The 72,089-nt window shown below is 35.0% G+C and overlaps 4 protein-coding genes across 6 annotated transcripts in view; all 4 read right to left on the minus strand.

Moving 5' to 3' along the window:
- Positions 1-3,795, minus strand: part of LOC130625910 (uncharacterized protein DDB_G0271670-like) — a 5,236-nt gene extending 1,441 nt beyond the window's left edge. Inside the window, exons 1-5 of the mRNA XM_057441037.1 lie at positions 2,185-3,795; positions 1,669-1,863; positions 1,337-1,587; positions 1,130-1,268; positions 266-1,049 (exon numbers count right to left, since the gene is read on the minus strand). Of these exons, the coding sequence (XP_057297020.1) occupies positions 266-1,049; positions 1,130-1,268; positions 1,337-1,587; positions 1,669-1,837 (1,343 nt within the window). The 5' untranslated portion in view covers positions 1,838-1,863; positions 2,185-3,795. The remainder of the gene's footprint in view (positions 1-265; positions 1,050-1,129; positions 1,269-1,336; positions 1,588-1,668; positions 1,864-2,184) is intronic.
- Positions 3,796-8,292: 4,497 nt separating this feature from the next.
- LOC130625717 (uncharacterized) lies at positions 8,293-25,381 on the minus strand. Of its 2 annotated transcripts, XM_057440818.1 has the most exons (7): positions 11,858-12,019; positions 11,250-11,472; positions 10,909-11,165; positions 10,698-10,836; positions 9,543-10,533; positions 8,805-8,832; positions 8,293-8,706 (listed from the first exon to the last, which is right to left on the minus strand). In XM_057440818.1, exons 2-7 carry the CDS (start codon positions 11,452-11,454, stop codon positions 8,347-8,349), a joined length of 1,980 nt encoding a protein of 659 aa, XP_057296801.1. In that variant the 5' UTR covers positions 11,455-11,472; positions 11,858-12,019; the 3' UTR covers positions 8,293-8,346. The 2 variants fall into 2 exon arrangements, with proteins under 2 accessions (XP_057296801.1, XP_057296802.1); XM_057440819.1 differs by lacking the exons at positions 11,250-11,472; positions 11,858-12,019 and adding an exon at positions 24,927-25,381.
- An 8,745-nt stretch (positions 25,382-34,126) lies between these two features.
- LOC130625835 (uncharacterized) lies at positions 34,127-40,885 on the minus strand. Of its 2 annotated transcripts, none has more exons than XM_057440948.1 (7): positions 40,624-40,865; positions 40,258-40,454; positions 39,931-40,184; positions 39,717-39,855; positions 36,111-36,687; positions 34,996-35,023; positions 34,127-34,921 (listed from the first exon to the last, which is right to left on the minus strand). In XM_057440948.1, exons 2-7 carry the CDS (start codon positions 40,436-40,438, stop codon positions 34,517-34,519), a joined length of 1,584 nt encoding a protein of 527 aa, XP_057296931.1. In that variant the 5' UTR covers positions 40,439-40,454; positions 40,624-40,865; the 3' UTR covers positions 34,127-34,516. The 2 variants fall into 2 exon arrangements, with proteins under 2 accessions (XP_057296931.1, XP_057296932.1); XM_057440949.1 differs by having other exon boundaries at positions 34,128-34,921; positions 40,749-40,885.
- A 6,398-nt stretch (positions 40,886-47,283) lies between these two features.
- LOC130625836 (uncharacterized) lies at positions 47,284-49,981 on the minus strand. Its single transcript, XM_057440950.1, has 8 exons — positions 49,861-49,981; positions 49,589-49,788; positions 49,261-49,514; positions 49,048-49,186; positions 48,619-48,961; positions 48,421-48,466; positions 47,772-47,837; positions 47,284-47,658 (listed from the first exon to the last, which is right to left on the minus strand). Exons 2-8 carry the CDS (start codon positions 49,770-49,772, stop codon positions 47,536-47,538), a joined length of 1,155 nt encoding a protein of 384 aa, XP_057296933.1. The 5' UTR covers positions 49,773-49,788; positions 49,861-49,981; the 3' UTR covers positions 47,284-47,535.
- Positions 49,982-72,089: the final 22,108 nt, after the last annotated feature.

Genomic DNA, 72,089 nt, shown 5'->3' on the forward strand with positions numbered 1-72,089 from the left:
TTTGTTTTTACTTTGATAGTGAAACATTCAACAATTCGGGGAAAAGGGAACGAACTTATAAAGCCCTTCTCTAAAATCCCTTTTACTTGCAATATCAATACGCTGCTAATCGTGAAATGGGTTTAAGAAGCATTGCCACACTTCAACATCTTTACAAATTTAAATTCACACACGCACACTATTCACGCAAATTAACGTCGTCTTGTTTAAATTTATATCATTCTCATGCTCTTATTATAAGACAATTAAAAAAATAATCGCATACCTTCTGTTTCTGTAACAAATCAACAGAATGATTAAAATCAATATGACAAAAATTACACCACCAACTATTGCCATGATCGTACCAAGAGAATCGTCATTTTTATTATTACTACTGATTGGATTTACCAGTGATGTTTGTGTTGAAGTTTTGGTATTTATTGCTGTTACATAAGTTGTAGAACTTTTCATGTACGTTGGGGTTTTTGCAAAAGTTGTTTCTACTCTTTCGGTTGTTTTTGTTGTTGTTGTCGTTCTTTCATCTGTTGATGTTGTTACTGAGGGTAACGATGTTGTTATTGCCGCTGATGATGTTGTTGCAGTAGTTGTTATTTCTGTCCCCGTTGATGTTGTTGATTCTTCTGGTGTTGTTGATGTAGCTGTGATTGTTGTCATTCCTACTGTTGAGTTTTTTGCTGTTGTTACTGAGCTTGATAATGTTGTTACTGTTGTTGTTTCTTCACCTTTTGATGTTGTTGTTTCTGCTTTTGTTGTTGCTGATGTCGAGAAAGGTGTTGTCATTGCTGACATAGTAGTGCTTACTATTGTTGTTGGTGAAGTTCTTGTAGTTGTTGATGTTGTTGAGGTTGATGGTGTTGTTGACGTTGATGTCTTTGATGATGTTGTTGAAGTTGATGGCGTTGTCAGTGATTTTGTAGACGTTGATCTGGTTGTTGCTTTTGTTGATAATGTTGTTGTCGCTGTTGTTGTAGCATCTGCTTCTGTCGCTGATGAAGTCAACGTTGCCGATACTGTTGTGTGTGAGGAAGCATCGCTATTTATCGGATCTAGTAAGTTTATAATATTTATACTCTAGTAAACTTTGCTAAACTGTAGTTTCTTAATATATCAGAAAAGGAAAACGTACATGTTATAATCCCTTCATATTTTACAACCACGCATCTTGTTGTTGAGTGGGGCACAATATTTTGTCCATCTTTATCCAAACAATTTATAAACAGTTTGATAAGGTATCCATCCCAATGTTTAGTGAAACCTATTTCAACCTAGAAAAAAAAACTGATTAAGACATTGTCTAACAAAAACGATCAGGTGATAATATCGACCTACTTACAGATTTTGTTGAATAATTAAATTGATAGCTTAAAGTTTTCTTGATGATTCTTTCACCAATGTCAGAATTCCACAAAGATGAATTCATGTACTTGTTTTGAACAGCTATTCTTCCCGCGGTGTAATTAGCACATGTTAGATTACCTGAAGGGTGACTCTTCTCAAGTAATCGGACATTTAATGTGGTTATGTTTGATTTCGGAATGAAACCAGTAAGGTCAGGATTGTCAGAATTAAATTTCCATGTGCAATCTAGAATAATTAGATGTGTCTGTTACTGACTTTACATTGTCAATGCAAAAAATACTTACAAATGTAGGTCAATATCGATACCTGTGTGTTCCATACGTGAAATACAGTCCACTTTCCCTTTTTCTCTTATAACGTAAGTTCCATTATGGCAGGTTTGATTTCTCCAGTTGTCTCCAGATTTGAATCGTTGAAATTGAATTAAGTTAACAGGTAGTAATCTGGACAGCATTAGTATGTACAAAACCTTCATGTTTTTGTTGGAATTAAGTGTTTTTCCTACAAGAATTGTATTTTCATTGTTTCAGACAAAAAGCATTCTTGCTTGGTTAGCTCTCGTTAAACTAGAATTCAGTTTTTTCAGTAAGCGTTATCGCATTCGTTATTCAGTAAACGTATCGCAGATATTCCATTTTTCCCTTTTTAAATTGTTAGACCGTTAGAGAAATTCAAATATATATTCGCTCTGTTCAATGCTATACCTAAACATTTTTACTTTCCTTAATTTTAAACAAATAAATTGTTTAACGACGTTCTTTCAAGAACTTTAAAAATGAATTGTCACTTACAGGGTTTTTGTAGCAAATGTAAAAGTAATACCTTCTTTCGAAGATCAGGTTTCAATAAAACTTTTATTAACTATTAATGTTACGGTAATTGCCCAAGTCTTTCTGTTTTCTCCTATTTTTAACAAATAGGGAAGGAAGAGTTACTCAGTATGCCACATCTCACATTCTTTGTTAAAGCTTCAAAGCAATTGATTCTTTAAATTTCTGTTTCGTATTCTTTCGTACCCTCATTGCATTTACAGTAGCAGATTTTTACTTCTAAAAAGGCTAGTACAGCCTAAGAAAAAGAATTACGAAAATATGCAATTACATATAATTTAACTTTTTAATTTTTAATAATTACGTTTGAATTGAATGGACGACTTCTTTAATACTTTGTTACATAAACGTAGATCCTAAAACTCCTGTTTTTCAAACTACTTCTAATTTCTAATATTTCTAATAATTTAAAAAAAAAATAAAAAAAGAGCTTATTGAAATTCCTAATTTTCACAGAAGTCACCATTTTCGCTGTCAAATCATTTTAACATTATAACAAAGGACTTACTGTGGGCTTTTGGGCCTGTTCAGAACTGGGAGGAGAAGAGAGCTTTCTAGGCGGAATATATCCTAAGCTGCTTGTGGTTTAGTCATAAAATTGCCAACTCACTGCACCTAGATATATATCTGATGATGTCATTTTTAATTGGATATGACCCCACACATAAGAGTAACAAACCTATTTGTATCGTTGTTGTAAAGCACTTTCTTTTTCGGTATTACTTGTACTATAACTTTTATGCTTTAATTCTTGAAATGATTGTAAAATAAATTGACAAATTAATTTTACACGGAAAAATCAGACTTCTTGACTTCACTGGACACAAAACTGACGTCATAAAAGTTTCCTAATGATTAAAGTATAAAGAACATTCCTAGCATATATACATAACAATTTTATTAATCTAAAGTGCTCTTATTTTGGAGAAATACTAAATCGTTCTTAGAGTTCTTGGAGAGTTGTGTACTGTATATTGCCAGTGGCATTGTTTTTATTTTGCACTTGGCTCCTCTCTGACATTACCAAAAGTTCATATTGCCCATTTTAAGAACATTTTGAGCGATGTAGAAAAAGTGACAATGTCAACAAGTTTTAAGAACATTTTTGTCTGTTTTCTATAATACTAAATAAGTACGTTATCCTGTGCTAGAATAAGATAAGCTGTTATTTAAAAAAAATTTAAAAACAAAAAAGTGCCTATTTAAGTAACATGCAAATTTGTTTCTTAGACACGAATATAAAAGTGGTGTTAGCTTTAGATAGCTAAAAGAACGTTACTTTTCAACTACAAAGATTAGGATATAAAAATATAATGCTAGTACATAATAAAAACCATCAAGTTGTCCTGGAATTAAAAAGCAAATACCAAATTTTTGGTGCTTTAAGAAATCAGTAATGACAAAGTAAACTCATCTTCTGCTCATCGCCATATAAGATATCTTCCACTAAGTTACACTTACTAGGTTACTGTAACTAAGATTTTCCTTTATGTTTATTATAACAACAAAATATTTTTTACAACGCAGCAATCATGAGTAATAATTTGTCTACAGCTTTTACACAGCGTGGTAAATAACCATGTAGCTTCTGGAGGATTAAAAACAAATATGTTCTATACAAAGATTTCATCTAAGAGCATTTTAAACTTAGACTGAAACGAAACTTGTGACAATGAAATCAAAATTGCAGCGATTAATTGTAAAGGAAAGAACTTTTATTACTTTGATTCATAATCTATTTAAGTCAATATCGTATTAAACACATAGAAATATGAATTAGTATGTTTATTATGTGTGTTAGATAAAAACTAGTATGTATTAAGCTGTATGGCGTGTAGTTGGCTAACCTTCTCAAAATAATAGGTTTTAAGAAACTTACATAAAAATCACACATACGAAAGTTTTTAAGGTATAGAGCTAAACAGGGTATGGCGTATTGCTAAGAAGAGAGTGGTTGTTTTAAGGGGCTTATGTAGTTTTGTACGCTCGGGTTCATGCAAAGAACCTAGTGACTTGATTTAATAATTTCACCTGTGTAACTCCGATACATTCAGCAAAAAAACTCATTCAACGATTGAGAGAGGTGCAAATAAACGGTACAACTTTATTTCCGAAGATAGTTTCCAGTCCTAAAAAATACAACAATAATTAGTACGCACTCTATGGATATTCCCTAGAAGCATTCAGAGACGTTTGCTTGGCGACAAAGTGTTTTCTACAAAACGTATGATAACAATTTTGTCGTGAGAGCCAATTTTACATTAGTTCAGGAATGCCAGCTTTCATATAATTTATTAATATCTCAATAATTAAGTAAGTGGAAAACACTATTTACTAGTAACTAAATGTTATGTGAACTATGTAGATTTTTCATAATAATAAACTTACCCAATTACGCAGAAAACCCATAGAATATATCATTGATTTTAATAACATCAAGATTAACCCGTCGATACACAAATAATGTGTTTTTAAAAATTTGTTTACTCGTTGAGTGTATTGTTTACCGCATGAAACACTGATCAAAAGAATGCCTCAGGTTATTTAGTTAAATCTAAACACAAGATGTCGACACTTCATGGGACACGACGTCGATTGTTTTGTATTCTAAACTCCGGCTAGCTTTCTCACGTATACGTAGAAGTTGCATTTGCGCAGTTTTTTTGAGCTTATGGTTCCTACCATTCTTTCATTGATGACGCCATTAAAACACATTTAAACTACAATTTTTCCGTAACCGTTCGTTGAAAGAACACGTTCCCATACATTTTGTGAACAGAGTTTTAAAACCTACACAATAGAGGCAACAGATTAACCAAATACCGATATTTCCTTTATATAAACGAGTTGATGACGTCATACCGCAAATCCCAACCCCCTCAATAACTTTTCATAGGCTTGTTCAAATTGAATCAACTTGGCACACTTATAGTACGTCACAAAAGGAACAAAATGACAGCTTTAAATTTTAGCTTGTGTCCGCACATTTTCTGTGACGTCATTGAACGCTTGAAATTTGTTCAAATTGCTCGGACCGTATAGGGTTTACAGATTGGTTACCTATTAATAATACGGACGAAACAATCGAACAGCAACCAATGGCCTAAAAATTAATTAGGAAAACTTAATCGAAAGCAACAACGCGCAAATAAAATCAAAACATTATGGATTCTGTTAAATTGTATAAAAAGTTAAAAAATAACAAAAAAAAGCGTATAAAGATTATTATTCCATAATTTAGGAGATTTTGATATAATTTTGATGGAAATGGACAGTTAATAATAAACAAGCTTTTGTACTCGTTAATTTATTTGAAGTCGTGATAATAAAAATAATTTCTTCCAAATAAAGAAAATATGTCGAAAAATAAAAAGTTTTAGAAAATTATGGAAAGGATAATTATTTTTGCTTCAATTTCTTTAAATTTCGCGTTTTTGTGTTTTTAATTCTGTGTTTTTACATTTTTAAATTTTTGAACCCCAATTTGTTTTGACGCGTGAAGGATGTATTACTACTAACATAGTACGAAATATCTGCGAAAAAAACAAGTCAAGATTCATTGTATCCTAAGCTTCCAAATGTTGGTCAGGAATAAAATCACCTTACGTCCCAAGTAGTGTAGCTAAATCCTTAAATCAATAAAAAATTCACATTCACAAGCCATTTTGCCATTGTAAGATGGTATGACCCACCAAAGTATAGGTAAACAGCTTTATGAATGGCATTGTATTGCGTCAAATATGCCAGTTTGACCGCTTTTATTTTTATACCAACGAAAAACTTTTTGTGGGAACAAATGTCGAGTGTCCAGTAATGTTTCGAATATTAGCTACTAAAGTTTTAACTATTGTGGAGCTAAATTATTATTTTCTTTAAAATTAACTTGACACTTTTTGGCAGGTTTATATCCTTTTAAAACTCAGATCCTCGATAAATTTTGTTGTAGTTGTGTACCACGCAGGGTATTAATTCTATTTAAACATGACAAGCTTAGTTCTCTGATTTTTTTAATATATGCATAGCCTTAGCCTTGCCAGTATTTAAGGTCGAGATGTGTTATCCGAAAAGTAAAAGTCACAATGAATTGAGTTGTGGTCCATGTCAGTTGTTAACCATACGATGTTGAAAAATATGAAAATGTACCGAATTGAGCTTAATTACCAGTTGGCCTGAAAAGATGCTGACAAGTTTTTATGGTCTGAAACTTTCTTACCATTATACACTGTCTTTGAAAATTAATTTTGTTAAAAAACAGTACCTATTATATTGGTATTCAGCCAAAATCCATCATTTTCTTCGAAAATTTTTATTGTCCTCTCTTAAAATGCCTAAATTTTTAAACTTAGAAAATATGGCTAATACAAAACTATTTTTAAGCTAATTCTTTTACAATGGTCTTAAAACAATCCATAACAAGTTTTAAGTCAATTATCCTGATTGTACTCAAGTTGTTGCATTTTTTATATTGACGAATTGGGCGCCTAAGATATGATAACTACGTTTTAACTTGACCGCTTGAATAATAACAATAATAACAAGCTAAAATGGTAAAAATACATTTCTTCTGTAACGCTACATCCGGCGTTCGACACCAGTTCTCAGCTAGTATTAATATTGTGTGTTTACGCTTTCATACTCCCCAAAAAATTGCATTACAGTCGTTGTTGTTGTAAAACATAAATAACAACAAAAACCGGCTTATCAAGAGGAACACTTATTGCAACCAAATTCTGGGTTCGTATTGCCGTCCCGATGTCAGAAAAATGCAAGATGCCGTAGGGATAAGTTTGAATTCAATGAAAAATAAGGGGTTAGAGGTATTATTTTAAGAATTCCAAACAAACATCGCTATATATCTTGGCATTTTATGTTTAAACTCCTATAACAATCTTATTGGCATCCTGTTTTAAACATGACCCGTTTGAAACATAACAAGATGCAGAAGCTGCATTAACTATCTCGATTTTAAAAAGGTGCAACTAAAATACATTCACAATAGTTTCGCAATTCTGTTGTTTAATTTACCTTTGGGAAAACTAAAGTGGTGTAAGCTACTTGGCCTGTGACCACAAACCATGCTAGCTTTTGAAGCCTCTTAAATGACTCAGGTAAGTTGCTTAAAAAACATTTTGGACACAATAAAAACTTAAGACGTCTAGATGTAGTCACTAAGTTTGCGCACATTTGAAGCAGCTGAATGTGGCGACGAGCGATATCTTAAAAAAATTTTTTTGAGGAAACGATTTTAAAATTTGATAGTTCACGGTCCACACGTTTTTTCTCTATTGTTTTTCATTTTTCTTTATTTTTCTAAACAATAGGCCTATTTTTTAACCTGAAATAACAGCAAACAAACTAAATTCTTATAAAAGTATGATGCATTATAACCAAAATAAACAAAGGAGCAGCGGTGGTTATCCGGACGAGTGTTCAGGGCTGCTAAAAAAGCAAAACGAAGAAAAACAATTGGGTAGGAAACTTTAAATTAAGTGAGGGTAGTGTATACCTACATGCTTTTTTCTTTTATAAGAACATGCTTTATAAGAATACAAGCTGGAATTTTGGTTAAATACAATTGGTCTGTGTTGTTTAAATAACAGAGAAATAAGAATAATGACCAGCCTGGTTAGAATTTTGATATTCTTATAAATAAAGCATTTAACAGATTTCAAATTAAATATATACGGCTAGTTGATTTACTTCGTCTATGCCTTACGTTGGCTGGTATAAAGAATGGAAGTTTAATGCACCCGGTCAATGACCTGGAATTGCGTTTAGTGTTTGGAAGTAAATAATAGCATTTTGCACCGGCGAAGTGTTAATCCACATGCGAAAGAATTGTCCGTTGTCACAGACATCGTTATTTCTTTTTTAAAGAAGACGTTTTTCTAAAATAGAACTTTAAAAACGTTCGAAAATTGCTTTTGGTACCTGGCAGTGGAATGTCTTCTTTATATCTGACGATTAATTATGTTAGCTTTTATCGATCAAGTGACCGAGCACAATATTTCTGTGGATAAAATATGTAATAAACTCACTTTAGCATTTTATCTGGCTTGGACATGTGTTAATTTTATCATTGGAATCGCGTAGGCCAATATTTAAATATTTCAAACCTTCTTAACCAAAATTATAACTTTATATGGATTTACATTCAAGAGAAAGTATCAGTGTTTTTTCCGGAAAGTCTTTTCGATTTATAAAGCACGGCATAGTCATCCGATAGCACTGGAGTTGGAACAGAAACTGCTTTACTATTTTTGTGAAAATCATCTGATTCTTTATTTATTGCATCAGAAAACATATCTTGTTCGTCAGGTGGATTTTTTGTTTCAATAACTATCATTCCATTGTTAGTTGATGCCTCTGTAGTTTTGTTCACTACAGCATATTCTGACATTTCATCGTGGCATGTTTCCACTTCTTCACAAGCCTGATCTTCATTAAATACTCTTGTTGAGTGAAGAACATCACCGTCTGCATCGAACGCTGGATTACTAAGACCATTCATTTCCTGGTCAACAATACCAGAAATAATAAATAACAAATTAAATAACAAACTGATAACGTTGAAATAACTTCTTCGTTATTCTACTAAATATGTTTTCCTACCTGTTCACTTTTTCCTGTTTCGTATTTTCTAAAAAAAGAGATTATAGTGTGTATATGGTTGGCCCGAAAGATCGCATAAAATGCTACACATATCATGTCATAATTCAGCAAAATTTCCGTAATCTTCAACACAAATATTACTCATTAGATATTCGGAATAATTAATTTTTTAGATTTATAGTCGATACGATTTGCTACTTCAAAGAATATCCTCTATCGTACAATACAATTCTTAAGATACAAAATTCTTAAGAGTATTTAAGAGAATTTAGGAGATTCAATCCGCTTTTTCTGGATATTACGTCAATTAGCAGGAAAAACAGATATCTTAAGAGAATTTATTTTCGCAAGAAATTTTTTAAAACTCTAATTTAGTTTTTGCAAAAACTAATTGTTTGCAAGTTAAAAGGTCCAACGATTTTCGCCAATACGAGTTTTCCAATAATTTTCTTTAGAACTGGAAAATTAATTCCCTAAAGGCTCAAAAAAGTCAAGAGATTTTAGGAGAATTTAAATTGGTCAAAGCGCAACTTAAAATCACAAGAATCAAGGATGTTGAAGGAATTGAACAAGAAGACAAATTGGATTGGTTACAAATTTTAGGATTTTTTAGGATTTGTAAAAGGCGTTAAAAATCTGCCACAAGAAGTTTGGCAAACATTGCGTTTATTAAGTTAATATACCTTAATTCTTCATATATTATGCATGCCACTTTCTAATTAGAAATTTATTGTATACCTTGTTTTTTTTCTTTTATACCAAATCAGCAGTAGGAATATAATAATAGGTAACAGAGCGACCACACCACCGACAATGGCAATAACTAAAACAAGCGTATCTTCGTCTTTATTATTGTCTCCAACTGAACCGACGTTCGGTGCTTTCGTGGTTGCTGTTTTTTTTGTTGGTGAAGGTGGTGGTGCTAGTGATTTTGTTGCTTCTGTTGTCGATGCTGCTGTATTTGTTGGTGGCGCTGCTGTTGTTGTTGCTGATAGAGACAATGGTGGTGTTGTTGCCATGGTCGATGCTGTTGATATGCCTGTCGGTGTAGTTGCTGTTGGTTTTGTTGCTTTTGTTGTCAATGCTGCTGTATTTGTTGGTGGCGCTGCTGTTGTTGTTGTTAGCGATGGTGTTGTTGTTGCCATGTTCGTTGCTGCTGATATATCAGTTAGTGTAGTTGCTGTTGGTTTTGTTGCTTCTGTTGTCGATGCTGCTGTATTTTTTGGTGGTGCTGCTGCTGTTGTTGTGAGCGATGGTATTGTTGTTGCCATGTTCGTTGCTGCTGATATATCCGTTAGTGTAATTGGTGTTGGTTTTGTTGCTTCTGTTGTCGATGCTGCTGTATTTTTTGGTGGTGCTGCTGCTGTTTTTGTTGACGATGGTCTTGTTGTTACCATGCTCGTTGCTGCTGATATATCCGTTGGTGTAGTTGGTGTTCGTTTTGTTGCTTCTGTTGCCGATGCTGCTGTATATGTTTGTGGCACTGCTGCTGTTGTTATGAGTGGCAATGGTTGTGTTGTTGCCATGTTCAATGTTGTTGATATATCTGTCAATGTAGGTGCTAATGCTTTTGTTAGTTCTGTTATCGATGGTGCTGTAGTTGTAGATGTAGATGTAGATGGAGGTGCCGGTGTTATTGTTATTTCTGTGCCAAATATTTTTTTTGATGTTGCTTGCGTGAAGAATGTTGATGATGTTGTTTTTAATGGAGATAAACCATTTATTGGATCTAATAAGGTTAATGTATTCATATTATCTCATCATTTTATTTAATCATAGTTTTTCCTGTATTTAGCAACATGTTAAAATCTAAAATTAAAACCTGCCTTGCTCTTTATATCAACGTAATTCTTCAAATTACAAAGAAATCGAATTTGTTACTTTTTTACATACATTTAACATTTCCTTCGTATTTTACCATCACACATCTTGTTGTTGAGTGGGCCGCAATATTTCTCCCACTTTCATCCAAACAGTTAATAAATATTTTGAGAAGGAATCCATCCCAATGTTTAGTGAAACCTATTATAACCTAGAACAATAAATACTACTTTAGGTATTCTGTCACTAAGTCCACCTTCGTATATCAGAGTGATTTACCTACAGTTCCATCGGTTTGGTTGAATTGATAAGTTAAAGTTTTCCGAATTATATCATTGCCAATGTCAGTATCCCACACTGATTTATTCGCATTGACATTTTGAACAGCTATGTTCCCTGCAGTGTGATTTGCACATGTTACATTGGTTGAAGGGCGATTATTCTTAAGTAGTCGAACTTTAAATGTAATCATGTTTGATGGTTCGTTTGGTATAAAGCCAATAAGATCAGGGTCCGGTGAATCAAAATTCCAGTTACAATCTAATATGAACAGCTGTCAGTATAACTGTTTGTTACATTACTTATAGCAGTATAAAGGAAAAGGAGAATTAATATTACCCGTACCTGCTTGTTCCATACGCTTCATACAATCCACTTCCCCTGCTTGTCTCACCACATAAGTTCCATTACGACATGTTTGATTTCCCCAGGTATCTCCAGATTTGATTCGTTGAAATTGAAGTGTGTTGACGCGTACAAAGCCTAACACCATTATTATGCATCCAATTTTCATTTTGTTAAACTTTATTGCTTTGTCTTTAAATGACATACGTCGATTTGGTGGTTCCTTGGTAACAGAAACATTTCCTTGATTAAATGCTTAAGAAATTACCTTAAACTAAGGTATGTAGCGAAACACAGAAAATAAACTGTACTAATGGAAGGATATCATGTTAGTAAAATAAGGTTGAAGTGAGTGAACAAAGATTTTTTAGCTTTGTTACAATATAGGTATTACCTTAAGGGAAATAATTTCCTCGAAAAGGTAGTAAAATCATTTATGCTGAAAAACAATTATTTGGTAGGGTTTTTACTTTTTACCAACCTAAGACTTTTGTGGTTTTCATCAGATTTAAAAAACCAATGCGACTCAAACAACAGCGAAAAGTAATTCCTGCGAATAATCGATACAAACAATAATATGACAACCAAAACATAAACTATTATGTTACCTTAGCTTTACTACTAAGTAAAATAGTTGGCTATGATGTCACATAAGACACAGAAAGTAAAGAGCTGTACACAGTATACGATAGCTTTATATTTGTTGCTGCTTTTCAAAACATCCAACCAACTTTAATAATATTTTTGTCTGAAGTCTGATACGAAACTTGTTTTAATAAAATAAAAAAGACGGAAATTAAAGCGAAAAATACAACTATTATCAATTTGCAATGTTATGTCAATTAAAATGAAGTATTGAATTAAAAGCGTAGTAAGTTAATTAGTTTTACTTCAAACTTGATTTTTATGTCAGATGCGTTGTATTCAAGAACAAAAATTGAGATACATATTCTGGATTGGCAGGCTCTATTGCAACTTTGTTTGTTTTTTATATATTTGAATATTTCGCAATGCTCACAAGTAGCCGTTAAAAGTAGTGCAACAACCGTGTATTACTGTGTGCATATTGAGCATTCCTGAATGCATAGTATTTGTTTACAGATAATTTTAGATGACAAAATATTTTGACGACACCAAATATATAACCATAGATAAATTTTTAAAAGAGAAAGAGACACAAAGCGATAACTTTCTATTCAAATTCCTACTGTTAAGACAAACAATGCGGAGAAGGCGCGTCACTAGGTTTTAGCTCTTTTTGTGCGTTTTACGCAAAACGAGTAAATACCGATTCTTTAAGTATAAATTCCGATGATTTTTGATTTCCGTTGCCGCTACGTGTGGCGGAATTTTTAAAAATCGCCTGATAGAAGATAGATATATACATATATAGATAGAGACAGCACAGAGCCCGGAAGCTTCTACATTTTTGTCCAGGCTAAACGCTCGGAAAATTCCATTTCTTCGAAAGCCAATGAAGATACTTTATTTTAATATCTGTCAATTAAATGACCAATCTGAACAGAGAGTGTACTCTTCGTGTGACCAGAACATTCCATGTGCAGCTATGACTAAAAGTGCTTAGATTTTGTTTGTCGCCCCTTGTTGGTCTCTTTGATTTGGGTCGTAGCAGCTTTATTGATGAGGAGCTAAGCACTATTTTTTAAATTCGTGTATTTTATCAGGTAAGAATTATTTTATATATAGCTAAGTGAGAAAGGTGTGCTGGCTAGCTAGCTATCTCAATTTTTCTCAAACAAAACAATGACCAATCAGTTTCCTTAAAATGAAAACTTGCAACTAATCTGACTTCCCGAAAGAAATTCAAATTTGAGAATTTAAATTAAAAATGAATAATAAATAATCAGTTGACTTCAATAAATCAATTTTAACAAAATAAATCCTGTATTGTTCACAGGTTTCAAAACCATGCATCGCCCGCTTAATATTTTACTTGTTTAACAAAGATATCAAAAGTCGGCCTGTTTAAATTTATATACATATTTATATATATAATATACCTGTGGATCACATCGCATGGATTTGTATTTTTGTATTAAATTCCTTTTTAAATCAAAGAGGCAAAGAGAGGTTTAAAGGGAAAATAATTAAACAACCTGGTTTTAATGCAGTTTATGGTAAAATTGTATTCTTGTTTCTTATTTTAAACGTACTTTTTTTAGATCAGCTGTTATCAAACCTACACCATCAGCATTTTCAAAAAATTTACAACAAGAGAGTAAATTTTAAAGGTCTAAATACTGAAATATTCAAATGCTAATATGTATTTATTGCTGAATTAATAAACAATGAACTACTTTATTATTCAAATTGAGCTCTTTCAGAAGTTATTATATTCGAATCGTCAAGTTTCTACATAGCAAGATTTGTATTCTGGAATTTCCAGAATTTTCGTGATCACTTTTAAAAATATCCAGTTTTAACTATTTTTTTATTTATTGAGTTGTATTTTAACATTGCAGGTTAGTTACAAAAATAGTTGAGAATTGTGATACTCGTGATTTGTTTACCCATAATTCTCCATTTTCAAGATCTACTTTCAATTTTAAAATCCTATAGGCAAATTACGGAAATCCTAAAGCGGCAGGGCTTCTTGTTCTTGTTAAGGAATGAGAAAATTAAGGTTTTACATTGAATTTGCTCATAGTTTATTGTTTAAAAAGCTCTTAGGGGTTTACTCTGGAAATAATTTAACTGCATAATTTTAAAGAAGTTCAGCTGGAGAAGAAGCTCGAAAGGGAGGTAGCCATTTTGTTGTTGTGGTATATATGTCAAAGTAAAACGTTATTTTCCTAAAAAATTACTAAACCAAATATAAATCCTTTATACATATACAAAGGTAAGGGTTGATTGTTCACTATGAAATAATCTTTTAAGGACGATGGGTAGCCAAAGTTTAGAGACAAATTCTTTACTTTCGGTGTTGATAAAGTGTCTCTTTAAATGTGTTCGGTGTGTTTTTTGCACGTAAAATAAAATGGCGTTCTTTCCATTTACTGAATATATATTTAGGAGATTCCCTATTGGACAATGGATCTTTACATAAAAAACTAGATTTAGCAATTTGTCGTTTGTGTGGTAACTTTCTGAAAAGAGAACGTGGATATGTTAATCCTAAATCGACGATTGAGTACAAAGATATCATTTTTAACCAATTTAGCATATCTTTAGAAGAAAATTCAGAGGTAATCTCGTAGCTAAATATATTACAATTTTAATTTTTTCCAACATCTTTTGCCAGCGATAGCTAGCTTAGAGAAAAAATTGTGTAAAAAGAAAAGCTAACACTAATTTCTTGTGTAAATTAGGTTTATCCACAACAGCGTTGCAACACGTGCAAAAATAAGTTAGATAAAGCAAGGGCTGGTACAGACATCAGCATTGACTTGGCAGTGTTTGAGCCTTATTCAACTGATAATAAGTTGTGTATGCAATCAATTTCTTACTAGCAGAGTAAGAATGTTCATTGTAAATTTATGGTCAAATATTTTAATGAAATAAGCTTTTTGCGACTTAATCAACGTACAAGAGGGAGAACATATTATAGACCCAGTGTTACCGTGACAGCGGTGGAAGTCCCAATGACTATCATTATAAACCATAATATGACATAGAATATCTATGTTTATTCAAAGCTTGTAAACAATTTGAAAAATTTGCCGGAATTCTTGTCAGACGAAAATGTAAGTGCGATTTGTAGCTACTTCGGCAGCTTATCAATATGCACTGGGCATACAGAATTTTGTGATGTCTTGGCTAAAAGAATCAACATAAAAGATCCATTTCCAGGTGGTGATCAAAAAAGTTTTGCTCTTGCTGAGTCATCCAACCATCAGAAGTTATTAAAGGAAAATTTTAATGTGATACGCAGCGTGAACTGTTGCTGGATTGTTAAAGATGACACGTTTCATGAATGTAAATTAATAAAAAATACTGCTCACAAGATCAGGAGTCGTATAACCAGGGAATCTTTAAATGATCAGTTCACTAATAAACGTTTCTCAACCATTGAAAAACTCCAAGAAAGGTACAAAAACTTAGCTGTAGGTAAAGATAACCTCCTTAAAAAAGTTTCTCAGTATGCTATGAAAATAAATAAACTGCTTGATGAGACAGGAGTTTTCCTTCACGAAAATATTTCCGACGTTTATTCTGGTGTTATCTAAAACTAAATGCCAGAATTACAGGAGAGTACTCCACAGGATTTGTTGTTCCGGCAATAGATTGAAATGCTCTCTAAATCCAATAATGAATAGCATCATTTAGTAATAAGGCGGTGTCTCCGCATAAACATTACATCACCAGCAGCCCATCGACATATTGCTAGCAAAAGAAATGTTTTTTTCAATCCTTCCTCATGTAAACAAACAAACTAATTTTAATGTAAACAAACGAACTAATTTTTAAAAAATGTTATGCTGTGCTGGAAACAAAAGAGAAAAAGAAAGGAAATTACAAAGTGTAAGCACAATGATAACTCGCTTAAACAAGAAAAGAATGTCACAACATTTATGCACAGAGTATAACGATCTCGATCAATAATCCTGAACCAAAGCACCCAAAATGTCTAGCTGGCTTACCTCAAATGAGGTCCGCTCACATCGCGATTAAGCTTCTATCCCACTTTACAATAGGTGAAGAATCTTCAGAGGTAAGGCCAGTGCAGTCACACCCCCTTGCTGGCATAATGTGTTTTTTTGACCGGGGCAATAGGTGAAGTCGTCACTAACCAAAGATAAAACTAGTGCAGTCAAACCCATTTTTCTTACTATTAAAAAAAAAGAAATTAAAATTATCAAACAGAACGAAAAATTAAGTTTGAAAAACTGTTATAAATTTTTGTCCTGTGCAAAAAGTGGAGTCGTCACTATCCAAAACATAGAACCAGTACAGTCAAACAAACTTGCTGGCATAACTTTTATTATTATTTTGAATTTTTATTTCGACTGGGGTATAAAATGATGCCGTTACTTTCCAAAGACAAGGCTGAGGAAAAGACAATAGTCGAATCCCTCATGACAAACAACATGATTTGCGATGTTGTCATCTCCTCTTACCTCAACTTTTCAAAGAAAAACATAAAGGACTGCATACATTACGTAAACTTTCCTTTTAAGGGGCCACTGCACTTGGAAAGTGCTAATACAATGGAAATTAGTATTTTGGGCCAAAATAGATTAAACCCTCGCATTTCGACTCTTTTCCTAGCGAAAGGAATTTTTACGTACGCCCATAGCAACTATTTTCACCGTTCTTATTTAGCTTTCCATCTACTCTACCTGAAAAAAACATCATTCAATCCATGCACACGAATATCAAATCAAACCAAGTTACAAGTACCAACAAAGCAAACAACGCGACAAGGTCCTATGAAAGTGAAATTGAGCACGTCAGACTTTTGCACGTCATAAGTCGTTCAATCAGAAGTAACTTCTTCGAAATGTTTATTTAAGGACTGCATTTCTACGTCCCCGATTTATTGTGACTTGACCTTTAGGCACAGTGATGCACATATAATTTCCAATTGATGACATGCCCATTTTGGCGATTTTTAAAAAGGCGTGATATAACACTTAAATTATATAGTTGTTCTACGGCTTTACCGGTAGAACTTTAAAATAGGCTTCTTTTTTGTCGCCGTTTTTACTATCAAGACTAGTGAAGCACGGAAGAGTACCAGTCTAGTGTAGCGGTACGTGAATTAATAGTTTTTGAGTGTTGATAACAGAACTACCCTGTTAAACGGTACAAAAGGTACAAAAACCTTTTATTTTTACAAATAAATCATTTTGAATTATTAATTTATGTTCAGTTGGTTTCGCCAGTTTCACCAAGCTTCAACGATCGTTTGTTATTTTTTGGGGGGGATCTTAAACTTTATGAAGCCAGATTTGTGTTTGCTTACAAGAAGTTTCAACAGGCCAAAGAAAAAATTGTTTTTATTGATTTTTATGCTTCATTTAGGTTTCATAGGATCAGTGTTTACAAACTTGAACTTAATTTTTACATTCATATTTTTCTTTTTCCGTCCCGTATAGGAATGTAATAAATCAGTAATACGCCGGAGAAGTACCTGCTGAATCGGCTGGTTTATTTGTTTTAAAATGTTTTGAATTTTGTAGAAAAGAAAAATTCTAAAGGGGTTTTCACCTCAGAGAAAAATGTCTTGATCTTTTAGAATATTATACGTGACGTGGATAATACACTTAATTAAAATGTTTTCTTTCCTCAAAAAACAGCAACATTATTAAACAGTTGCGGAAGCATACTGGTTGACATAAAAAATAGCTTATTTTATCATAACGTAAGAGTTGAGCTATCACTCCACGTTTTCCTAAAACTCGTGCAAGATATAAATTTGGTGTTTTGTAACCCAGACCTTTATCTGAGAATATTTTTTAACTATTTAATTACTGCTGTGTGGATTTGGGCTGTTTTGATGATGGGGCAATAGAATGCGTAGTTGTTGCTATCTAATAAACTTTAAAAACAGCTCCATTGAACTCATTTTACATGATTTGTTAACGCAGTATGCAACATTTGAAATGATTTCCTGTTTAATTTTTTTTTAAATCCTACAACCTTTTTAGTTGCTGTGTGTTCTCACATTGTTGAAAGCTGGATATCAAAACATCAATCCTTATTTCTTTCACAATAAGACAATTAGAAATACTACGTAATCAATAAAAACTAGGGTGAAATAACTGCTAGCCCTAGTAAGTAATTAAGAAGAGAATGCAATAATTATTGGAGTCATTATCTTTAATAAAAATCAATTTTTACAGAATATATTGGTAATATCAGAGTTTACTTCATGCAAATAAAATGTAAATTATTGTAATTCATAAACACAAACACTTTATGCATACCAACAAAACGCATCCAATAACAATATACAAATACGCTCTTTCTTGTGGTTTACATTCAAGTTCGCTACCTTTCATTAATACCAAAGTTCGTTATAGTGGGCACTGTATCAATGAACACGCAAACTTTATTTCATTCGGTATTGCAACATATCACGGACCGGTTCGAATTTTATAGGAAACCACTTAAAATCCATTAAAATTCCATGCATACATCAGACAAAAAAATAATTTAAATAGCTTTTTAATCATTTTTAAGTACATCACAGCCCAAATCCCCCCCCAAGAAAGTGAAGAAATTGATTAAGACTATTGCTATTTTCTAACTCGCTGCGCTTAACCAAAAAAATACTTATTTATCTTCTAATTTCTGGTCAATAACTTCCGCTAGTGGTGTGTGATCTCAGTTTATTGTGTGCCGTAAAACAATATAACCATTTCCTGCAAACTACATTACAACTACTAAATTTAAAGTCTATGTATTTTCCAAATCGTAGCTACGCGGGATGCGAAAAACTCCGACTTTAGGGAAAAAACATATCCTTGGTGCCAGTGCTGCAGTCACTAACCCTCTAAGGTTAAAAGTAATGGGAAATAAACCTCGATTAAAACAATACCATTATAAACTCTTCAAAACAAAACTGCTTATATTAGACAAACAGACTAATGGACATGTCAGCGCTTTCATACCTTGCACACCATTTAAAAACCTAAAACCACGTGAATTGTCCTGGCCATACATACGAAAATAAATTCAACTATTTAGTAAGTCGATTACACCTCTTTTGGAAAAGGCGCGAGGTCTAATTAATAATTGAAAACACTACAAGCGACATACAAAACATTTTTATTTAAAGTCTTATCTCCAGACGGATTCCGCCCCTTCTCAATAACTGTTAAGAAGCTTTTCCAAATTGAATCAAAATGGACACACTTATAGTACGTCATGACAGGAACAAAATGGCAGCAAAAATCTTTTGCTTATGTCAGCAACTTTCTGTGACCTAATTAAAAGATTGAATTCTGCTTAAAATTAACTTAATTTAGTTTTATAGCGAATTTTCACATTCAGTTTAAGAAGTCTGAGAGTAAAATTTTACATAGTTCGCATAAAAGAACTCCAAAAATTACCCCAAATTCTGATTTTCGGGTAAAATCCGAAAAAATTGAGAAATCGGATTAACGACGTGTTTAAATTTAAAAAATGATTTCCCTGGATGGTAAGTTTCAAGTCATAAAAAAATGTTAACTAAAGTTATTATACTTTCCAGTTTATAAGGATTTTATAGATATTTTCAAGGGTAGTTTCGAATAATAGCCAATATATAACGAACTGAGAAGTACGGGACCTGTAAGTTTGGCATGCACAGGCGTCTAATAGATAAATACTAAGACTTAGTAAGTATCATAACTAGGTAACATATTGAGAAAAAGTTCTTACGAAAAATTGGCAGGGGTTCGGAATACACCCGCAGCCCTTCCCGCCTCGGTCAAACACGGTCAACTGTGCAAATATTCACTTAAAAAATTCTTAAAACAAAAAGACTGGAAATAAATGTTTTTAACGAATTAGAGAACACAATAACAATGTGTTGTTGCTGAAAAATACAGAACATTCCTATGGAAGATGTTTTTTATAAGCACTTTTAAAAAAAAGTGTAAATAATATAACCTTCGTCGGTCACAGATTCTCCATTAAAATAATAGACGTTATTAAAACCCGTAAAAGAATGAACATAAATAATGTTTTAAAGTGTATTGGCTTCTGGTCACGATGCTGTAAAATTTATGTCGCTTGCTTAACAACTGAAATTAATTATAGCTAAAAAGGCTGAAATCGAGTGCCACTATACTGAACCAAAATGTACACGTATTATAAAAACACTAGAAATGTTTCTTCACAACGTCATTAGAATCTAACGTACTTATAAGATCGCATTTAACATAGTCAAACCATTCATCTCTCGAGATAACCAAATGTTTTTGTTTATGACTCGGCGCAACTTCGTAACCGTCGTAACTTTGACTGTCTTTACTTAAACTAGCGTAGTTCGATTGTTAGATGTCTTTATTCGACGATGATAATGGTCATCAACCTAAAATTAGTTAACAAGTTAGAAAATACAATCACGCATTATCATGTGTCAGTCAGATTCTTCATTGGATATTAGAAATTTTTCTTTTTCAGTTGTTTAAACAATTAACCGTACATTTAGGGTAAATCCAATTTTTTTACTATAGTGGGATGGTACAATATTAATTTATTTTTTTAATATTTGCATTGGTAAATGTCTAAAAGCTCTTATTAACAAAATAATAACAGTGCATCACTAACTTGAGTGGTTTTTTTGTTGATTGTGAAATTAACTGAGGTAGATAATTCAACGTCGTTAAATACCTTAGTTTAAAGGGCCGGTTGTGGAAGTCCCATGAAATGCTACACACTGATGGTGTCACTTTAAAAAACACCCAGTTCGGTCTGTGAACGGTTGGCGCTAGGGAGGGCATCCAGCTGTAAAACAATGCCAAAACTCTTTATTAATGGCCGTAAGAACAGTTGATCAAACAAACTGCGTAAACAGGGCTGGAACTCTAACGTCGTCCCCTAAAGGGTAAATGTTTAATAATGATCACTGTTTTATCGAGTTATAGGTCATTCACAATTACAGTTTTAAAATAAACGGAAAGAGGTGATGATAATAACCCACAGCATCTATTTACTAATTATTTTTTTTATAGTTTACAATTATATATAGGATTTGAGATAAAGTTCAACGTCTAATAAAAAGATAAAACTCTATTACTATTAAAATCTTTTGGGTGATTTAAAGAGAAAAAAATTATGTTGAGGAAAATTTGCCAATTGGTTTCACACTTTACTAGCTGTTATTTTTTATATATACTTTATGTGAACATTCATGACAGAATGCTATGTGAGATTTCAAATTTTAACCTTGCAATCCAATTTTACACCTAAATATAAATTTCTGGCAGAGACACAATTTAGTGTTTATTTTTCACATTTTATGTCAACTTTTGGCAGGGTTTGTAATAAGCTAACTGTAATATATATATTGACAAAGATTTGTTTTTGACATTCATCAGTTTTTTTTGTATGTGACATTATGAGTGATTTAAATTTTATGGGTGAGATGTAGTTTGAAATGCTTTGGTGAACTTCTTTCCTAATAGTTTTTGCATTGTCAGAGGGTCAGGGCAAGTAATTTTAGTAGATTTAGATTTGAAATGTCACATTATACTGCAGTTTTTTTAAATGTTCAATTTTTTTGGTCATTTACATAATAATGCAGATTGCAAGATTCACACTGTTGTATTGTTTGTTTTTTGATGGACATATATCTGTTACATGAATTAAATGAGAAATCAGTGGATTTTTTCACGGGAAACAGCTAGTCTCTTATAATAATACAAAGACTGGGTCTGTTTGTAACAGGCAAAGTGGATAAGTTCATTTTCTTTTGATGCCGCCGAAAAACTTATGTCTAATATGTTAAATTTTCTGACGTTACGGCGCGACGTCAATAACACTACCTTAGCGTCAATATACTATATTAAATTAATGAAGCCATTACAGTGCACCTAAAAGTTAGAGGCCAAATAACTTGGAAACGTGGTGGTGACGTCAATGATTTTTAACCGCGTAGGTAACTAGGGAGCACCTAGGACCAATTTGGGTAACTTTCCAAAACCTAGTTCCCCAATCCGTTTCGGAATGGACGGGTTGATGACGTCATTAAAAAACCTTTATACCCCAATATCTCTGCAACCGTTTGTCAAAAGTACATGATCCTATACATTTTCTTGATCATCGTTTCAAGGTCTATACGATGAAGGTAACAGGGATATAAGTTTTTGAAAATTTGTTTTTGCATTTTAACGGGCCATTGCTGACGTCAGCAATTTTTTTAAACCCTTTTATGTCCTTTGTTGTTCGAAGAAAAGATATGATCCTATGTATTATTTTGATCAGCGTTGCAACATCTACACGTTAGAGGCAACGAATAAACTAAATTTCCAATTTTTTGGGATTTGCAACGCTGACGTGAGCAAACCAACTTTTTCAATGTCCTATTGCCTAATTCGATTTTTCCACGGGTCTTTCTCGACTAGTATATTTTATTTTATTTTTATTTATATCTAAATTATAAAATGTTTTACTATTGTACATTATCGACTATAAATAAATGAATTGATTGATTGATTGATTGACAAATAAATGCCGCAATCACGAATAAATGTCGCAATCCATGATAAATGTGACAATCAAGAAAAAAATGTCCCGATCACGAAAAAGTGTCGCAATCAGTAATAAATTTCGCCATACATCTTTCCCGAATTTAAATTATCGATTACATCAGCGGCATGAAAACGAAGCACTTTTTAGTAAACTTTGTAAACACTAAAAATACAGCTGGTGGGTGTGATACTTTTATGAGTTGTGAATGATCTTTTATTGTGTATTTTTCTAAAGGATTGCAGGTTTTTCTTAACGAAACCACTTATAATGTATTTAAAAACATACTTGTCTTGTAAAAGAAGAATATGTATTTGTGATGGCGAGTAGCAATCAGAAAGGTCAGCAAGAAATTTATCATAATTTAATCTATCCAGGTGTATCAACCTCTCGACCTGGTAACCCTTGTTGCGTACTGTTATGCAAAAGTTCTACTCTTAATAAACCCAGAGTTAAACAGGCATTGGAATGTTTTCATTTCCATCGGATCCAAGTTTGAGAAAACACTGGGTAAGCATCATTTCAAGATATCGTAAAAGGGGAGGTGTGATGTGTTAACAGTAAATAAGAACACAAAAGTATGAGAAGTCCACTTTGAAGTACACTGTGTAAAATTAGGTTTTAGTTGTGAACGGAAAACATTAATCAATAGCTCTGTGCATTATATATTTACGTATTTACAAACAAAATAATACAACACAAAAAAGGAAAAGTCCGAAAAAAGAGCACTTCCTGTAGTAGTCGAAACAGATTCTGAAAGCACATATGAAAGTTCTTCATCTGATTCTGCTTAGATCACTGAAGAACTACCTGGTTTTTTCACTCTTGATGAATTAGAAACTATCAAAACTGAGGAATTCAATGTTAAAAGAAAAACTAATTGATGATACTATAAACGACTTTACTGAACAGGTAGCTGTGTGTGTAATGTTGATTTAATTTACCCCAATCTTTTGGGATTAATACAGAATTTACATCAATAAACTCATAGGGTTGTGTTTCGTTATGTTTTGATTTATTTGAAGTATTTGATATATATTAATATTAGTAACAATCTTGATGGTATGTTTTAACGGTAGTAGTTGGTGTGACAATGTAGATCGAACAAGAAAGGTCGCATATTTAATGTTGTTTTTTCTTTTTCGTGTACTGTCAATACAATGAGCCAACCAACCCGTTTGTCAACCATAAGCATATCTTCTTGCAGTTTTAATATTCTGCGATTTATGTTACACAAACTATCATTAATTCTAGGATCATATAACGTTAGATGGATACTTTTTTGTCAGAATTACTTTTTACAGGGCTGACTTTAACTATCTTTAAAAAAATTCTGTTTTTATTTAGAGCAAATGTAGTTGTTGATGTGAAAATGCTATCAGCAGATATGTATAGTTCATCCATAAACTTTCTGCCACGCTCCAAAGTCTTAATAATTGCCACACCGTGCTGTTTACCACTATTTTAGCGATGCATTTCAATTTCTTTTATCGTGAACGGTGGCATTCCATCCATGTTTTCCCTCACGCTTGTTCTTCAGTTTCATCAAAGACTAAATCTATATTTTCCTCAATTATTTTAAGCAAAATATCTCTCATAGTATTGTTTTCCTCCATGTTTATATGAACGCGAAAAATGTTTACCAAGATTTGCCTCGTTTTCATGCACGCAGTATTTTACAAAATATAAATTCGGGAAGGTGTATTGAGAATGTCGCAGTTACAATCAATATCGCAAAGCTGAATTCCTCGCTATACTAAAACGGAATTTTAAAATACTAAAAGACATTCAAAAGACACTCGTCTTCTTATCTTATTTTTGCAGATAAGATAAAATAACACATCTTTACTTTTTATGTGTCATCCTTTTTACTGTTTCGGTGAAGATACCATTGAGATGCTTTTAATATCAAAATCGGCATCACTAACCTTCAAATATGAATTGTGCTAGGCCTATACGTACCGTTTGTTATAATTATTTAATCTGAGAAATGTCATGTGGCATCTTTCATCACCGCTATTATTCATTTATTTTTTAGAAATTTTGATACCAACCGAAACTCGTGCAAACACTCGTCTGTGCACGATTCTATAGCTGTGCTACAGACACACTAAATTCAATATATGAAAGACCCACTACCGACTAATTCTTTTACTATCAGTACACATTCCACATATGTATGCATCAAGTAGTAGAAGAATTCAAAAAAGTGCATTAATTGTTTACTTTCTGATTTTTTAAATCCATAAAAAAAATTTTCTCATCTTTCGTAAAAAATGTTTTTTTGTGATAGTTACATGTCAAAGATTTCGGGAAACAAGTTTTCCTTTTGGATTCTGCACTACAAGCAAGTGCGTATATTACATGCCTGCGTTGCTAGTAGCGCGTCTAATGTAAATCCAACAGTTCAATACTGTTCTCTCGCAAGAAGCTGCCGGCGCGAAATCACCAAAAAAGTAGTTGTTTTTTTGTGTTTATCAAGAAGATGTAAAATAAATGATTGTATATTGAGACATTTATTAGCGTTACCCGTACCTGCTTGTTCCATACGTTGAATGCTGTCCACTTCCTCTGCTTGTCTCACCACATACGTTCCATTACGACATGTTTGATTTCCCAAGATGTCTCCAGATTTGCTTCGTTGAAATTGAAATAAATTAACAAGTAGCAAATGAGACAACGTTAGTATGTACACATTCTTCATTTTTGTGTATTGGAATTTTGTTTTTCCTATAGAAATATACACTACTTATCATTAGCATGAAATCCACCAGAATATGTTAAGTGGGCACGCAATCTTTAGGCTTCACTCTTGAAAGATTGTTCTTTAATTAATTTAGGGGCGTCACTGTGAAAAATAATTATACCAGATGTGGTAAAAGATTAGTTTCAATTTTGTTTTACTCCGTTTAGGATCAATTATAAGGTGTAATAAACCAAACTCATCGTTGTACTGGAAGTCCCAGAGATTAGTAATTCAGAAACACCACTTAAGTGCCAAAATTTTGTAAAATAAAAACCGTTTTTTAGGAATTCCTAATCAGAAAATAAGCATGAACTCACTTATAACCACCTTTAAAAAAGCATACTAGAATTTTAAAAAAAGATTTTTTAGTTCTCGTATATTTCATTTGCCTACAGGCTCGTGAAATATGTACATATTTCCGATATTTTTCTCGGCACTGTACGATAACTACTACATCTCTATAATAATAGCCGTATTTTGTCTGTGTGTACGCGAGAGCCGCGTCCCGTAACGGAATCACGAAATTTTTAAAATGTGCACCAATACCAAATGTGATATATTTTTAACGACTTTGTTTTGACCGCGTGCGCGTAGTATAGCAATCACGACGCCTGATTCCAAAAACAATCAAAGATTTTCGCGATTAATAGGATCCAAGATTTTCGCTTAAAAAACATTTCAATATATTTTCGCGGGTGAATGAACAAAAGGCCATTTTGATTCTTAAAAACAATCCAAGATTTTCGCGTGTAAATGAACGAAGGTCATTTTGATTTTGAAAGTAGTCGGTGTGTGGAAGGTTTGTAGGCCTGTTTGACTTTTCTATCTTCTAAAAACTTGATATTTTTTTAATATTAGTTTTCTCTTTGTTTGCAATGTTAAGATAAATATATTGTCACGTTTTTTAGCTGCGTACAGATCTTAATCGCACGAGTTTTGGATTTTTGGCTAGGAACGAAGATTTTGCTGCCTAGCTAGCCATCTACAGCTTTACTTATTACTATTCTGTATGGCATAAGAGCACTTTATCCTAGCCAATTTATTTTTATGTTGTGGATGTAGCCATATAACTAGCTATTTGGCTAAAAAGAGAGAGTATAAAAATGCAGTTTGACTACAACAATATTCTTAAGCAATAATTCTTATGCTAAATGCTGTTAGCTACCGAGATAGCGACATCTTTTATTATTTTCCTGAAAACTTTTTCTGCACATAAAATGGATGAGCAATTGTTTTCGCTGGAGGGGTAAAGACAGGCTGTTCCCTGTGTTTTCATTTTAACCGAAGTTGCAATGAAGTTTTTCTGGAAAAGAGTATTACATCTGTCCAACACTGTTTAACTGTACTAAGCGGTTAGTCCAGTGTTAACAACAGACTGTTTTTTGCAAAAAGGTTGTTATGCATATGTGCATGTCCAAGCAGTTTACCTCTACTATGGGGTCAACCTGACAATTAATTTTTAAACTTTCTCGGGAATCACACCTGTATGAATGTGCAACTCTGTTTACCTGGACTAACCGTTCAGCCCTGTGTTAGCAATGCACTGTTTCTTGCATTTTTATTTAGACAGCCTGCGAGAAAGTTTTTTTAAAAGTGTATATTTCCCTGTACGCCTGTGCAACACCGTTTAACCAAGCGCTCAGCTCGGTGTCATGATTCATTTTTTTAACTTTTACAAAAACTTATTCCGCAAAATAAAATAATATTGACTGATTGTTTTGCTATGGTGGAGTATCAACGGTTTGTAAACTCTGTTTTTATTTTAGCTATCGTTGCGGGAAAGTTATTTTTTGAAAAATACGTTTCAGTTGCAACACTATAATGGTGTATGCGCTTTACTTGATTTATAACATACTGCATACCTGCACTAAATCGCTCCACCTGATCGTGTGGTGCAGTTTACGGCTGTTATTAGGCGCGCCACAGAGTGTTCACTGCCGGCTCACGCCTTGACTTATGGCTTACCCCCGCATTTCGACGCCGGGTTTACCCGGCTAGTATACAATAATATGGTAGATCGTATCGTACGATCATAAACTTATCCCAAGAGGGAAGTAATTATCTGAAAATAGAAATAATGGCATAGACGCATTACTTCTTTTGAGAATTGGCTTGTCCCTATGGATCAACAAGACTCAAATTCCACTCCAAATCAAAATTATTTGTAGCGATAGAGAGTATAAAAAGGTTCTCAATGGCAGATCGCTTTTTACAGCAAACTACATCCTCCAAAACTACACTATGATTTTGAGCTTTCACTTTTCATTTTGAGCTTTCACTTTTTCCAGTCAAGGCAGAAACACGACTCTAATATTTTTGCCGAAAAGTAGGAGCAAACTATCATTGCTTCTAAACCTAACACAGTCAAAATTTTGGAAATTCGCCGTAAATAAAGCGAATTCTAATGTAATTCTCCTTCAAGATAATATACTTATTTATTGCTTCTTCTATCCACCTGCAATAACTGCGAAATTAAGAGTTTTAAGAAACGTTCTAGTTACGAAATGCTCTAATTACGTGATTTTCGTGTTTATGATGTGTTGTACCGCTCATCGAAAGTAAAAGTTAACAAAACCAAATCAATTAATATGATACTAGCTGTTTCCCGTGGAAGAATCCACTGTATTCCATTTAATTTATGTAGCAGATATATGTCCATCAAAAAACAAACAATACAGCAGTGCGCATCTTACATCTGCATTATTATATAAATGACCAAAAAAATTAAAGGTTTTCAACAACTGTAGTATTTATGTGACATTTAAAATCTAAATCTACTAAAATTACTGTTCTGACCATCTGACAAATGCGAAAATTATTCGGAAAAAATTTTTCAAAAGCATTTCAACATACATCTCACCCATAAAATTTAAATCACTCAAAACGCCACATATATACAAAAAAGCTGATCAAACACAAATCTCTCTCATTGTATATGTTAAAATCAGTTAGTTTATTGCAAACCCTGCCAAAGGTTGACACAAAATGTGAAAAATAAACAATAAATTTTGCCTAAGTAGAAATTTTTATCTAAGGTGTTAAAAAGGGATTTGCAAGGATAAATTATAATGCAATAAAACATTATTTGATATATTGCATACGGTCCTTCTTCACCAAACTGTAGACAAAATGCCAACAAAATAACGGTGTTTAAATCTAAAATTAATAAAGTCCTTTTAGCAATTTGCATGCTGTTTTACCATCAATAAAGTAAACAAAATTTCAAATCTCACATAGTATTCTGTCACAAATTCTCATAAAATATATATATAAGTCATAATGAGTCATGTTAAACAACATCAATCAATCTGTATATAAGTTCATTTTATGTCAATTTTTGCACCAATTTTGCAACACAAAATACAAATTCTAAATAATACTAAAATCTCTTATTTTATTCCTTCGCATACCGACGGTCTCCCACAAAAGTTTAATCAAAATGTAAAAAATGAGAGGTAACGACAAAATCAAAGTTTGCAAAATTTAATTATTTCGGTATATATGTCTACTGCATATGGCCTCTAAAACAATATTTTAATCCAAAATGCCAAAGAAAAACAGTTTGCAACAAAAATCAGTTATTTCGATAATATTGCATACACTCTTTCCTCACAAAAGCTTCACAAACTGTAAAAAAAAGAATGGTTGTAGGGAGTGCTTCTGATTCAACAAAAAAAAGTTTTTTTTGACATATTGCATCTAGCCCTCACCCATTAAATCTTACACAAAATTTCCAAAACTATATACAATTTAGAACACATCAAATTTAAATCGAGAAGGATCAGTCATTTCGATATATTGCACGGAGTCCTCCCCAGTAAGAATTTATACAAAATATAGAAAAACAAAGCTTGCAAGGTTTAAAATTGAATTCTTCTTCTGTGTATATATATATGGTCCTTCCTCGCAAAATTAGCATAAAATGTCAAAAAGGTTCAGATATAACATCTAACACAACAAAAATCAGTTCTATGAGTATATGTCATGCCATTGCCTTCCACCAAATGTTCCCCAAAGTTTCACAGACACAGCCTGTAAATTAAAAACAACTAAGATCAGGTATTTTGGTCTATTTCATACCATTCTGTTCCAAAACTTATAAAATGTAAAAATTTAGTGGTAAAACAGAAATTTGCAAAATTCAATTTTTTTAAATGCATGTATATTATATGCCTTCTACAACAATAAGTTAATTCAAAATGTCAAAAAGAAGAAAAAAATAGCTTACAATGAGTATAAAATTGAAATCAACAAAGTAGCTTTTTTGGTGTATTAAATATAAGCCATACGCACAAAAGTTTACACTAAATGTAAGAAAATGGTTGTGTTTAGTAATTCTAAATTAAGAAAAGTCAGTTCTTTTAGCATGCTGATTAAGGTTTTTGCCCACAAATTCTTACATGAAAATGTCAAAACCACAATTTAAAACAAATTAAATTTACATTTTAAAAATAAGTAATTTCTGAACTTTATTTTCAGAATATTTGGAGGAAAAGAACTTCGCAAACCAAAAAAACCCAGGAAAATGTTTAAAATTTTCAGGGTTAATAACGTTTGATGGGTTTTGTGGGAATATATATACTGGGAATCTTTAGTTTAAACAGCAGCTAATAGCTAGTCACTTAAATATAAACGGGAGACTTAGCTAGGTATAAAGAACATGGCTACATATATATATATATTCCTAGCTAGCTAGCTAGCTAGTTGTTGGTGGTGGTTGGCTTTTTATGATGCTAGCTGTAAAACATGTCTGGCAACAATAATATAATCAAAACTGAAAATAAAACATGAAAAAACCTTACAGAACCTTGCTATGATTAATTTATAAAACCATGCTCTTCTTCAAATGTTTTTTTAAAGATTTATTTTGAATGAAAGAGTAGAGAATACTCAAAAAGAACAGCCATCTTTTTCGTAAACAAAATTTCCGTTTTATGCTAGGAACTTCATTTAACAGTCCGTATGCTTTGTGGATATCTAATACCGTTTCATATGTAGCGATACCTATATATATATGCTAACATAGAGTTTTTTGACATAAGGGTATATATATTTATATTGTTATTAGCAGCGGGTTATATATTTACACCTTATGTGCGACTTCTATGAAGTACATCCCTAATCTTTTTAGTTAAATTCTAGCGTACAGCCACGTCATAAGAAAGTGACCCGTGATTTCCGTGTCGCGGACTCACAGTTTTACTCACGCAAGGGAATTAATATATAAGATTGCAGATGTATTTCAGACGGAATATGCTTTTTTTTTCACAATGCTTTTGTGGTAAGAAAAATTGCTCACTTGTTTTTCCTATCACACATATGTTGTTCAACACTCAAGCAAGTTGAAATGAGTTTTGTCTTTCCATTGTTGTATGTTGTCTGTTGTGCAAAACAAAAAATAAACTTGATGTTTTCATTGTTATTTGCCAATTTAAATTGATGCCAGATTAAAGGTAGTTGTAATTTTTCCGGAGTCATAATTAGTTATTGTTAGTTAGCAGCTACATGGAAATGTAACAGTGTGAAATGTAACAGTGAAATGTAACTTAGCTTCACTCCGATTGCTTCCATTTTTACTTTTCCCGCCTTTTCGAGCTCTGCAAAATTTACGTTGCAGCTTTGCTCTAGGAGATAATTTTGTCAGGAGGCTGGTAATTAGCCTTTAATAGAAAAGATAGCCAAATCATTTTAATTTACATTTATCACGAGAAGCTTGTTTAGCTAATTAAAAGGTATATACATATCCTTTTTACGCAACATTTTAAACTTTTCTTCGATATCTATCCATCTACAATTCCTCACTAATTACGTAATAACAAAGCAGCAAGCTATTTAATGATTTGACTGGTCTAATGACTCTTTACTTTTAATTGTTAGAGGATGACTCTCTAAAGATTTCTGTGTAAAGCAAGATCTCCATTTTTCAATTATAGTCTGTACGATCAAGATATAATTGGAAAGGAGAAGACCCTTCGGACAATACGAGTCGTGTGCACGCAGCAACATAAAAACAAACCGTAAAATAAAAAACATCGAAAGAAAAAACATATTTGGTATTGTTTTCAACATTACGAATTCCTGTTAAGGAGATATTTTATGTGTCCCCTGTTGCCTGGACTAAGATCATTTGTTGTTCTTAAAACCTTAACCTGATTGTTGTCTTACTGCTTCTTATTGGATTCTGTTTTCACGAAGCTTATACAAAACCCAGAGCAATAAGATATAGCTAATTTTTAAGCATGAGTTAAGCGCATACTTTGCCAGTCAACCTGAAAAGGTAAAAACATTATCAGCCATTAGTTAACAAATATGTGAAATAACACAAGAAAAGTTATAAGGCAATGCTTTTATTATTTAATTATTTAAATCGACAGGTAGATAATTTTTTCATAGAGCTCCTTCTTAACTTTGGATGTTTAGAGAGCCTAGGCTAGCCTTTGACAGACGTTTTGAGTTACAATTGCGATATTATTGCGATTGGGAATGAGGAATAAGAAACTTAGATATTTTGTGAATTGCGGATTTGTGTCCAAATTTATGTTCATGATTGTAGATCATACCTGTTGTCTTTCACAATGGTCATCTACACGTAGAGAAACTTTAACTTCATTTACCCCCATGTATGTATATGATAGCTTCGATGTGACAAAATAGTTATTAGCAACAAGGTACAAGTCCAATATAAATTTAATAATCAAGATTGCGTTTTCTTTTTGTAAAAGATCTAACAGGTAATAACTGAAACGAAACCAGCTTTCAATTCCGATAATAAAATAAAAAGAGAACTATTCATTGCTTATTTAATACTGTATTAGATTAAAGGTTTATTTAATCAACGATAATGCACGCTCTCTTGTTCAATATTGCCCATTATTAACTGATATCTATATTCAGCACGGTATAACTTTTGACCTCATAGAAACCAAAATGGTAGCTAAAAATGTAAACAAATAACATTACCAGAGAATAGTTAAACAAAAACAAAACCCTCATATTGTTAAACTACGCTAATCCGCAAAAACCAACAACAAATTAATAACATAGCGGGACATTTAGAGGAAAGTCATAAAATAGAATCCATGATTCGCATAAACAAAATAATGCGTATTTCCAATGCTCACTGGCCTTGGGGAATCCATTTTGCCACAAAAATGTAACTATATTGTTATATGTGGATAATATTGAAATGATAAATACATTGCGGTACAGGGAATGCTAACAGGTTGGGTTCATCATTGTGGTGGTTAGCTACCTCTTTGTAAATTATTTTCTCTGGAAGTAAGTTTTTTTTTCATTATTGTGCCTAAACTAGAAGGTTTTTTTTACCATACTTAGGTAAATTATCTTTGAAATTGCGATCTCGTTTAACCAACACATTTGATAAGAATCTTCCATGTTGTAAGCTTAGGGTTATTTTCAAATCTGTTTGTAGAATTAGCGATTTTATCCATTAAGGGCTGTCCTTCAAGGGCATTGCGTTAAAGTCCTATATAAATATAAGTGCAATGACTGCAATTCTATCTATTACAGTAAGACTAGGCGACATTTAAAGTGAGAGTCTGCGAATGTTTCTGCCTTGAATGGAAAAACCGTCAAAGCTCAAAATCAAAGTCCGGTTTTGGAGCATGTAGTTGTGCTGTAAAAACTTTTCTAGACTCTCCACCGCTATTAATAATTTTGATTTGGAGTTAAAGGAGAGTCTGTCGATCCGACATGACAAGCCAGTTCTCAATAGAAATACCGCGTCTATGCCATTATTTCTATTTTCAAATAATTGACTGCCCGTTAGGATAAGTTTATGATTGTACGATATTATTGTATATATAAACACAAACGGCTGAAACGTCCTAAAAAGTTGTGTTATCTTTCATCTACATTATGACGCCACACACTTAATAATTTTTCAAAAAAGTGTTTTATTTGCAAGATAAATCTGAATACTTGACTCTGTTCTTCACTACGTTTAGACCAGTTTACTGTAGTTTTACAAACAATGAATTTAAATTTTATACAGCCAAAGTGTAGGCTGATTTTCATTATTTACAAACTAGCTGAAACATCTTGTAATACATTTAGTTATGTGAGCAAACCATCGTATAAATAGGGAGCAAACCCTTATCTACACGGACGAATCAAGCGAAATCAAGCACCTACTTACGTAAAATACTGCTTCAACAGGCCTAAAAAGTTAACATCTTTTTTTTATAGAATACCTTTTGAAATTTAGTTAATTGCTATCGTAACATAGTTGTTAAATTTGTTCCTAGAAAAACGAATCCTGATTTAGCAAACAAAGTTGACGCACTTATTATTCTAATCAACTCACACTGTTCTGCAGAAAAAACAAGTGTTAGAAAAAATGATGTCATAGTAATTTCTGAAGTCAGCAAAGATTAAACCCTGCCATTCATTTTCTTTTAATTAAGCGTAATTCATTCATAAGTTATTTCGGGTAATTAAATCAACTCTCACCCACCCAACAGGGGCTTATCCAGTGTACGTGAGAGCCGACAAGCGACTGACATCGTTTGGATCAGTAAAGATTGTAAATGCGTAAAAAGATAAATTTCCGGGCTTTAAAAGAGGTTAAAAAAAAGAACTTACTTCCCACATGAATACAACAACATTTTAGAGTTTTTTGTTGAAATGATTTACTAGCTATTTTTGCAACAAAAACCATGAAAAATGTACTGTAGTTGCTCAGTTTTGTTTCTATATTGTCAGAATTTTTAATAGTAGCTTCCTTGCTTGCTGGTAAACACTGTTGTGTATTAGGATAACATGAAGGACCCAGCTGAATTTTCGTTGTTGTTCATTAGCTTCTTTGTGTATTTAAACGACATTATAGTTTAAAACTAACAATAACATCTGTGTAAATCAAATTTCGCGAAATAAATTCCATACCCGAGAAGTAAAGTAGAAATGGCAGTTTTAACATGAAAGCTAGCGTTGTGACTTAAGAAGTGCACACTTGCGTTTTGTGGTTTTAGTGTCTTACAAATTGCAAAGGATACCCTGCCTTTTGAATTTTTATATTTAATCGTTACATATAAATATGGATAACGAAATCTAGTGCGAGATATTTACAATTCTGTATTATATAATATGAAACTCCAACTCAATTAAAGTGCATTTTTCATGATTGACTTGATTCAACCTGTATTAGCTGACCATTTTGCGTTGATATAATTTTTACAGATTACGAAAGACAGTTTAACACTGCGTTAGATTGACATCGTTAACTCTCCGAAGTCTGATTAGACGTCTACCGTATTTTAATTTGCAAGTCTGCTAGGGTTAAAATAGCGTGCATTGCTGTACAGTCCTTTTTAAAGAAACCAAGAAAAAAAATTCCACAAAAATAGTTCACGCAAGAGATTCACGTAAAACTGTAAGAGTTTTCTGCGGTGTCCTTTTTGTGTTTATTTACGACAGCATACTCATCCAACACTACTTTTGGTGGTGTTGAAACGCAAACTGCTTCATCGTAGAGATCTTCACTGTTGTGAAAATAAGCTTCTTTTTTGTCTACTGGTGTAGAATAAAGCTTTCCTTCATTATATGGATCTTTTGTTTTATCCTCAGCGCAGTCGTTAATAGAAACTTCTTCGACAGAGCAACGCTTGGTTTTATTCACTACGGTGTATTCTGGCATTTCATTTACTTTTGTTTCTTCTTCTCCATCGATTTGATTCTTGTTAGTTTGTGAGAGATAATCGTCGCTATCTGCATGATATGTTGGGTTGCTGATATTATTATTATCTTCGTTTTCAGTGCCGACATTCTGTTAAGATATACATAAAAATTAGAAAAAAAGAAAAATAATTCCTGTCTATATAATGACCAAGTATAGCATACCTGATTTTTTTCTTTTCGTGGATATTTTCTAAGATAAAATTATAAATTATAAATAATTTATTCCAGAGCATTGCGTACAAACAAGCAGTGATAAATGGCCAATGTACATAGGAACTTACAATACCAAGGATTAAACAAAAGCAGTATTACACTATCAGCTTTACTGGGTAACTTTCGGAGAGTCACGAGAAAAATAACTAAAACTTGGTTTGCACACTTTTTAATTGAAATCAATGTTTTATTTAAAAAAGAAACAAAGTAATAAAATTAAGTTGTTGTAGTGCGTAAAATGTGTGTAAAAGAAGTTGTTCCTAAAATTATAGGGATAAAGTATATTAAACCATTTGAAATTACACACGTCTGACGCGAGGTTGATCCTTAGAGTATTCCATCAAAGAGCGTTGGCATAGAAACGTCATTGAGATCATGATTGACGTAAAGTTAGCAATTCTTCCTTAAACATGGCGTGCATTTTATTTATAGTACTCATATGTCGCCTTAGCATTAGGTGCATACAATTTAATAAAACTTGCAAATGGAAATGGAACTTATTCACAGTAAATAAAATTACGAAAAATAAATTTAGCCAGTGTAGAAAATAAAATGTAGTTTTCCTCAATTGGGTCCTACAAAAGTTTAGCATTGAGGGAAAAGTTTCCTGCCGTCTGAACTTACCTTCTTTACAGGAAACTTGAAAAGTGACACAATTGTATGATACAAGACAATTAAAAGAAATTCCCAAAAGAACTGCCAGTGATGATTTTGCTATCGTTAGCATTTAAAAAAGGGATTATTTGGCTGAATGCTTGCTTCGGGAACTGCTAAGTAGTATACCTTTATACTGTGGATGGCGTCTTCTCTATTTAGAAGTTAGAGTAACATACCACCTACCTGAGAGTACTTTTAAATCTTAACCATTGAACCATTATTAAGTTATGAACGATAAGTCAGCTCCTTATAGCGTTAAATAAAGTTTTTTTAAATTGACCTATACTAATAATTTACGAAGAAGTTAACAACACGGAGATAGTCCAGATCTCCGTGATCTACTCAATCTCCTCTTATATTTGTTTTCCAATAAACTTAACACAACTTTGTGCTTCAAAAACGTGTACCTTCTTCTATTTCTTTTTCGTATAATCAGTAGCACGACTATGATGATTAATATCAGAAGTACTACACCACCGACAGTTCCAATTATGATGACAAGGGAAGCATCTTTTTCATCGTCATTTCGTATTGCATTTGAAGAAACTACATTTTTGGTTGATGTAGGTGACTTTGTTGTATTCGCTTTCGTTGTTGGCGATAGTGATGTTTTTGTTAATGTTGAAGTCGATATTGGTATCGTTGTTGTTATTGGTGATAGTGTTGTTGTTGTTGTTGCTATTGTTGTGGATGCTTCTGTTTCTTTCGTTGGTGTTGTTGTGGATGCTTCTGTTTCTTTCGTTGGTGTTGTTGTGGATGCTTCTGTTTCTTTCGTTGTTGTTGTTGCTATTGTTGTGGATGCTTCTGTTTCTTTCGTTGTTGTTGTTGTGGATGCTTCTGTTTGTTTCGTTGTTGTTGTTGTTGTGGTTGCTGGTAGTGCTTTTGTTGTGGTTGCATTTGATGTTACTGTTGTTGACGATGATGACGCTGTTGTTGTGGGCACCTCTGTTGAAGGTTGTGGTGTTGTTGGTAACGGGATTGGATCTGGTTAAAAAAGAAAGAGAGAGCATACAAATCACATAAAAGTTTACTAATTCTGTTATAAGTGAGGAAACACAGTATAAGTTTTAACCCTATTCAAGCGGGAGTTTTTCATACATCACATGGCAAGGTGGGTGATGATTGCTGTTTACTGTCTCTCCCTCCATAATTTTAGCAGGTTTTTTTCAATAGGAACAAACTGGTACAGTTGTAAAATTCTATTCGATGAACAAATTGGTTTCGTTTTCAGTTCTATTGGACTTTTTCTAAAAAGTCATCATAAAGTTAAGTTTTACTGTGCGTGCATTATTACAAGGGGTTGCCTTTCCGCTTGCAGTTTCCGTTAAGGGTAGGAGACGTTTTTATTTGTAAGTAAAAACGGAAAAACTGGAAATCGGGCGTACCGATTCTGTATAAATCGATGCCCCTTTTAACTAAATGAAGTAGTTGTGTACGATTCAAGCTTTTATAACAGAAATTATTAGATTTTATTGTTTACAGTGAAATTTAAAGGGTAACTTCGAGTTTTGGAAAAACATTTCAGGGCAATATGTTTTTCATATTAAGTAAATTTGAAAACTCAGTAAGGACCGACATTATTCTTGATTTGATAGAAAAATCACTTGTTACGCAATTATGTGCTTTGATTCCGCTGAATTCATCGACAAAAAAGGTAAGCGTGAAAAAATATTATACAGACTGGAGTCAAAAGATGATTTCTCTATCACCATAAATACAAAAATCACCAAAAGCTATAGGCTCTCTTCAATTACTTCCTTTTTACTAACTGGGCTTAAAATTTTTCCGGTACTAGTTACGAGCAGCTAAATGAAAATTCACTTGCGAATTAACTTCACAAGTTACTAAAATAATTTTACGAGGTAAATAAAATCCATGTGTCTTTGCTTGAAACTTTACAACTTTCTTTGAGAATACAAGATGGAAAATTGGGGTATCAGTCAGTATTAAACATGCAAGTTGTAATTTGAAAGCCAAATTTAAATATTTATAAACAGCTATTATAGTTGTTGCAATGGTTGTCCGTAGTCAATAATTACTAGTAACTATATGAATTTTTAGTTACTAGTTTATAAAGGTGAATATTTTTCGAGTTTTTGGAAGATTTAGAGAGAAACTTTTAGACACTTTTTCTGATATTGTCATGTACATAACCTGATGCGCATAAAATAAGAAAAATGTATTTACAATATGGGAAAAAACACATGTATGCATGAATCCTGTATAAACGTAATTTTTAAAGTCTAATATTCACACATTCAATTGCTTAAAAATGCAGCACAAGACTTAGCAATGTTCCATCGCCTAGGCTGCTCCCCTGCTTCAGTCTGCGGTCGAGAAGTGCATGTCTCAAATCCTAATCATCAAGTTAACCGTGACGACGTGAATAACTTTAATTTAACGTCCACTGCTTAATTTAAATTAACGAATCCATTACTACAATGCACTTAACTTTAAGGCCAAATAACTTTAATACAGGTAAAAATAACTCTATTTATTTTCGGCCTAGAAAACTAGAGACCACCTAAGACCAAAATTAGGCCAGTTTCCCGAACCTACCCGTTTGAAAGCAGACAGGTTTTTCACACCATCAAACACTTCACTCACCAATACTTTTTTAACCGTTCGATAAAAGCACGTGATGGTATGATTTTCCAAACATTTTTTTCTGGCAGCCAAGAATAAAACATGTGCATCAATTACTTTGATACTGAGACAGATTTTGTTAAATAAAATGAAATTTTTCTCCAAGTAACACGTTGTCTATAAGGATAAATCATAAGCACACAAGGCTTCAGATTATCCAATGTTTATAAGCCTGCTTTACAACGCGACTAACGTAATTCTTATTGCAATTCGCATGTTATTCGCATGCAATAAGAATTACATTTTTTTGGTGTGAATACTCTCCTTATTCGCATCTTATTTGTACGAATTACATAAGAATTACCCTGCGAACTATTATAAAAACTTTTTAATATTTTTTATGTGAATAAAATGCGAATTGCGAACATCAAAGCAACACCGCTTGATCTTTCTTAATTTATGACGTAATGTATTGTTTTTAAAGTTTCCATGGAAAATTTTTTCTCTGTTGAAGAAAACAAAGGTTAAGCTTATGCTTCGTTTTCTTTAACAGAGAAAATTTAAGAATAATCAAGTCGAAAATAATTTTAGAAGAGGAAACTCTGGCGATAAAAATATTGTCAAAATATTAAATGCCTGGAAGGAAGTAGAAGAGATGTTATATGCGCTTTTTCACTATTTTTGAAGAGCATTATTAATATCGCGTGAAGCAAGTATGTCCTCATCCAGAAGTCTTTACGAATAAGTTTAGAAACTTCGCATATTTTCATTTCCGGAATTTTTTATTCCCATTCTTGAGAATTACGTTTTCACATAAAAATAACAAAAAATAATGTTTTTCGCATAGGTGTGAACCTGGCTTAGAGTTAAAAACATTCTAAACTCATATATCTAGCAACTGGTATTTTTATGGTTACTCATTTTTTTCCCAAACAACGTAATCGCATTTTTACACTTTAAACTTTAAGCACATACAGTTTCCTCATACAAATATTCATACATATTCTTTTTGATAAATTGTAGATTGGTATTATAGTAACCCTGTCCCGCATCTTTCCAGACAACCTTTCAAACGAAGTTACACTTATTGATAAATAAGAAGTAGAATTCTCGTGGTGAATGTTAAATACATCCACAGTTGTTTGAATCAATAATTTATAAGGAATGTGTGTGAACCTTCAATTTGCACTTTTAATGTAGAATTTGTGATTTGGATTAACTGAAGTTTAACTGAAAATTTGAATGTTAAGCTCACACTTTGCAACTGGCACTTTAAAAGCGACTTGTAAAATTTGTGTCAACTTTATGCATGTTATATCAACATGCAACCTCCATCCGATGCTTTAAAAAGCAACTTGTAACTAGCCACTCTATAATATTGCTTTGCTCGTTACACACCATGCATAAACTACAAGTATTCTACTTACACGTAATATTTCCTTCATATTTAATCATCACACATCTTGTTTCGGCGTGTTTTCTGATATTCTCTCCAGTTTCATTCAAACAATTTATAAATAATTTGATCAACATTCCATCCCAGTGGTTATTAAAAGTTACCTTGAGCTAGAACGCACAATAGCAATTTCATTGTCATCTAAACTAAAATTACCTACTTTCACATAGTTAAGACATACTTACAAATTTGCTTGTATAATTAAATTGATAAATTAAAGACGTATTGATATTTTCACCAATTTTAGAATCCCAAACTGATACCCCACTTATAACAATGTTTTGAACATCTATTCTCCCGATTGAGTGATTACTACAATTTCCATCTGGAAAATATGCCATCTTTAATAATTTCACCTTTAAACTCGGTGACTTAAATATCTCCTTCGGAACAAAGCCAATACGGTGACTATTTGCGTCGTCAAATTCCCAGTCACATCCTAACATAAAACTAATCTGTGTTAATGTTATCTTGCAATTTTATCTGCTTGCAAAAATTATTAAAACACGTACCTGCTTCGTTTATGCGAGACTCGCAATATATTGGCGCCACATTTTGCTTCATAACATAAGTTCCTTCATCACAGATACTACCATTTGTCAGTCTATCTCCATATTTTCTACGTTCAATTTCCAGTGAATATACAAGTGGTAAGCACGAAAATATTAGTATGATAATATATAGAATACTCATTGTTGAGTCATAAAACCTAAAAGTAATTTTATCTTGATTGAAATTTATTTATACCTTTTTGAACTAATACCTAGTGTTCTGGCTTCAGTCAATAATACCACGTATTAAAGCTGCTTTATTAATGGAAGATTATAAATTTGAAAACCAAAAAGGCAGTAGCTATTTGTAAAAAAATTGTCCTATACTTCTTTTTTTATTTAACCAATTTGCCAGATTTTATTCTGTCATATATTTTTTAAACGTGACTGCAGTGACAAGGATAAATCAGAGATGCAAAATTTGCTGCTAAAAACGTAAACCTAAAACTTACTTGCATAAAACTTCTATTACACAATGCAGAGCAAATAAGTTAACAATATGAGATAAATAAGTTTTAAAAAAATGATTTTTTAATAACCATCTCCAGAAAAGTCAATCGTATTTTACCGAACTTCTCTTCTTATAAGAAAATTCTTTATATCATACCACTTAAATTACGACTGAAACGAAACTTAACTATAACAAAAACAAGACTAAATCACCTTTTGAATATTTTTAGTAATATCCTAATACCTTTCAGACTTAATTAAATTATAATTCTGGATAGTTAAAAGAAGTATTATAACCATCTGCGTACAATTGCATGCTTTTTTTTATTACTAAGTTAATTAGAATTATACAGATGTTTTAAGACATACGTATATATCAGTTGTTTAACCCTAATTTTTCTAGGGAGGGTGTGTGTGTGTGTAGATTTTCCCACTAATTTACTTTTTATTTTAACTCCTAAAACGCTGTTCTATTAGGGTTAAATCTTGGTGACTTAAGAGTTTTGAATTAGGCAACTCTTCGTAAAAAAATTTTAAAATCCTCTTTTGAGATTTGCCATGACAAACGTGTTACTAAATGAGATCCAAGAAAAATTCTAATTTTTTAGCATTATTTTACCCACCTTCTGCATTGTTCCAAAGAGTTATAACATAGTTTACTTTATGTACATGGTGCTTGGATTGCACTCGCAAATATAGTATACATACTATGAATTAGGAAAAAAGGTGGCAAAGCTTTCTCACAAAATGGATGTGAAATTTGTTCCATTCCGACCAGAGATATAGCCACTACGACGTAGTAAAATCGGGACAAGAAAAACATATGTCAAAACTTAGTTTTTGGGCGCATTTACTTACATTTACTTTCAGTACTGCAGTACTGCAGTACTGCAAGTAAATGTAAGTAAATGCGTATAAATATAGTAAGACTGTTAATAAAAATCGAAAAACAATCTTCTGCTGTTGATTTGTATAAAGATTTTGCGCACGCGGAATTTAAAAACTTTAAAAACGCCTTACTTAAAATATCAATAAAACGACTTAGTAATTATAATTTAAATTCCAATTACGGCCTTTACTGTTTGATCAAAATTAAGTAATATAGTATTTTATTTTTAAGGTCAGGTTTTGACAACACCACAATGACTTTCAAACAGTACCTAAAAAAAATATTGAAACGTCAACAAAGATGCGAAATCAAGTTTTCTGTTTTTTGAAATGAAAATGAATGGATTAAAAAAGAAAAACAACAATTATTATTAAAGCTCCATTTTTTCTATTCATCCTATTTCAAAGACTTTGAGCGTGCAATTAATCTAAGAAGAACCAAAAAACATTAAAGATTACTAAAGGGCATCTAAAAATAATAAAATATACAGTTCCCTGGAAAAATGGGATTTTTCCATCTAAGAATTTGTGGCAAAGGAAAAAAAAAAATATTTTTGTAATATTGAACCAGCGAGCAAAGTGCGCTGGTCTGTTCATTGCGCAAAACGCGTTTGCCGGATTTTTAATATGTGCGCGGGATATACGGAAGGTGAACATTTTAACTGGTTCGTAGCCCCTTTAAGAGCATCTTTTTGAAGCGCGTGTACCTCACAAGTTCTCACACTGTGTGTTTTGCAACTCACATTTGCATAAAGCTATCGGTATTCCTTTGATGTTTCCTTTTTTCATGAAATAAACGTAAACTTAGTACTTGGTAAATTTACGAGAAGATGAGTTTGAAACAATACAAATTATACATGTTTTCACTGTGAACTAACATGAAATAAGAAATTATATTCAAAACTTAATTCATGTTTCACGTTAGTCACTGCCCATTTAATCCTGAAAACTATTCATTTTTTAAAAACTATTCAATCCTTCAAAAACCATTCAATCCTTTGAAACTATTCAATCTTTTAAGACTATCCATTCTTTAGAAATATTCAATCCTTGAATTTTCTATCTTCCTGGGACGAGAACGGCCCTACTCTCCTTCTATGAGGGCCTATAAAAGTAATAATGGTACCCGAGTTCTGCTATGTACAAAAATCATAAAAAGGATTGAAAGATGGATGACGATTTTGGCTCTTCTTTTCAAAACAGGCAGTTTGATGTGGTAAAATGGGTTCCAAAAATAAATAGTTTTAACGAGGAAGAAATCTTTTCGCAAATAGTAAATATTGTCAACGCCATCTGCTGACCTAGGGCTATCTGAAAAAGACCGATTACAGCTAATGCAAATATCAGATGTTTTCAACGATTTGAAAACAAATCTAGTCAAGTTACAAATCAATAAATCAAAAAAGTGCAACAATTTGCAATATTTTAGAAGTATTTACTCATGCTGATGAAAGGCAGGGACGTACTAAAATAACAATTCCATGTGATGTGTTGAAGGAGCTCAGGGGTCTTGTTTCAATTAGGACAAAGTTGCGAAAACAATAAAAGTGTCTAGATGGACGGTTATTAGAAGAGTAAATAAATACGATCTCCAAGGCTTACAACGTTTTACTGCTATGAGCGACGAGGAAATTGACAATATCGTCAAAGATTGCATCGATCGTCATAGAAAGCTTAGACGCAAACAAATGTCAGAGCAACTCCCTAAAATTTAAATCCACCTTATAGCAAACCCAAAATTACAATCAACCATTGAGCACAAAGTCGGCGTGATCACATCTTACCTTCTTAAGTAATACAACGATTATATTTGTTCGGCTGAGTGAGGCCAAAACAAAGAATTTTTCGATATTGACCACGTGAACAAAGAACAATAGAATTAACCAATTTAAAAGCCCGGCAGTATTCTGACCGCAAAAAAATCGTTTGAGACTCAGCGTAATTTTTCCTACTTTAACTGTTTCCTGGTGATAAGAAAATTATTCCGGGTCTACTGGCTAGCAATAACATTAATCTCTGCATAAACGAAACCATTTTTTAACGTGACGGTTTTCCCTGAGTGATTCTCGTTTTACCGCTTTGATTGTTAAATCACTTATGGTATAATTTTCTCTTTCATTGTCGGTACAATCGGTAGCTACGGGCAATTTCGATGAAAGCGGAAGTAATATTTAGTTTTTCCTTGTAATATCGATATTATAATACCCCGTATACGCCTGTCTGTTACGTAAAATGTTAAAAGCAGTACAAGACAAACGAAATGGCGGAAATAAAGGAAGGGCTAACGTGGATTTATCCACGGGGCACGGACTATTTTAACAAACATTTCCTCCAACTGTTTTGTTTTTTGAACCAAAGTTTGATTTTCTAAATTACTGTTATATGACTTAAAGCGTAATTCGACTTTCACACCCGTAATGTTACTTTTTATATTTGTAGATACAAGTACGGGTTTGTAAAATAACGGATAGTCTGAACCACCAACTTTTGTAAACGTAATTGTCAAACTCTGTGTTACTTCCAACAATGGTGGTTTTGCTGGTAAAGAATTATAAGTTCGCTTGGTGATTGTGGCAAACTGAATGTCTGTGTCGTACAACAATGCATTTTTTTCCCCTTTAATATCAACATTAACGATGGTTCTCTGTGCTGACACCATGTCAAGTTGTGGGTTTTTGGAAGAAAAAACCTTTGGTTCGTAGTGTTCTGAATCTATTTTTTTTTTTTTTTCACTGTAAAATTTTCAGATATAACCTTGTTTGACACACGAGAACCATTTTCTTTTCTTAAAACAACATTTTCTGATGTCCGAATTTTTCACAGAAAGAACATTGTAGATTTGTGTCATTATTCGTTTTTCACTTTGTTTCCATTTTTTACCAACGTAGCAGGTAGTTACGTAGTTGCTGAAGAAAGAGTTGGAGAGTAGAGCCTATTATTTTTTTTATATTTTTAACACATGTTGTGTGAGATCGCATTGGGGATACTACAACGCAAGTTATACTCACTTCTAATGAAAAATTATATTTAAATTGAAAATTTCAGCAAAACTAGCAGAATATAATTCCTTAACTGTTTTCGAGAACCAAAAACGCTTATACTTTTAATAGCGTAATACCAGACATCATTGACGTGATTGATTTTAACTATGTGCAAGTCTTCAGATGGTGAAAAGAATCTTTAATCGGTCACCGGCTAAAGTAGCAACTCGTTAACTCATCGACTACTAATTCTCCAACTACCTAACTTCCTGACTAAAAAAAGTTCTTGTACTCTAATCTATTTAAACAATCGTTTCTACATCCCGTTTGCATAGGAACCGATCCATATGCAATTTCTGGTAAAACAATAGGCTGTAACTGACTTCCTTTTTATTTTTGTTGCAATAAACTCCAAAAAATTGAGAAGACTTTCTTTTCCATATAACTGAAATATTTTCAGTTTTTTAATATTTTAGGCACCAGTGGGGAAGACCCCGAGACTGTCGCAAAATCAAAAGTAAGAAGTGTGAACATATCAAAATAGGTTTATTTCTATCAACCGCAGGGTAAGAAGAAAAACGTTGGGGTGTTATATCAACAACGAGCGGATGACGGGTGATGAGAAGGTTAGAACATCAAACTAAAGTTGTAAAAGATACATTTTACAGAATAATATACAGAACTGATTGATGCTAAACCTGCTTTTTATGTGTTTATGGTTCTTAAGTTCTTAGGAGTTCTCGTTTCTTCCTTATTTTTCTTATATTTTTGCTGATCTGTTTATATGGTCAAACGGGCTGGCTCGGTAGGCGAGATCTCGTTTCTCAGAGGCGGGATCCCGGTAGGTGGGATGAACATTTTCTCATATAAACAGTAACGAAGCGGGTAGCCCGCCTAAGCAAGATTGTTTATTATGCTCAACTAATTAAAATATTGTGTTATGAAAAGTATTTCTTTTGTTCTACATTATTTAATGTTTTTATTGTTCAGAGCCAGCCCGCCTAACCGAAGAGGTTTTTTCTTCTTCATATAAACACAAGTTAAAGGCCAGCCCGGCAACTGAGCCAGATGTGTGTGCCGAGCCAGCTTGCCTCCACATAAACAGCCCCTTACACAGCATAGTTCTGGGATCTTTAAAATCTTGCAGGATTTATTCTTGCCGAAATTAACAGTAATCCAATTTTAATGCAGAAAGAATAATCCCATCCGGAATAATAAAGTAAATATGGTAAGTTTAATTAAGTGGCAACAGGCCTCATAATTAAATGGAATAAACTGAAACAAATTTAAATTACATAGAGATTAATTAAAGTTTTCAGGCCAAATTTAAAAACAGTTGGAACATACTAACGAGTAAAAGAACTTGATCAAATGTTGTCAATTTTGCTTTGCACAATCGATTTAATTGGTCTATTTGTACAACCATGTACATAAACAGTCTGCATCTGCATCAAGTAATCGACTTACTGCTAATTAAGGTACTTTAAGAAAGAAAGTTTGCCAAAGGAAACTATCGCGATGCTTAAACATTTTTAAAAATGCGTCTAGCAAAAGTTAATTCTTTCAAAATATATTGAAATAGGCTATTCGGAAAAGTTAGTTTTTGCGGATTTGTGTTTATGCTGGAATTTTTTTAAGAGATCCTTTATATGCTTCTCATCCTTATTGTTGAAGGTTTCGTGTAAAATTTGTTAATCAACTCTTTAAAACGATTCAAAATCATGTGTTTTTTTATTCTTGATGACATTTTATTGTAACGATTACACGCTATTTCAAGAACTTGCCTTTCGCGAAAGTCAATTATTTCAAACCATCATTGAAATAATCGTTCGCGAAAGTTATTTCTACAGAGATTTTTATAAAAGTGGCCATTTGCAAAAGCTATTTCCCTTGATTTTGCAAGTTTTTTGACTCGCGAAAGTTCCATCCTGTAAAGTTAGTGATCTATTTAAGCGATTCTTCAAAGTAGAAATAAGACGAAGACTAACGTTTCAATTCTTAATTAGGCTGCCATATTTTTCCACATCCCAATCTTTCGTTAAAATAAGACAACGCGCTGTTGGTACACAACGTTAAAAACGCACACTTTTTTCACCTATCATTTAATCCCTAGAACTATCACACATAATGATTTTTAACATGGTATTGTGTCATCCATAAACAGCATTGTATTGCTAGGTAAGTTGGTAATGCTGAATATGTTAGCAGAAAGAATGTGGACAGCATAATTTGTAGTTTTATTTAAAATGTGATTTTTCTTGATTTAAGTCGTACTGTTTCAGACAATCATATTAAGTCGTACTGTTTCAGACCATCATATTAAATCATTTGTAATCAAGACAACGACGTTTTAGTAAAAGAAAGCCACTACTATTATAATGTGGGAATGGAAAGACAATCAAAAGCAAAAGCTTTATAATGTAAAGTTTTATAAAAAACGGGTTGAGCCGGCTTGAAATACTGTAAAAAGCAGGAAAAAGCTTGAATGGAAAAGTATCACTTTTGTATCGTAAAAACTGTAAGTGTTTTTTCACAGTATGTACATACCATCTTTTTCATTTAGAATAGAATGTATTTATGAATTTGTTTCTTTCTTCAATCAAACAGTTGATGTATTCAAACTCTTTCGGTGTACTTTCACCTTAATTTTTTTAATATCATCGTAAAATATTACTTGATGAAATCTATTCCCTCTAAAATATTTAATACACAATAATTCCGGAAAATATTCATGGTTTATGAAACATAAGGAAACATCGACATGGAGCACCTTTCACCTTCTTTTGTCTGTCCATACACATAATATATAGTTCGAATTAATCCGTTACATGTCTTGTTCTTGTAAAACGTTTATAATTTTGTCTTCCATGTCTGAAGTAACTAAATGCTACATTGTAATTCACATTTTGAGCCTAAGACATTATTTGTATCTTGACGTTGTTTCGTAGCCATCGTAACTTTGGTTATCTTTACATAGACTAGCGTAATTAGCCTGGATAACGTCCTTCTGTGACAATGATAATTCAGTGTAATTTTGACTCTCCTAAAATTATACTTTTAAATATGATGAGCAAAAAATCATCAACTGAATGTAAAATAACAAAAATAACGATAGTTTTTACCACTTGCGCAAGAAGTTACTATACTAATACTAACCTGGTCAGGTTTACTTAATTGAAAATTAACTGAGGTGGGTGATGCAATGTCATCATAAATATCTCCCTGAAATACGATCGTATAACAGTAAAAACCTAACAGTAAAAACCTTGTAAAGGGTTAACTCCACGACTAATATTATAATTGAAAAATTTCTACTTGAAAAATTTCTGCTAGAAAATAATGGTAAATCCCACAAAAATGCACACCTTTTTTGTTCCACAAATTGAATTTTAGTAGAAACCAAATTGTTGTTTTTTTGCTATTTATTGTTATCGTATTTTTAGGATTTTGCCTCAATACCTATCGAACACCATCTTTTAAGTTTGTTTTTTCACTGTTACACAGAAAATTTTAAGTATCCTTTATTTTCGATTTTAAATACTAGTTGAGATATTTCTACTCATCTCGACCAGCAAGGAAAAGAAAATAGTTTTAAAAGGAAAATTAGAAATTGTCAACGCGCATGCTCAGAGTGTTTTTCTCTTAATTCGAGCAGAATGTGGCATGAAATTAACTCTTCGTTTTAATATACGCTATCTGAATCATTTAGAGTTTGTTTCGAAGTCTGGGAATTATTATTGTTCGGTTTTTTCGGTCACAGACCATTCTGGCTGGGGAAACTATATAAGTTCTAACTTGAACTTACCTGAGTACTAGCTTGGTTATCCTTGTTTTTCCAATTTATTGTTATCCTGAAAATCAGCACAATGAATTAAAGCTACCTCCTTTTTTGGTATGGCTTAGCCATTTATCTAGTGCGCTGTATATTTTGCTTTTTGGTAATATTTCTGACGTGTAACAAAGAAACAATAGTGAAGAAAAACGCTTAATATAATATACATACACCAATAGACTTCTCTTTATGCCCACATATATCACGAGAAATTGAATAAGGATAAGTCCTCCCAAAGTACATATGACACCATTAAGTGCATTTTCTCTTTGAGTGCTAGATTTGTAAATGATATTGACACATGTCATATGTGTTGTATTAGTGCGGTTAACTTTCGTCGCTCTTGATGTTCTTATTCTTGCGTTAGTTGTTTCTGCCGTCGTTGTTCCTGCTACCGTTTTTCTTGCTGGTGTTGTTCCCGCTCTTACCGTCGTTTTTCTTGCTTCCGTCGTTGCTGTTGTTGAGGTTGGTGGTGGTGGTGAAGATGTTGTTGCTTTTAATATTGCGATTTGATCTGTCAAAAAATGGTTTATAAAATTATATAATTTGAAAGAAGGAAGATGTACAATGTTGAGTTAAATTTGCTGATTTTCTACTTACACGTAATATTTCCTTCATATTTAATCATCACACATCTTGTCTCGGCATATTTTCCGATATTCTCTCCAGTTTCATTCAAACAATTTATAAATAATTTGATCAACATTCCACCCCAGTGTTTATTAAAAGTTACCTTGAGCTAGAACGCACAATAGTAATTTCATTGTCATCTAAGCTTTATTACCTACTTTCACATAGTTAAGACATACTTACAAATTTGCTTGTATAATTAAATTGATAAATTAAAGACGTATTGATATTTTCACCAATTTTAGAATCCCAAACTGATACATCACTTATGTCAATGTTTTGAGCATCTATTCTCCCGATTGAGTGATTACTACAATTTCCATCTGGAAAATATGCCATCTTTAATAATTTCACCTTCAAACTTAGTGACCTGAATGTCTCCTTCGGAACAAAGCCAATATGGTGACTATTTGAATCGTCAAATTTCCAATCACATCCTAACAAAAAAACTAATCTGTGTTAATGTTATCTTGCAATTTTATCTGCTTGCAAAAATTATTAAAACACGTACCTGCTCCGTTCATGCGAGACTCGCAATATAAAGTTGGCGCCACATTTTGTTTCATAACATAAGTTCCTTCATCACAGATACTACCATTTGTCAGTCTATCTCCATATTTTCTACGTTCAATTTCCAGTGAATATACAAGTGGCAAGCACGAAAGTATTAGTATGATAATATATAGAATACTCATTGTTGAGTCATAAAACCTAAAAGTAATTTTTATCTGATACAGTTTATTTGTTAGAACTTCTTTTTTGGTTTTTAGTCAAATATCCTACCGAATAAAGCCGTTTCGCTAATGCAAGACTCTAAGCAGGCTATGCCTTCTAAAGGATTTCTAAAGGATTTCGGGTTCTTCTTTGCTTGTTCAATGTAAGATGTTACTTTGTTAGAAGTATCTAAACGTGAATAAATCACGAGTGTAAATCACAGATATGAAATTTACTGGCCAACTCAAAAAATCTTATTAGGCGCGTAACACTTACAATCTTAAAAGAAAGCAACATTAATGTCAATAAATAATATTTTTTTCTGACCACTTCAACAATGTCAGCGATACCTGTGATATCTTACCATTTGCATTACAACTGAAATGAAAGTTAACTACAATAAAAACAAACTAAGAGAGATTAAATCACCTTTTAAGCAATGACATCGTAATACCTTTCAGGCTTAATTATTAGTTAAATAAAATTTTGGAAAGTTAATTAAAAAGCAGTATAGGGGTCTATGTCCGACTTTATGCTCTTCTGATTATTAAGGATTGTAAGGACACGTGACTTGCTAATAAGCAACAAGTTTTGTGCATTTTTGCACTTGTTAGTTTTTACATGAATTTATTAATAACATAATTATTAACCAAGTGATATAAAAGAATCATCATTGTCACTAACTTTATATTGCCATGGAAGGGCATTAAATTTGCAGTTGGGTTAACCAGAATTAAAAAATAAAATATAGTTATCAATAAGTTACCATATAGTGTGCGGGCATTGATGTCTTTAATGTCGAGTTGATAAAACTTTAAGTCTATGGTCTATGTTGTTTCATAAAGTCTTACATCAAAACTTAATGGCATATTTTGGTTTCATAGAACAACTTAAACGAAACTTGTAATCAACATTTCTATCGGGATTAAATCTAAGGAGATTAAGTACTAAAGAAATTATGCGAGAAGACATTATTTATTACGGATTGCAAAAATGGTAGTGAACTTAGAAAAATTTAGAGCATCTACAATCAAATTACAAATTTCGTCAAAATTTACCTGTGGGAAGAAAATTGGGTAAATAAATCAAAAAAAAAAAACTTTGCACAATAGTGTGTAGCTACAATATAATGCAATAGGCGTTAGCAATTGTAGCCGCAAAGAATGTTTAGAATGGCTAAAAAATATATGTCAGCGTGCCACAGGAAATTTCCAAGAACTTCACATAAAAACTAGAACGTTTATCCGATAACTAGTTATTTGTATATCCTCGTCTAGTAAATCAAGACAGCTAGTAATTCTGTTAATTTTGTCTAGTGACCAATTCAGTGACGGTGTGTTGCAACAGTCAGGATATGGGATCAGGTGAAAGTAAGGCATGAGACAGTCTAACTGCATGTTAAATTGGGGCAATGTTAAACCACATTAATATTAAATATTTGACGTAATTTCTAATATTAGAAAAATTAAATTGTTTGGAAGTAATAGATATATTATCTGAACGTATTTTTCTGTTATTAGTTACCTCAACGTCTTTTCGACCGACACAATATCAATGTTGATACAACGTCGAATGAAAGACGTTGTTTCGGCAATCTAAAAAAACAATCAGCCTCTTGCTATTTCACGTCGATCAACCGACGTTTATTCAACGCTGAACCCGCAACCATTATTATCAACGTTTACACAACGTTGGATAAGCCGTACTGTTGCTAGAGTAACGAATATGTGCTATTGTTAAAGATTGCAAGAGGAACAAATCCTAACAAACCCTATCAAACTATAATTTAATATAAGTCTATATTAATAACAGCTAGTATAGTACACCCTCATGAGTATAGTTTAGGTTTTCTACGGTCAAAACCCCTATTAAAAACGCTGCTTTTAGATCCCTAAAAAATCTGTGACGTCACAGATTTCATCATGCCTCAAATGAGTAAACAAGTCACGTGACATCATCAAAAATGACGGCACTCGACAAAACTGCTGACATCAACAAACGCGCATGCGCAAATTTGTTTGAGTAGAAAGGGAAATTCCCTACTCAAATTGCGACCGCTGTTAGTTGAAGTTTGAATGTACTTATAATAAAGAGAAATGAGTTGGTTCAAGAATGCAATCACCAAGCTATACAGCGCTGTCTCAGCGCCAGTAGCAGCAACTTGCGATGCTCTTGCGGATCGACTACAGAGCGTGCGTGAGCGAGCCTCCAAGGCCAACGCTGCACGATGAAACCGAAGCCGAAGCGCGAGAGGACTTTTACGATGCTGGAGACATACAAGACGAATACAGCGGAGTCGAAGACATCAAGCACATGTTCCCACAAGAGAAAAACCGATCCGAAGGGGTCGTAGAGATTCAGCACATTTTTGACGAAAATGACACACAGATGTTGGAAGACGGAAATCGTGTCAAGACATGGCGGTTCAACAAGAACCTTAATCAGCCACTGGCGGAGGCCATCATGCGAAAATTACGCCCTACATAGATATGAGAGTCAAGGTAGTCTACAGTTTTGCTTGCACCATTTACGAAGCAGGAGGTGGCACGGCTCCGTATCGCAAAACCAAGGGAAGCGGAGGATCACTTACGACCCTAGCTGACATCGAGGCATTTGTTGAAAAATGTGAAATGCAGCGATTAGATCTAGGAGATCATGAGTTTTGGGGGAAGGCGTACTTGCCACCAGAAAGAACAATCGAGACCCCAGGATCGTACGAAGGGAAAATAGTCTTCAACCATGTACAGATCAAGATCATAGCGAAGAGGGAGCCTTTACTTGGATGTGGACCTTTGCCAGACTGGTTGCGAAAGAAGAGGTGCATCTACAGCTTTGACAAGGAGGATGAGAGAACCGACAATTTGTGTGTCTGGAGATGTCTTGCCGTACACTACTGGGGAGAGCGAAGTCAGTGTGAAAAGCATATCATGCGAGAAGCTCTCGCACTAGCACGCGAGTACTACGAGAATCCCCAACTAAATGGGAAAGAAGTACGTGCTACGAAGCTCGTTGACTTCGAGGGCATAGCAAAGCGTTTCAAGATCAACATCAGAGTCTTTGAACCCAAGACCGACTCTGAGAAAGCGCCATGGAGACTCGTGTACGGTCAGAATCAATAAAAAAAAGATTTAGACACAATCAACCTTGGTATGCTGGATGGACACTGTTTCTACATCAAGGATTTAGACGTACTGGCACGACAGAAATGGGAATGCGAAGCCTGCAAGCAAATGTTTGCAAGCAGCGGAGATCTTACGAGACATAAAAATATATGTGAAGGAGAAAAGCCGACTATCATCTGCAAGGGCAAGAAGGTCCAGCGCATGCCTAGAAAGTCACAGAAGGTGTTTTACGGTGAGGGCTTCAGCTATGACGCTTGTAAATGGCTCGAGCACATGTCGAGGGAAACTGGAAGGCACATCCATCACGCGCTGTGTGGGCATGGAGGAGAACGAGTCTTACGCTATGGCAAAAAGGAAAACCAAGTCTACCTTGTAGACGGATATGAACCTCAGACTAAGACAGTCTATGAGTATCACGGCTGCAAGTGGCACGGATGCCCCTGCCAAGGAACAAACACGAATAAATATCGATATACGGCCACCAAGTCCACGGAGGAAGGCATCCGAAAACTTGGCAACAACCTCGTGACAGTGTGGGAGTGTGAGAGCCCACCCAAAGCCAAGAGGTACTTCAAGAAAGAATTTCGACCCTATTCTCACTACATCGTGTTTGATTTCGAGGCCCTCATGCTCCCTCTGAATCAGCGGCAAACATCCGATCTAACATACATCTCGAAGCATGTGCCGGTCAGCGTCGCCATTCACGATAGTCTGAACGGAGATCCAACGCTCCTGGAGCACGATGATCCCAAGATCTTGGTTGAACGATTTGTGGAGCAGCTCGAAAAGAAACACGCCCTCATCGTGAAATAGGTGGAAAGGATGTACCCGAGACCCGATGATTTTGACATGCTTCCAGACAAGACTCAGAAGGCATGGAACGAATGGGTAAACCAAGTGGCCGTGATCGGCTTCAATAGTGGCAAGTATGACCTGAACATGATCAAGCGGTACTTTGTCGATCAAATTGCCAAAGACGATAGCGAAAAGATCAATGTGGCGAAGAAACACAACGACTACATGTTCCTCACGACCTCGAGGTTCAAATTTCTCGATATCAAAAATTTTCTCGCTCCTGGTATGAGCTACGACCGATGGTGCAAGTCTCTGGATTGCAAGCTCGAAAAGCTGGTGTTCCCACACGAGTGGCTGACAAGATATGACAAGCTAACCCACGTCGGACCCGTGGCGTACGAACACTTCTATAGCAGTCTTAGTGGGAAAAACACCCTCTCTCCTGAAGAGTACGAAACATTCCGTGCAGAGTTTTACAAGCGAGGCTGCGTCACCATGATGGACTGGTTGCGTGAGTACAATTTAGCCAATGTGGAACCCTTCATCGAAGCCGTGGACAAGACAAGGCTGCAGTACTACGACGACGAGATAGATATTTTGAAAAACGCGGTAAGCATTCCAGGCGTATCGATGCGCTACGTCTTGAACAAGTCTCTACGACTAAATCCAAAGCTAGAGCTATACACGCCAGGAGAACCGTGCAAGCACAAGTGTAAGGTAGACTGCTACCAACGGTCTTGCAAGGCGTGCAAAAAGGTGCAAAAGGCTTGCACTGAGTGCACGAAGAATGAGGCCTACGAGCTCTTGCAGACGGGCATGGTGGGAGGGCCTGTCATCGTGTTCTGTAGGTACCACGAGAGAGACCTGACGGGTATCAGATCCCACATCTACCAGGTGCCACGGAAGTGCAAAACTGTTCTGGGGCTTGACGCGAACATGCTGTACCCGAGTACGTTGATGCAAGACTTTCCTTGTGGGAAGAAGAAGCTGGTCAAGATCAACCCACCCACGGCTGAGCACAACATCAGACTGTTGACAGAAGGGGTGCAGAGCGGCAGCTTATTCAGTTTTGCGCAGGTCGACATCGAGGTCCCGAAGGAGCTGTAGGACAAATTCAGTGAGATTGCTCCACTGTTTGTCGTGAAAGAGATACCCGACGATCAAATCCCCGAACACATGCACGAGTACCTGACAGCCACAGAGCGAAAGCGTGTTCCAGGTACGCGTAAGCTCCTAGGGTTGATGAAAGCTGAAAAGATCCTGCTCTATACACCTCTGTTGAAATGGTACCTTGACCATGGCCTGAAAGTGACGGCTTTTTACCAGTACCTCAAGTACAAACGAGGTAAACCGTTTGCCTGGTTTCCGGAAGAAATTGCCGATGCACGACGACAAGCCGATAAAGACCCCGACAAGCGCATCGCGGGAGATACGGCCAAGTTGAAGGGGAAGTCGTTCTATGGGAAAATGATCGAGGACCAAGCGAGGCACGCGAACACCACCTTTACGAGAGATGAAAAGAAGGTGGATGCAGCGATGAGATCGCCGTACCTTGAAGATCTTGAAGAAATAGGTGATGCTTACGAGATCCGAGAAGGAAAGAAAAAGGTGCATATCGACAGAGCGTACCAGTGCGGCATTGCGGTGTACCAGCTGGCCAAATTGCGCATGCTTGAGAAGAGTTGCGAGATCTCGTTCGCCCTGAACTGCTTGACGAGTACGACAAAGACGTGAAAAACTGGCTTGTCACCGATAACTACTCGAGTCGAATAGGAGGTCTGTTTAAGCTTGAGTTTATAGGTTTTAGAATGATCGCTGACTCAATCAAGTGTTACTTTGTGGAAGGAAAGGAAGGCACAAAGTTTTCGTGTAAAGGCATGTTGAACAAGCAGAACGCTATGATATGGGAGAGGTATAAGGACGCGTTGAATGGCTCTATTGACACTGTGAAAAACGTAGGTTTCCAGGTGCGCAACCAGGGGATGGTTACGTACGAACAAAACAAGCGGGGCCTCTCGGCGTTCTATGATAAGCGGAAGTTACTCGAGGATGGCATCCACACAGTACCGCTAGAGTTGTAGGTCGCGTTGAATAGATTTGTGTTGTTTTTTTTCACAACTTTGAGTCACTCCTCTTCAGTATAAAGCGGTAGAAACAAGATCAAACTCATTTGCCTCATCCATTCAAAAATGATAAACACATTTCTGAATAAGCAAGAGGTTTTATACATGATGCGCAAATGAGCTAGCCGGTGATGCGTGAATATTCACACAGGTAGTACTCAAGGTGATACTGAATAGTTTTATACGAAGCTCGAATTATAGTAAAATTGTGGGAACAGGCTTAGTTCCTGGCGGAAGGGTAGGGGTGTGCGGGCGAGAGCACGTCCTAGCTGGAAGCGGCCGTCTCGCCCCGGTTTCTCCCACACTGTGCCACGACGGGAAAAATTGTGCCAGTCGGGACGGTTAAATGTCAGTGCTAGGAACGGCCTCTGTAAGTGCTCACTTAAAAAGGTGGGTTTCGTTAATGCGTAGTACAAGCACGACATTCTGTATAGAGTATAAAGAGCAAGTGCGCTAAGCCTGCAAAGCAGGACAGCACTGAAAAACACCTCGGATATGGTGAACCAAAGGCTCTGAGTGGTATACTCACAGAATCAAAAATCCTCTGGGTTCAAACAACAACAACAACAAAAACAACAAAAACCTAGAGGGTTCCCTTGCAAGGGTTTTGTTTTGAAAAAAAAAAATGATGAACGACATAGGCCTCACTGTAGCAATAATTCTTCCGTACGTCTTGATCGTGCTCTGCTTTTTGCGCTATAGGAGGCTTCTAATAAAGATGTCTGTAATCTCAGAAATATTTGACGAAGTCGACACACCAGCAGAAGCTTTTGAACATCGTGAAAAACATATCGACAAACGTCAAGCTTTGAAAGAAGCTATACGCAAAGGCAAACAGCATCTCTTGCCGAAGAAATGTACTGAAAGCTTTGCTGACAAGGCATCAGATGAGGTGATCGAAAAAGCGTATGCGGAATCCGTTTAACGTGAAATTCACGAGAAAGGAGAAAAGACCGCCAAGGCACTATCTTCACATGCGATTAGCATGTACGCGAAGGCCGTAGGTAATGTTGTTCAACTCGATAGTGCGGAGGGTCTGAAAAAAGACATCGAGGAAGATCTGATTATCAAGGACTTCATGGCAGATTTGGGGATCCTCGTCCACTACGCCTTTGGGAAATTTCTGTCTCCGCTCTTGGTGGCTGCTCACACGATTAACCACGTCTCCGTGAAGCATGTGTCCAAGACAGATGAAAAGCGAGATGACGAACAGCAAGAAAAAGATGGGAAACAGTCTTTCAAAGTTTCACATGAGCAATCGTGAAAATATTGATAGTGTAAGCAAGGGGAAATTGGGGAGAACAGGAGCACGGTACACAGATTGGTGCAGCATTTACGGTGACTCACACTCACGCGCTTGGGTAATCCTGACACCAGAAGCTGATCGCTTTCCGCCACAAGCGTGTAATTTAGTGAGGACTTCGTATAAGAACGCAATAGAATACGCTGGCAGAAAAGGTTTGAATGCCTCCAGATGTATTCTTTGAATGATCAAGATCTAGCCGTCTTGATGTAAAAAAAGAAGTGATTTTTGTACGTCTCACGACTTATAAGATAAATGTGTGAAGAACAAACACAATCTAGGCAAGTCATAACCAAGAAGAATGAAGGTCGTGTTGCTGCTGGCAAGAGACTTGCTGAATGGAATCGCAAGAACAGGGCTGACTTACAGAAGAACGTGCCAAAAGTACTTCGAAAGAGGGTCAGGACAGTGCATATCTCTATGGCGCTGGAGGTATTGCCGTACTTGCCGCTTGCGTGGCAGTCTATTACATACGTAAGCAGCCCGTAGCGGCTCACCAGCCTGCTGAAACCCCAGAGCCATCGCCTGGCGGCCGTGTCAGCGGAAGGGCGAAGCCCGTCTCCGCAGGAGTACGTGCGCCTCAGCAGCACACGCAAAAGCAACGCGAAGAGCGTCAACCTGATATCGACATTTTTAAGATGCGGTAGGCACATAATATGAATGAGCAAAGAGTATGAGAAAGAAGTCGTTGATTCATTATGGCAGGCGTTGCGCCTTGGATGATATGCGATCGTTTTAGCCCTTGGCGGAAAGAAAATTTTAGGTGTCCCTGCCCCGTCTACGAAGATGGATATCCAAGACGGTGCGAAGCTTACCGGCTATATGACGGGAGCGATATTATTCGACGATTATGCGATAAAACAAGGGTGGTATAAACGTTCCCTAATGCCTCCGAAATAACTGTCCAGCGAAAAAGCCGTGTTTGTCGTGGAGGGCAAACACAGCTTTGAATAAAATGACTCTAGACATTGTCAAAGACCCGCATACAGCGATCTTCTCGGGACCCACCTCGTGTGGCAAAACGCAGAGAATCCTCGACCTCCTGGAGAACGAGTACAGGCACCATTTCGACAACATTGTCATTCTCTGCCCTACAATCCGCTGGAACAAGACCTATCTCGAGAGGTCCTCGCTGTGGAAAGATGACTACGTGATTCTGGTGGAGCCCAAGGAGCAGCTGTTCGAGTGTATCCAAAAACTGTCGTCGTTGCTGGCGGGCAAAGAGACGTTGTTTATCGTTCATGATATGATAGCCGACGAGAGTCTCGACAAAAAACGTCAATCCCTGCTTGAGCTTGCCATCAGCGGTAGACATCGCAAACACAGTCTCTGGTTACTCACTCAAAGCTACACGGCCATCCCGAAGAACCTTCGAAGGCAAAAAAAGCAGCTATTCATGTGGTACCCCTCGGAAAGGAGCGACATGAAAATGGTTGACGAAGAGACCAATATGATCAACGACTGGGAGACTATCAAGACTGAATTGAAAAAGTCCAAGCACGCTTGCTTGTACGTAAGACTGGAGCATCCTAGAAGTTACAAGATTGTTGGATGCAAGTTAAACTCTTGACATGTAAGAAAAGATGGATGATGCGAGCGTAATTAAAGCTCTGTATCAGGCTCTTTTGAGAGCCCATGACAGACTGATAGATGCAGTGAATGATGACGGTGACAGCAAACTGGTAAACACGACTCGGGATATTGAAGAGTTATGCGAAAAATATCCCTGGCTTCCTCAGCTTGGTGTTCGTTATTGGATCTAGTAATTTTGTGACATTTTGCGAATCACAAAATCCATAGTTGAGCCTTGGCGTGTATAAGAAAGATGTCTTCTCAACTTGGCCTGTGCAACGCCGTGCCTGCTGGAGCGATCGAAACCTTGTATGACGAGCACTCGCAGCCGCGCTTCAAGTGTGCTGATCTTGGTAGATTTTTAGGAATCCCTGACATTGCGACGACTTACAGAGACGTAAAAACAACGCCTCGTCGTGATATGAAAGGGTTGGTTTTAAACCGAACATTTCAAGAACCAAAACATGCTAATCCTCACGATATGTTTGTGACACTAGGTGGAGCTCTTGAGATGGCAGACCGTTCTAGAAAACCTAAAGCCATCGAGCTTACCAAGTGGCTAGCGCGAAAAGGTATAGAAAAGCTGCAAGATGAAGTACAAGAGCAACGGCAAGCTATCGATGAAAGAGACGTAGCCATTGCGATCCTTGACGAAGATCTTGAAGACAGGGATAGACAACTTATGGTGCTGGAGGATGATCTTGAAGAAAAAGATAGACAACTTGCGGTACAGGAGCAAGAAATCATAGAGCTACGACAGCGACATGTTTCACGTGCGCAAGATCCTCGAAAAGACAACGCGATCATGATTTAAAGCAAGCATACTGCATCAGACGATGATCAGTGCCATCGTCTTCCCTACTACTGTGCACGTGTTCAAAGACGGAATATCTCCACCAAAAGGAGATGGCTTAGGGACAACTATCCAAACTGTGAAGAGATTGTGCTCATCGATAATCCCAACGGGATGCACGCGTTCAATCGATTCGAAGAGGAAGGACACGTAGAACGGTATCAATGCCGCGACGATTTGTATGACCTGGGAGTGCCTGCGCTCGAAGACTAGCGAGACTCAACTTTTTTGTAGCTTCACGAGGCTACAAAAATATCGTCGGCTTACCACTAACATGCTCGGGAGGTACTTGAACATCTTCCGGAATTTCCATGAGTTCTTGTGAAACAAAGATTCTTTCAGGTGCTCCTGCGGAGACGCTAGGCGATCCACCTGCAAGATAGTACAACAGACGGCTACCAGCCTCGATGCGGTTGAGTCTATACGTCTTTTTGCTCCACCAGGCGTCAGTAGCACGTCTTCTCGCATCACCATGCTCTTCTCCCAGTTGTAGCAGGTACAAGTAAAGACCGTACTCAGGTAAAGGCTTTTTCTGTTGGTACTCCTGGTCTTTCGTAAGCGGTACCTCATCCATCTTGATCGCTTTTGAAGGTTTCATGCCGATCATGACAGTTTTGGTGTTATTCATGCTTTTGACGATAGTGTACAGATGTTTGACCCATGTGGTACTAGTCTCTTCAGAGACCAACTCTTGTGCATCCTGGGACTTGAACAGTCTCTCCGCGAGCACCTTGTTATAGGACTCGACAAAGGTGGTACTTGGTAGTTGCGCGCTTGAGTTCGACGCCCTTGCCCTCTAGCAGTTTCGTCACATCTGACTTGAACTCACTACCGTTGTCGCACTGGAAGATCTTCGGATAGCGTAAAGGTCCTGCTTTGTAAATGTCCTTGATCAAGTCAGCGACTTCGCTGGCTTTCTTCATTCTCAATGGTCTAGCTACCTTGTAGCGCGAGGCTACATCGATCCCTGTGAGGATATATTTGTACACGTTGCTGTAGACTTTGTCATGAGGCATGTAGAGCAAGTCAAATTGGTGCATTTCATTAGGTTTTTTAATGGTAAAATGCGGGTAATCAATCCTTTTAGGTCCTTGAATATGTCTAAGCCATAAGAGTTGCCTAGACAGCCAGTGTACCACTTTCTTTTTAGGTAGTCCACTCTGCTCAGCGAGCAATTTAACAGCCTTCCGACCAGTCCAGAGATTTTCAGGGGTATAGTAAATACTGCTCATTTTTTCTACCTCCTTCTCTGTGGGAATATGTGTTACTCCTTTCGACATGTTTATTACATGTCGAAAACATTTTACATATACTTGTACGCGACCAACCCCAGAAGGGCTACGGATCCTACGATAAACGCCAGCTCGCCGTCTTGTTGTTGCTTGGAAGGTGTGTAAAAATCGGATAGTTTTGGAGCTTTTTTGATCGTTGCGATATAGTACTCCCTCATGCCTTCATCGAGCTCCTTCAAGCTCTCTCCAGCTTGCCTTTTCAGCTCTCGTTGATGGTTATACCAATCGATCTTAGCCTGCCGATCTCTTACCCACTGTTGCTGAGCTGCTTGAAGTTGTTCAATTGCTTTATCATGCCGTTTCCGTTCCTCTTCGCCATGGCCTGACAGCTTACTGAACAGGAAATTTGATCTGCCAAAGGCTAATGCATTAATCGCAGCACCAGCCACAAGAACACCGATAGTTGCCATTTATTTTCAGTATTCCACAGAGTGAAATCTACCATCTAAGATGTTCAGCTGAGCATCCTGAAGTAGGAAAACGTAGCATTTAATATTCCCGGTTGTTCCGTCTGCCTTCTTTGTCATATGCAACGTTATACCGTCTGACAATCTCTGTAATTGCCTTCCGGAACCGTGGAGACTATGATCGGGTGATGCTCGAAAATCAAAAAACAGGGCGTATCTCTCTGTGAAGAACTGCCCAATCGTCACCTCCGAATCGTGGCTACAGAATAAGTTTACGATCTGCTCGAGGTGATCTTTCGGGAGCATCGCGTGCGTGTAGAGCTCATTAGGCTCACCCTCGACAGTGATCGAGATTTTTTCGATTTTTGGGTTGTAAAACACCTCGTTAGCGCCCGGGTAAGCCTTCACTTTTCGAGGGTCTACAAAGAGCAGTAAAACGCCTACCAAATTTTTTGCAGGCGTATCAATTTGCAAATTGTAGCTTGTGTCAGCCTTTTTCATCGTGACAACCTTGCTACGGAGTACCCTTCCATAGGGTAGCGCAAAACGACTATACCGTGACATCATAGCGCTCGCGAGACCCTCGTTATTAACCTTGTCAAACTCTAGTGTGATATTAGTGATCTTATACGAGGCATCCGGTGCTTTAGCTGCGGTATTTCCAACAGCTGCCGTACCTCCATCTTTGATAACGTCACCATATGATGCAAAATGTATAACGAATTGCAGCCTGTCGTATAATCCTGCCTGGCAGAACGGCAAGTCTTGTGTCAATTCAAACATTTTTCCTAGAGGAATACAAAAGGTGCTGCCATAGGCTGCGACGATCGCTTTTTCCTCGTCCGTGCCTGCATGATCAGTCGCTTTTACCTGTAGGGCGCGGATTGTACCGTCGTTGGGATTGATCCCCTCTAGGATCAAGTTGTTTTCCCGATCAAACTTGGGCAACCATAGGTCCTTGTAGGTAGCGAGCACCCTGTAGTCGCTAATATTTTGCACCTCGTTGCCATTCAAAGTGATACAAAGATTTTGCACCAAGGATTTACCTATATTGCTGACGATAATGCGCTTCGTGTTTGTTCCCGTAAGTTTCAGATCGAAAAGAAGTTTGATACTGCCTGAAAAAATTACATCGTTTTGCCCCATGTTTGGGATGTCAACATACAAGTCCTCGTTCTGATTAATCGTACTAGGCACATGACTTATTTTTACACGCTGCTTCTTCCCTTTCATAGCCATCATTGTTTTAATCTCCGCGTAGGGATCGAGCTTAGTTCCGAATATGTTACTCATGCTTTATTATTAGCTGATTTTCGTTACAAATAAATGCAATGCCGATTAATCCAATATACGAAGGAGACGACTTTACGTCAGAGGAAAACATTCCAGACGAGGATGGATCTTTCAGTAGGCTCCAGCCTGATGCCAGCTCCACGCTAACGCCAGATCAGGAGCAAGAGCAGGGTCAACGAGACACCACGACAAGGCAGAGGGAAGAGCTACTAAAATCGAAGGTCGACGATCTTTACGAACACCTTGGTGAGGAGCTGGGGCAGCCAATCGCGAGATATTACAACGAGTTTGAAGCACGAGGAAACCAGCTTCTTTTCGATGGCATAGAGATCACGAAAAGGCATGGTGAATTGAGGAAAGGAAGCAGTACGAGAAGCACATGGTTTACTATCATCTGACACTCAGAGACTCATCTGACACGCTGATGAAAATCGCAGAAGGCGATATATCTCTGGCTGAAAAGCTTAGAATCTTGTTCAAGGAGCAAGGGATTACTATAGCAAGCATCGTCTCGGCTGTTGGTCTACTGATTTTCACCATCGTACTCGCAGTTACAGGTGGTGGAGGAGCGGGTGCTACAGCGGCAGGAAGTGCCGCAGGGAAGGACTTTTTGCAAAAACAGCTGGAAAGACTTGGAAAATTTTTGAAATACCTGGCAGGTAAGGCAGGTGCGGCGCTACCAGGGATTATTGGCACGGTTGTCTCGTTCTTTTTTGGAGTAGCAGCAAAAGTTGTTGAATACGCAGCCAAACACCTCTACATGACAATCGCTGCTGCCGTCGCTTTTGTTGTGGCCTACGTTGGGAAGGGTGGCAGCGCGGAACATAGTTCCAAAAAATCGTAGATCGCCAAGCTCGAGTCTAATGTGTTGATCAACAAATTAGATCGCCAACGGCTCAGCATGAGCACCTATTTTTTAAGCCAGATGTATACTAGGATCAATCCTACTCCCACCGTGATAAGGGTAGCCTTCGTGTCCTCATGCGGATTTTGACGGCCTACGAGAGTGTCAGGTTTTAGAACCAACCCTATTAAGTTCATTTAGCATGATTTTATTAGAGAAGTTGTATTGATTGCTGACGTTCATGATAAAAATACGGTGCAAACTATTTTCTTCTAATTCAGGATTGTCATGTACAAATAACATAACAAAAACGTCGGGAATATACGGGGAGAGGACACTTAAACATATTATGAATTGATTTAGTCAAAGTTTTAAGTCAGTTGTTTAAGTGTTGAAAAAAGTTTGAATAATGGTTGCGAGAACATGCTTCAACAATCATGGAAGTGCCCCCTGGGAAGTTCCTTATTTAACCTCATCATGGATTTATTTCCCTGTAAGCAAAACACTAGCGCGCATTCTTCCGACCTATGACTTTGGTTAAAACGAACTAAGTCAGACAAAATAGACATAATTCTCCGAAGAGAATTTTGAGTTACAGACCAATGAATTGGAAACTGCTAAAAAACTCATACATTCTCGAGTACCTGCGTGAGACAATTAAAACTAAAGCAAAAAAACAAAAATATTGAAGATTATTTCCTTTTTTTAGCAACAACGATTTTTTAACTTTCCAGAATATTTTATAATACAGTACTAATTTTGACATAAGCAATCATGACAACTCTGGACAAGAGATTTCACAGATATGATAAACCAATATATGATTGTGTGCCAAAGCAAATAATAGGGGCGTATTTTGGACAATTTTAAGTTTTTTTAGAATAAACCCCTTTAAATGTTGACAGAATGTCATCAAAAAAAAAAAAAAAATGGAAAAAAGGCAAAATTAAAAAAATAAAAATATGCGTCAATATGAAAAATAGTATGGAATGATATGGAAATATAGATGAGCGTATAGGTATTTCTGTGGATCCAATAATTAAACAGCTAAAAAACGCAACAAAACATTAGATAATTCGTTAACATTTTTTCTAAACGTTCGCTCTTCCATGTTTGTCTCGAAGCAATTTGCGCTCTTTTATAAATGCTTGCTTTCCGAAGTGTGGGTAACGATATTTCTGAAAGTTGATAAGAAACATGTTGGAAATGTGCTAACCTAAAGTGAATGTTTTACTTAGTTGTATATTAACTTTAGAAAATAGGTACGCGAGGTATATTTGTTAAAAGATGATAATACATTCTTTCATGTTTTGCAATCCCGATATTACTGCATTAAAATATCTAGTTCTCAAATTAATCTTTTTTACAAGACAACACATTTACATTATATTGAATAATATAAATATTATCATGTCATGAACAAGCGAGTTTACTTTAGGCTACGTTTCGACAGCTACAACAACATAAAGCAAACTTTTAGAAAAAGGAAAGATTTTTTTATTTCTTTTTAGTCAATATATTGCTTCCATCTGGGTCCGTGAAAAAGTTAATTACTATAATTGCTGTGATCTGATTGGTTAATTTCGATCCTCTAATTATCTCTTCAAATTATAAATAGCCGAAGATAATTACGATCATTGCCCGTCGATGACAGCTATAGCTGTCGAAGCGTAGCCTAGAATAAACTCGATTCTTCATGACATGATAATATTTATATTATTCAATGACAATGACTGAACAGATAAGTGGTAATATTTTTAAAATTTACATTATACTTCCACAAATTTTTAATTAAAAATCTAACTTACTGATCACTACGTTCTTTTACATTACTTATATCTATATAATAATACGCCAGTTCCGTGTATCTGTGACAGGCAAAGTTGATATCCTTATTTTGCTTTGATGTCACCGAAAAAATCTTTGATGTTGCCGAAAAAAATATGTCTTCTTTGTCGTGAAAAGCCGCAAGTTTTGTGTGGTTTGTTAAATGAAGTTCTAGCACAAAGTAATGGAAATTGTGTTTGCAAAAAAGATGGCTGTCCTTTTTAAGCATTTGTCTTCTCTTGCCTTCAAAATAAATCTTTACAAAAGCATTTAAAAAGGGGCATGGTATATAAATGAAGTATAGAAAGGTTTCTGTAAGGTTTGTTTATGTTTTTTAAAGTTTTGATGATATTATTGATGCGAGACATGTTTGTTAGCTAGCATCAACCACAACAACAACAACTAGCCAGCTAGGTAGCTAGGAATTTATAAATATGTAGCCATGTTCTTTATACCTAGCTAAGTCTCCAGTTTATATTTAAGTGACCAGCTATTAGCTGCTGTAGCTACCTTATGTTAGCTTCAGTTTTATGTTGCTTTTTACATGTAAGCTAATCTTAGCGGTCTTTGCTAAGAATGTGACTGTAACTTATTTTAATTGACATTTTAAGCTTAAATTAACAAGCCACAGCAACTTTTAAATAAGCATTACATAATATTTAAGAAGAGTTTAAGGACTGTTTTTAAGCAAATAATGTATTTTTCACAATTTGTGTATACAAATAATGTATTTTCACATTTTGTGTAACTAAACTTATATACATCGGTTACATGCAATATGACGAAACGATTTTTATTTAACATGTAGTAATTCTGGTACCTTAAGTGTAGTGATTTTTGTTGTTCTAGGTGTTCTGACTAAAATGTTTTTGTTTATGGCATTTTGACTCAATTAAGAAAAGTTTCAACTTTTTTGAGGGAGTACAACACCGAAAAAACTTGTGTTTTTTTTATATTTTGTATAAATTCTTACCGAGCAGGGCTCTGTACAACATACCGAAATGACTGATCCCTCTCTATTTATAAATTTGATGCGTTCCAAATCACAGTTTTTTGAAATTTTGGGTAATATTTAATTAGTGCAAGATGCAAATACTGATTTTTGTTGAATCAGAAGTCTTTCCTACAACCATTCTTTTTTTACACTTTTGTGGAGAAAAAGTGTATGCAATATCATCAGAATAACTGATTTTGTTGCCAACTGTTTTTCTTTTTCACATTTTGGATTGAAATATTGTTATAAAGGACATATATCAATAGACATATATATACCAAAATAATTTAATTCTGCAAACTTTGATTTTGTCGTTCACCTCTCATCTTTTATATTTTGATTAAACTTTTGAGGAAAACCATAGCAATTATTTAGAATTTATATTTTGTGTTGCAAATTTAGTGCAAAAATTTAACTGTTGTGAGGGAGGACCATATGCAATTATATATACTAAAAATAATAATTTGATATTCTACAAGTTGTATTTTTGTATGCACTTAAATGACTGCTTTTTCTGAGTTGAATTTGATGGGTATCATATCAATTTTGTGGAAGATTTTATGGCTGAAGACAATATAGAACATGCCAATTGAACTGATTTTTGTTCATATTTTGACTTGCTCCTCATAAACCTTTGTGTTCTACATTTATTGTAAACTTTTGTGAGGAAGGACCATATATATATACAATGTTTTCAAAATAATGATTTTTGTTGATTTGAAAATTTACTCCTTGCTCATTGCTTTTTCGACATTTCAGGTTAAAATGTTTGGTAAAGTCAGTACGAATCATTAGACAAAAAATTGTTTTGTTAACCGGTTAATTTTTACATTTTGTGCATATTTTTGCGGGAGAGGATGGTATGCAACCAAATAAATGATTTTTCAAAGTTTAACTTTTTGTTTTTAGGTGTTTTGTGTTTGATTAAGTTTGGCTTTTTGATATTGTTCAGGTTGTATTATTGTATAAGCATTTAGGGAAAAGACAATGTTTAAAATGCGTAAAGAACTTATTTCATAGATCTGTACTTACTGTTGCAAGCCTTTCTTTTCGACACTTCAGATTAAAATATTGAAGGTTTTCAACATAATCACATAATAAGATGTATACATATTTGAGATATGTGTTATTTCTGACATTATTATTATTATTGTCGTAACTGTCTGGGTTGTGACTGTCAATGTTGTAACTTTCTACTAACTAGATTTTACACCTTGCACGCCGTTGTTTTTCATATTTTGTCTGAAGTTTTGTTGGGAGGATTTCATGCGATTTGACATTTGATATTTTGTGTTAGATTTTAAGAACTTTTTTGTTAAATTATGACTTATATACTTTCTTTTTATGCATTTTCAGATTATTTTTTTTAGTTAAAGGCATATTCAATATACTGAAATATTTGCTGATGTCATCAAAATTCAAATGACAGAACTTTTCAATTGTTTTTCTGCCTAAGTGGATTTTTCCACGGGCCTAAGCGACTATCTTTTATAATAATACGGAGCTTCTGTCTGTGACTTTTGCAAAGTGGATTATATTCTTTACAATTTTCTTTAACAAATTCTATAAAACATCGCCTATAAAATTGTTCTGTAATGTACCAAACTTTAACGTTTAAATAGAATTGACGTCAAAGGAAAGTTAATTAAGATTAGTGAAGCCATTACAGTGCTCTTAAAACTTTGAGGCCAAATAACTTGGAAACGAGGTGGTGACGTCAATGATTTTTCACCGCGTGGGTAACCAGGGACCACCTGGGACCAGTTTGGGTAAGTTTCCCAAACCTAGGTCCCCAAATCCGTGTCGGAATAGACGGGTTAATGACGTCATCAGAAAACCTTCAAACTCTAATATCTCTGCAACCGTTCGTCAAAAGTACATGATCCTATACATTTTCTTGATCAGTGTTTCAAGATCTATACGAGGAAGGCAACAGGCTTATAAATTTCAAAAAAAAATGTTTTGTGTTTTCACGGGCCTTTGCTGACGTTAGCACAATTTTTAAATCCTTATATCTGCTTTTGCGTTCCTCGAAAACATATCATCCTATACATTATTTTAATCAGCGTTTAAACCTCTACACAATACAATAAAAGAATAAAATAAATCTCTCTAACTTTATTGGGATCTTCACTGCTGCCTTCAGCAAAACATCTAAAACAACCTATTTTTCCATTGCCCATCTGCCTAAGTGGATTTCTCCACGGGCCTTATCGACTAGTTCTATATAATAATACGGAGCTTCTGTCTGTGACTTTTGCGAAGTGGATAAAATTTCTTTGATAAAGTCTATAAAACATCGCCTATAAATTTGTTCTGTAAATTAGCAAACTTTGACGTTAAAGCAATATTGACGTCAAAGGAAAGTATATTAAGATTAGTGAAGGCAATGCATTGCACTTTTAAAATTAAGGCTTAATAACTTGGAAACGGGTGGAAATAACTGACGTCATCTCCTGCGTGGGTAACTAGGGACTACCTGGGACCAAGTTGGGTAAGTTTTCCAAACCTGGGTCACCAAATCCGTTTCGGAATGGACGGGTAAATGACGTCATAAAAAAACCTTTAAACCCTAATATCTCTGCATCCGTTTGTCTCAAGTACACGATCCTATACATTTTCTTGATCAGCGTACCTATTGCCTTCATCGTATAGATCTTGATCTATACGATGAAGGCAATAGGTACACAAATTTCTTGAAAATAAATTTTTGGGTTTGACAGGCCATTGCTGACGTCAACAAAATTTTTAACACCTTATATCTCCTTAGGCTTTTGTCGGATACATATGATCCTATACATTATTGTGATCAGCGTTTTAACCTTTACACGTTATAGGAAACGAATAAACTAAACTTGGCCAATTTTTTTTGTACCTGCACTGTTGACGTCAGCAAAAAATCTAAAACAACCTATTTTTCCATTGTCCTTCTGCCTAAGTGTATTTCTCCACGGGCTTTATCGACTAGTCTATATAATAATACGCTAAGTGTGTCTGTGTGTCTGTGACAGGCAAAGTGGATGTCTTCATTTTCCTTTATTGTTGCCGAAAAATGCAACTCTAATATGTCAAATTTTCTGACGTTACGGCGCGACGAAAATAACACTACTTTAACGTCAATATCCTATTAAATTAATGAATCCATCACAGTGCACCTAAAACTTTGAGGCCAAATAACTAGGAAACGAGGTGGTGACGTAAATGATTTTTCACTGCGTGGGTAACTAGGGACCACCTAGGACCAATTTGTGTTATTTTCCCAAACCTGGGTACCCGAATCCGTTTCGGAATGGACGGGTTGATGACGTCATCAAAAAATCTTCAAACCTTAATATTTCTGAAACTGTTTGTCAAAAGTACATAATCCTATACATTTTCTTGATCAGATTTTCAAGATCTCTACAATGAAGACATTAGATATATAAAATTCTGGAAAAAAATTTGATGTGTGATTGCGGGTCTTTGCTGACATCAACCAAATTTTCAAACCGTTATATTTCCTTATACGTTCGTCGAAAACCCATGATCCTATACATTTTTCTCATGAGGGTTTTAGCCTCTACACATTACAGGCAACCAATAAACTAAACTTCGCAAATTCTTTTTTGTATCTGCACTGCTGACGTCAGCAAAAAGTCTAAAATAATCAATTTTTTTTCATTGTCCTCCTGCCTAAGTGGATTTTTCCACGGGTTTTATCGACTAGTCTCTTTAATAATAGCCGTATTCCGTCTGTCTGTCTGTGTGTCCGCGAAAGCCGCGTCCCGTAACGGAAACACGAAATTTTGTAAATTACGCGCCGATACTAAATGCGATATATTTTTACCGACTTTGTTTTGACCGCTCGCGCGTGGAATACCATTCACAACGCCTGATTCTTTAAAAAAAACCCAAGATTTTCGCGACCAGAAAGAATCCAAGATCTTCGCGGAACGAAGGCCATTTTGATAATGGTCGTGTTTGTGGTCAGTGTGTGAGGTTTGTAGGCCTGTTTGACTTTTTTATCTTCTAAAAGCCCTATATATTTGTAATATTTGTTTTCTGTTTGTTTTCAATGTTAGGATAAATATATTGTCACGTTTTTTAGCCACGTACAGATCTTAAACGCACCAGTTTTAGGATGTTTGGCTAGGAACGAAGATTAGCTAGCTATAGCTACTAGCTAGCTAGAGCCTCACTTATTGCTATTCTGTTTGGTATAAGAGCTTTTTATCCTAGCCAACATTTATTTTTATGTTGAGGCTGTGGCTATTTAGCTAGCTCCTTAAAAAGTGAAAGTATAAAAATGCAGTTTGGCTACAACAATATTCTTAAGCAATATATAATTTTTATGCTAAATGCAGTTAGCTAGCTAGGTATAGCTACATATTTTATTATTTTTCTACAAACTTTTTCTGCAAATGAAATGGCTGAGCGATTGTTTTGGCTGGACGAGTAACGACAGGCTGTTCCCTGTGTTTTTATTTAAACCGAAGTTGCAATGAACATTTTTGGGAAAAGGTAATACGCCTTATGCGCCTGTTCAACTGTGTTTAACTGTACTAAGCGGTTAGCCCAGTGTTAAAAACAGACTGTTTTTTGTAAAAGGCTGTTACGCCTATGGGCATGTGCAACACCGTTTACCTGTATATACTAAGGTCAGCCCACCACTGTGACAATTAATTTTTAAACTTTCTTGGGAATCACGCCTGGACTAACCGCTCAGTCCTGTGTCTGCGAGAAAGTTTTTTTCAAAAGGGTATTATTCCTCTACGCTGTACAACACGGTTTAACTGTACTAAGCGCTCAGCCCAGTGTCACGATTAATTTTTTAACTTTTAAAAAGACTTATTCCACAAAATAAAATAATATTGACCGATTGTTTTTGCTATGACAGGGTAACAACGGTTTGTAAACTCTGTTTTCATATCAGCTATTGTTGCGGGAAAGTAATTTAAAAAAAATATGTTACAGTCGCACACTATAATGGTGTATGCACTTAACTTGATTTACGCCTGTGCAACACGGTTTAACTGTACTAAGCGTTCAGCTCAGTGTCACAATTAATTTTTTAACTTGTGCAAAAAGTTATTCCGCAAAATGAAATAAAATTGACGATTGTTTTTGCTATGATGGAGTAACAACACTTTGTAAACTCCGTTTTTGTATCAGTTATTGTTGCAGGAAAGTTATTTTTTGAAAAATATGTTACAGTCGCACACTATAATGGTGTATGCGCTTCAAATGATTAACAACATACTGTATACCTGCACTAAAGCGCTCCACCTGATCGTGTGGGACAGTTTACGGCTCTTATTAAGCGCTCCACAGAGTGTTCAATGCCGGATCACACCTTTACTTGTGGCTTAACCCGGCGTTTCGACGCCGGGTTTCCCGGCTAGTCTTTATAATAATAGCCGTATTCCGTCTGTCTGTTCGTGCGTCAAAAGCGACTTGTGTTAACTACGCACGAAATACAAAATACGCAGGGACGAGAAACCCGTCGGGCCCCCACCGGCACAGCGACAATTGCCGCTAAAATAAAGGTCCAACTAGGAGCGGAGTTTTATATAAATGACCAATCAGAAACTAAAGCTCTTTATATTTCTTAGCAACGATTTTTACGTTATCGGTCGGAAATTTGGCAAGCAGATTAAACTAACTCATTGCTGGAGAAAGAAAAGTTTCTTAACTGTTTGCTTTAATTTTTCTTTCTGATACTTCTATTTGTATTCTAACAAGATTGCAGTGTCTTTTACTTTCGGGTATTTTTTTGATTTGTTTACATGTTTATTCACCTATACTTTATAGTTAGCTAGCTAGATACTAGCTAAGCTACCTATTCAGCCACCTAAAGATTTGTATTAGTTTTATTTGCTTCTTACTGTCATGTT

Source organism: Hydractinia symbiolongicarpus, chromosome 14, assembly GCF_029227915.1.
Source record: "Hydractinia symbiolongicarpus strain clone_291-10 chromosome 14, HSymV2.1, whole genome shotgun sequence".
NCBI lineage: Eukaryota > Metazoa > Cnidaria > Hydrozoa > Anthoathecata > Hydractiniidae > Hydractinia > Hydractinia symbiolongicarpus.

What these genes read in the sequence shown, in the direction of transcription:
- LOC130625836 (XM_057440950.1), bottom strand. Translation starts at nt 49,772, where the DNA reads ATGAGTATTCTATATATTATCATACTAATACTTTCGTGCTTGCCACTT. An exon ending in ATATGAAGGAAATATTACGT is followed by an intron (nt 48,962 to 49,047) that starts GTAAGTAGAAAA and finishes ATTTTTTGACAG; the next exon opens with ATCAAATCGCAATATTAAAA. An exon ending in ATAAAGAGAAGTCTATTGGT is followed by an intron (nt 48,467 to 48,618) that starts GTATGTATATTA and finishes GCTGATTTTCAG; the next exon opens with GATAACAATAAATTGGAAAA.
- LOC130625717 (XM_057440818.1), bottom strand. Translation starts at nt 11,454, where the DNA reads ATGTCATTTAAAGACAAAGCAATAAAGTTTAACAAAATGAAAATTGGA. An exon ending in TCAACCAAACCGATGGAACT is followed by an intron (nt 10,837 to 10,908) that starts GTAGGTAAATCA and finishes TTATTGTTCTAG; the next exon opens with GTTATAATAGGTTTCACTAA. An exon ending in AAACAGGAAAAAGTGAACAG is followed by an intron (nt 8,707 to 8,804) that starts GTAGGAAAACAT and finishes ATTGTTGACCAG; the next exon opens with GAAATGAATGGTCTTAGTAA.
- LOC130625835 (XM_057440948.1), bottom strand. Translation starts at nt 40,438, where the DNA reads ATGAGTATTCTATATATTATCATACTAATATTTTCGTGCTTACCACTT. An exon ending in CGAAAAAGAAATAGAAGAAG is followed by an intron (nt 35,024 to 36,110) that starts GTACACGTTTTT and finishes ATTTTATCTTAG; the next exon opens with AAAATATCCACGAAAAGAAA. An exon ending in CACGAAAAGAAAAAAATCAG is followed by an intron (nt 34,922 to 34,995) that starts GTATGCTATACT and finishes ATATCTTAACAG; the next exon opens with AATGTCGGCACTGAAAACGA.